Source organism: Mus musculus, chromosome 4 (genome assembly GCF_000001635.26).
Source record: "Mus musculus strain C57BL/6J chromosome 4, GRCm38.p6 C57BL/6J".
NCBI lineage: Eukaryota > Metazoa > Chordata > Mammalia > Rodentia > Muridae > Mus > Mus musculus.
In genome coordinates, this window is record NC_000070.6 from 27696065 (window position 1) to 27768153 (window position 72089).

General features: G+C 36.6%; 2 non-coding genes across 2 annotated transcripts; both read left to right on the forward strand.

Moving 5' to 3' along the window:
* The first annotated feature begins 4606 nt into the window (after positions 1–4606).
* On the forward strand, positions 4607–4713 carry Gm25173. Its single transcript, XR_003955554.1, has one exon. It is a non-coding gene; the product is annotated as a U6 spliceosomal RNA (small nuclear RNA).
* A 25227-nt stretch (positions 4714–29940) lies between these two features.
* On the forward strand, positions 29941–30001 carry LOC115490041. Its single transcript, XR_003955470.1, has one exon. It is a non-coding gene; the product is annotated as a U7 small nuclear RNA (small nuclear RNA).
* The last annotated feature ends 42088 nt before the right edge of the window (positions 30002–72089 follow it).

Here is a 72089-nt window from a genome sequence, read left to right on the forward strand (position 1 = left end):
CTATGCTGTGCTGGTGAGCACAGTTGTCCAGTTAAGCATGTCTCCATAGCCACTTCAATGAGTTCAGATGTGGTGAGTGGTTAAGTATGACTAGAAATGTAAGACTCTGATGAGCCTTAGCTATTGGGGACCCCACCCCCAACCCCCAGTGGACCATGTGGAGTAGGAGATTGATGCAAAAGCAAGAGGAGTTTATTGTTCTAGTGTGCTGCAGTTGTCCTGCACACAAAGGAGAGGCAATGACCCCGAACAGCCTGTTCAGTCAGTTTTTATACACTTTTCAGAGATAGACCAGAGCAGCAACCATGAGGCACAATATGATTGTTAGAATAGTGTGACTTTAAACCTGATTGGTTCTTATGGAATGAGGTAGCAAGGGCTACTCTTATCTTATCAACACTTGGTCTCCCCTGTGGTCTTCCTGAGGAATGTAATCAGTCTCTCACTTCTGGAGGAAAAGAGTACCTTCATGTTCTGGGACCTGGTGGAATTTTCCAAAGGCTCTGACCTAACCTCTTCAGAAACAACAACAACAACAATAACAACAACATCAACAAAAAACCAAGTATGAGTCAGCCCATTTCCAGGACCCCAAGTAGAGCTTAGGCTAATCAAGTAAACAACCTGAGGCTATTAAGATATTATTAGGTATTCTAATAATGTGAAGACCTAGAATCCAGAAAGTAACACCCCTGGAAGCAGAAAGAAAATCCTGGCTTTTGCTTTTAAAACTGGCCCTTCCATTTTAGGCGGAATTCAGTCCCAAATGCCTCCATGGAGAATGTGGTCAACTACTTCATTTTTTTAAAAATTAACAAAATACAACCCGTATTTAGACCAGTTGTCGTTTTCTGTTTTTCTCAAAATTTATAAGATTATCAAAAGAGAAGCTAATAACACAATCAAACTAAAACTCAAAATAATACTAGAAAATGGAACAAGTTGCAAAACATATTTGTAACTTTCTACATTTTTGACCTCTGTGTCAATATGTATACAAAATATGCATACTTATTGGGCTTATATCAATAGATGTGTATCTATGTGCTTGAATGTTTTAACATGTAGGAAACCACTTCTCCAAATTAATATAGAACTGGTCTTTTATTGAATAACCACATCTGTTTAAGTGAGTTCTTATTAGGTACAAAGATGTGAAATCATAATTTAGAGGAAATCTCAGTTCCAGCAAACACACAGACACACACACAATATGAAGTCCATTCTGAATTCAGAGAGGAAAGAAAGTAATAATTCTTTTTTCTACTTTTTTAATTGGAGAAGAATGTTTCGTATTTACAAAGAGGTTGCATCACCCCCTGCCCCTAACAGGGTTTGTAAGAGTGCCAGGAAAGGAGGTTTATTTAGAGCTTTTCTAACATAGTTGTTGGTCTTCTCTAACCCTCTGGTAGGAATGCTACCTCACAACCTCCCACTCTGAGCTAATTTACAGTTGGCACAAAGAAGATAACGGAAAACAAAACAAAACAAAAGAAAACAAAGAAAGACACAAATGGCAGGCATCTTCAGTTCTTGCTCCCCAGGTTCAGTGATGCAGTAGGACCTTGGCATAGCTGAAAGTTTTGTTGAGTAAGGAAGATGAAATGATTTGCATAAAAGTTTAACAAGGTGGAGGAGACATGTATGGGCATTACCTGTGAGTAATCATCTTTGATAGGAAACAAAACATGAAAAGGTGAAGAACCCTAAGATGAAACTAAGGTGAAAAGCTGTTTTAAAGAATTCGTATCATTCAAATTTAGGCCAAGACGAAACATCAACATACAGCCAGCTGTGACTACAGAGGAAGGCCAGAACATGCTTAGTGATTTTATAGGTGCATCTAGCAGCAGCCTGGCCCTACTCCTTTGCTACCTTCATGGTTTGTATTTGTAAGTATGCTTTCTCTATTCCCTTGGTATCTTTTACCTTTTTTTGAAACTAGGAAGAAGGAAGTCTAAGTAACTTAGAGCTTCTTTTGATGTTCCTAAGAAAATGATGAAACTCATCTCAGACTCCACTGGAAGATGAGCAAAGGCATCCACTTCAGGTCTGAGTCTAACTGGCTCCCATGTTTGTCTGTACTACTGAGCTCTGCACTCATATATTTGCCTTTTCTTGAAAGCAAAATTGAGCACAGAGCTCAGCCATTAAAACGCTAAGTCTCAAAAATAAAACAGCAATAATTCTTGGTAGGTTTGCTGAGGAAAATCCCACTGCATTTCTGACATCCTTCTAGTCAAAGATAACATTTTTAAAGGTTCAATTGGCCCCCTGTGTTTTCCTTAACTAGACACCTGAGAACAAAACACCAACTGCTAAGCCATTTCTTAGCCTGTGTACTAGAGACTTAATCCATTTACTCCCTGCCATGAGATTCTGCCAGCAGGAAGCCAGAACATATTAATTAAATGCTTCAATTCATTATTTAAATGCTCAGATTCCATTGCTTCCAAACAAAATGTCCAGTGCAAAATGTTTTAGGGTTTTGAAAAGTGAGAAAAGAAAACGATTTTCTTAGAGACCAAGTTAAAACATAATCCTCTAGGAGCTACATATGTGTGAATATTAGCAAAGCAATGCAAAATTGGAGCTAAAGCTATAATAAGCATATGGCCTTTAATATAAAATGTTTTGAGTAGATTTCTTGAAGCTCCACAATTTTTTTTTTTTTAGAATCTCATCAACAAACTAAACAACATCTCAAAGTTTAAAGTTGGAAGAGCTGACTTCAGAGTTTACTGAATAAACGTGTGCCACTTCTAGATCCCTGGGAGCCACACATTTGAGGAGAACTGACTTCTTTAGGTTGTCCTCTGACCTGTACATGTGTACCATAGTTCCTGCACATGTGCATGTGCTCCTGCTGTCACACACACACACACACACACACAAATAGATAAGTGAATAAAAAATTAAAATATAATAAATAAATCTCACTTTACAAGAAAGAAATACCACACATCACAGTCATGAAGCAATTTTTACTATAGGATATTCCTTCACTCTGAAGTATATCATTTACAATGAGAGTTGTTGTACATGATCATGTTCTTTTATATGGTACAGAATCAACTACTATATAGTGTGTGGCTCTAAAGTCTTTGCCAAACTTCCATGATAATATAGACTTTTGTTCATACCATCAAATATAGTATCAAAAATTTAGAAAATTTATTTTATATGTGTATATGTTTATACTTGTTTGAAAACATTTATTAAAGTGTTTTACATTGTGTGTGTATGTGTGTGAGTGTGTGTGTGTTTGAGTTCCTGTGTGTATGTAAAGCAACTTAGTCCTAGTCCTAACAATTAACTTAAAAGTAAAAGAGCTTTCTCAGGTAGAATTTTTAAAAATGTGTTTTTTCTGGTTTCTAAATGAGGGAAAAATCAATGAAGAAAATAAGAAATGTTTCTTAAAGAGGAAAGGGTGGCAGTCCAATGTTCTTTACTGGGCACTCCCTGACATATCTAGATAAAGAAGAGCAGGGAACTGATCTCGCACAAAGAGCTGTATCAACTGAAAAATATTTACTGTTCCTATTAAAAATGAATTAACCCAAACAGACAGCCTTTTAATTGAAATCTTTATCACATTACCTTCCTATTTAAATGCAAATGTAAAATCCTTTTTACAAACTAATAGAAATCAGAAAATGAAAGGTGAACTCCACTTACTAATGACTCTGTCACCCTAGGCAGCCCAGGTCTGATGTCATGTGAAATGCTCAGAGCCTTACAGAGTCTTTCTGAGGCTTCACCATATCTTACCACTTGCTTTAGGATTTCCTAGAATAAATGCTTATTACAAATATTTGATTTTATTTTTATGCTAATTGATATGTGAGATATTTTATTACCATATTAGAATAGAAAATAATTTGTCTCTCCAAGTTACTTTCTGCATCACCACAATTTACTATGTTTTAACATCTTTTTCTAACAAAGTATTAATCAGAATTTGCTACAAACATAGCTTTACTTGAAATTTGAGAGAACAATGCATTTCTTAGATACTAAGAACAGACATAGACTGAGAGAGGCAGATTGATGATGGACTTCATGGGTCTTTATATAAGGAATCCATGAAGGATTCTGTTGCATTGAATTCTTCAATTTGGCATTAAACCCTAAAGAAGGGCTGGCTCCTGCTTGTATAAAATCTCCCTCATATTCCTTTGAATTTTATAGCCATGAATTTCTTATTTAGTTGCTAAAACATTTTTTTTGAAAATTATTCTAAGAGTTATATGATCTGAAGCTTAAAAGTGCATGCTTTTCACATCAAGTATTGTCCAGAAAGCTGCAGGCTAAGGGCTAGGAGTTGCAGATTAGCTTGGGATTTGATACAATGTGCAGTGATCTGTCAATTTAATGTCTATTCATGGAAGTTTGCTGTACCATATACCACTTGTCCTTTCTTTTGCCACTTATCCTGAATGTTCAAGAGCACATTCTCTTAATAAGGAAGAGAGAGATTCACAATATGTATTCGCTAGAAAATGAAAATATTAGTCACAGGCACTGAATAGTCTTAATCTCTAGAAGATCCTCAGAATTCAGTCTATTCCATAGTTGCCTACCATTTATTAAGAAATTGTATGCTGTGCTCGCTTCGGCAGCACATATACTAAAATTGGAACGATACAGAGAAGATTAGCATGGCCCCTGCGCAAGGATGACACGCAAATTCGTGAAGCATTCCATATTTTTGGGAGACAGCACATACTAGCAGCTTGACAACACATCTAAAAGCCCTAGAAAAAAAGGAAGCAAATTCACCCAAGAGGAGTAGACGGCAGGAAATAATCAAACTCAGGGGTGAAATCAACCAAGTGGAAACAAGAAGAACTATTTAAAGAATTAACCAAACGAGGAGATGGTTCTTTGAGAAAATCAACAAGATAGATAAACCTTTAGCTAGACTCACTAAAGGGCACAGGGACAAAATCCTAATTAACAAAATCAGAAATAAAAAGGGAGACATAACAACAGATCCTGAAGAAATCCAAAACACCATCAGATCCTTCTACAAAAGGCTATACTCAACAAAACTAGAAAACCTGGACGAAATGGACAAATTTCTGGACAGATACCAGGTACCAAAGTTGAATCAGGATCAAGTTGATCATCTAAACAGTCCCATATCACCTAAAGAAATAGAAGCAGTTATTAATAGTCTCCCAACCAAAAAAAGCCCAGGACCAGATGGGTTTAGTGCAGAGTACTATCAGACCTTCAAAGAAGATCTAATTCCAGTTCTGCACAAACTATTTCACAAAATAGAAGTAGAAGGTACTCTACCCAACTCATTTTATGAAGCCACTATTACTCTGATACCTAAACCACAGAAAGACCCAACAAAGATAGAGAACTTCAGACCAATTTCTCTTATGAATATCGATGCAAAAATCCTCAATAAAATTCTCGCTAACCGAATCCAAGAACACATTAAAGCAATCATCCATCCTGACCAAGTAGGTTTTATTCCAGGGATGCAGGGATGGTTTAATATACGAAAATCCATCAATGTAATCCATTATATAAACAAACTCAAAGACAAAAACCACATGATCATCTCGTTAGATGCAGAAAAAGCATTTGACAAGATCCAACACCCATTCATGATAAAAGTGTTGGAAAGATCAGGAATTCAAGGCCCATACCTAAACATGATAAAAGCAATCTACAGCAAACCAGTAGCCAACATCAAAGTAAATGGAGAGAAGCTGGAAGCAATCCCACTAAAATCAGGGACTAGACAAGGCTGCCCACTTTCTCCCTACCTTTTCAACATAGTACTTGAAGTATTAGCCAGAGCAATTCGACAACAAAAGGAGATCAAGGGGATACAAATTGGAAAAGAGGAAGTCAAAATATCACTTTTTGCAGATGATATGATAGTATATATAAGTGACCCTAAAAATTCTACCAGAGAACTCCTAAACCTGATAAACAGCTTCGGTGAAGTAGCTGGATATAAAATAAACTCAAACAAGTCAATGGCCTTTCTCTATACAAAGAATAAACAGGCTGAGAAAGAAATTAGGGAAACAACACCCTTCTCAATAGTCACAAATAATATAAAATACCTTGGCGTGACTCTAACTAAGGAAGTGAAAGATCTGTATGATAAAAACTTCAAATCTCTGAAGAAAGAAATTAAGGAAGATCTCAGAAGATGGAAAGATCTCCCATGCTCATGGATTGGCAGGATCAACATTGTAAAAATGGCTATCTTGCCAAAAGCAATCTACAGATTCAATGCAATTCCCATCAAAATTCCAACTCAATTCTTCACCGAACTGGAAGGAGCAATTTGCAAATTTGTCTGGAATAACAAAAAACCTAGGATAGCAAAAAGTTTTCTCAAGGATAAAAGAACTTCTGGCGGAATCACCATGCCAGACCTAAAGCTTTACTACAGAGCAATTGTGATAAAAACTGCATGGTACTGGTATAGAGACAGACAAGTAGACCAATGGAATAGAATTGAAGACCCAGAAATGAACCCACACACCTATGGTCACTTGATCTTCGACAAGGGAGCTAAAACCATCCAGTGGAAGAAAGACAGCATTTTCAACAATTGGTGCTGGCACAACTGGTTGTTATCGTGTAGAAGAATGAGAATTGATCCATACTTATCTCCTTGTACTAAGGTCAAATCTAAGTGGATCAAGGAACTTCACATAAAACCAGAGACACTGAAACTTATAGAGGAGAAAGTGGGGAAAAGCCTTGAAGATATGGGCACAGGGGAAAAATTCCTGAACAGATCAGCAATGGCTTGTGCTGTAAGATCGAGAATTGACAAATGGGACCTAATGAAACTCCAAAGTTTCTGCAAGGCAAAAGACACCGTCAATAAGACAAAAAGACCACCAACAGATTGGGAAAGGATCTTTACCTATCCTAAATCAGATAGGGGACTAATATCCAACATATATAAAGAACTCAAGAAGGTGGACTTCAGAAAATCAAATAACCCCATTAAAAAATGGGGCTCAGAACTGAACAAAGAATTCTCACCTGAGGAATACCGAATGGCAGAGAAGCACCTGAAAAAATGTTCAACATCCTTAATCATCAGGGAAATGCAAATCAAAACAACCCTGAGATTCCACCTCACACCAGTCAGAATGGCTAAGATCAAAAATTCAGGTGACAGCAGATGCCAGCGTGGATGTGGAGAAAGAGGAACACTCCTCCATTGCTGGTGGGAGTGCAGGCTTGTACAACCACTCTGGAAATCAGTCTGGCGGTTCCTCAGAATATTGGACATAGTACTACCGGAGGATCCAGCAATACCTCTCCTGGGCATATATCCAGAAGATGCCCCAACTGGTAAGAAGGACACATGCTCCACTATGTTCATAGCAGCCTTATTTATAATAGCCAGAAGCTGGAAAGAACCCAGATGCCCCTCAACAGAGGAATGGATACAGAAAATGTGGTACATCTACACAATGGAGTACTACTCAGCTATTAAAAAGAATGAATTTATGAAATTCCTAGCCAAATGGATGGACCTGGAGGGCATCGTCCTGAGTGAGGTAATACATTCACAAAGAAACTCACACAATATGTACTCACTGATAAGTGGATATTAGCCCCAAACCTAGGATACCCAAGATATAAGATATAATTTGCTAAACACATGAAACTCAAGAAGAATGAAGACTGAAGTGTGGACACTATGCCCCTCCTTAGATTTGGGAACAAAACACCCATGGAAGGAGTTACAGAGACAAAGTTTGGAGCTGAGATGAAAGGATGGACCATGTAGAGACTGCCATATCCAGGGATCCACCCCATAATCAGCATCCAAACGCTGACACCATTGCATACACTAGCAAGATTTTATTGAAAGGACCCAGATGTAGCTGTCTCTTGTGAGACTATGCCGGGGCCTAGCAAACACAGAAGTGGATGCTCACAGTCAGCTAATGGATGGATCATAGGGCTCCCAATGGAGGAGCTAGAGAAAGTAGCCAAGGAGCTAAAGGGATCTGCAACCCTATAGGTGGAACAACATTATGAACTAACCAGTACCCCGGAGCTCTTGACTCTAGCTGCATATATATCAAAAGATGGCCTAGTCGGCCATCACTGGAAAGAGAGGCCCATTGGACTTGCAAACTTTATATGCCCCAGTACAGGGGAACACCAGGGCCAAAAAGGGGGAGTGGGTGGGCAGGGGAGTGGGGGTGGGTGGATATGGGGGACTTTTGGTATAGCATTGGAAATGTAAATGAGCTAAATACCTAATAAAAATGGAAAAAAAAGAAAAGAAAAAAAATAAACTATTCATATTATCTAAAAAAAAAAGAAATTGTATGCTGATAGTCTATTAGTAATTATTAACACAAAAATTGTTATGAGATATAGTTATGTATAATATTTAGAAAACAATAATAGTAGAAATCAATTTCAGGTTTGTTTGTGTTTTGTTTTGTTTTGTTTGGGAGTCCTCCTTGAATCCATGGCTTGATGCTGCTTTTACTCTTTGAAGAAGGAGCCCTAAAAATACTATGTAATAAGGGCTAGACAATGATCTGCTCCTGGACTTTAGAGGTAGCTCAGATACGGATATCACAGGATTATAGGTCTCTGCTTCCACTCAGAGCATCACTCAGAGTAGGCAGGAGATGGCTGAGCCCAGGACTTGGATTAAATAATTTTGATTCCAAGTGGGTGCCAGAGGCTGGGAGAGACAAAGCCTTCTCTGGGAGATTTATGCGATGCTAACTTGTATGAAGCCCCCCCCCCCCATTCTTACAGCAATCTTTGATGAAGTGACAGTCCTTGCTTGTCCAAATGCTTTAATTAAGGGCAAAGGTAAATGAATACACCTTACTCAGGATGAACCAGGGACTATACCTCTTTTGGAAAGGAATGCCCAGGAAGAGAAGCTCATTGGCTTTATACATGTGACCTATCTAGATACCTCATTAGCATGGAGAATTCTAGGGTTTTATGCTACATAACTGATTGTTGTGGTACTCTTAGTGGGGTGTCATGGTTATGTATTCTAGAGCAGGTCATTTATCAGGGAGCTATCCCCACACCTACAATGCTAATTCTGAGGCTCACAAAGTTTCGGGGGTTCAGGCTCACTCATCCTTACAAGTCCTTTTATCTGGTGACATGGTTCATTGGCCCACATGAAAGTATTTTAGTCTAGTAAAAATAGTAGAAAAGTAGTTACCACATGTAGATCTCTAAAAGTGTGTGTGTGTGTGTGTGTGTGTGTGTGTGTGTGTGTGTGTGTGTGTGTGTTCATTTTTTTCTGGGCTTGCTGCAAGTCTGTACAGAGCAACAGCATTTTCTCCTGTTGTATACATTGCATTCTATCCCTAGTCAACTCTACTCATTTCACACTGTCATCTAATGCAGTAACTCTCTCATATAGGAAATACAAGAGAATTTTTGAGCTATTGCTACAGTTTAGATATAGTTAAAGTGTGATTCCAAACAGCCCTGTGCTAGAAATGGTCTCTATGTGGCAGCTTCAATGTGATAGAGCATTTAAAGGCATATTTAAGTAGAAAGTTGGTATAGTATTGGATTTTGCACACTTTACAGGAATTAATATATTTTTCTTAAAGGATGGTAAGCTCCCATAAGAAAGGTTTGTGGTAAAAGCAAAATCTAGCCCCTATATGTTCCTTCATGTTATTTTCCTTCTGCCCAGATATGACACATACACAGTATTTCACCAGAATACAACTCGAATTTCAAAATATTGAGTTCTTAAAAGAAACTTATTTTAAAAAAAAATAAAAAACTTATTTTTAAAAAAAAATAAAAAAACTTATTTTTTTATAATTTTTAAAAACTTATTTTTTATTTTATTTATTTATATTTCAAATGTTATCTTCCTTCTTTGTTTCAACTCCAAAACCTCCTATCTTAATTCCCTCCCACCCTGCTTCTATGTGGATATTCCCTTAGCCACTCACCCACTCTTGCCTCACTGCCCTAGCATGCCCCTACACTGGGCATCAAGCTTTACAGGACCAAGAACCTCCCCTCACAATGATTCCAGATAAGGCCATCCTCTGCTACGTATAAAGCTGGAGCCATGGGTCCCTCCATGTGTATTCTTTGGTTGGTGGTTTAATCTCTGAGAGCTCTGGGGAAGGGGGGCTGGTTGGTTGATATTATTGTTCTGCCTATGGGCTTGCAAACCCATTCAGTTCCTTCATTTCTTCCCCTAAACCCCCCAATGTGGTCACCATGCTCAGTCCAGTGGTTGACTGCAAGCATCTACATCTCTATCTGTAAGGCTTTGGCAAGGCCTCTCAGGAGACATCTGTCATATGTATCAGGCACCTGTCACCAAGCACTTCTTTGCATCAGCAATAATGACTGGGTTTGGTGGTTGCAAATGGGATGGATCTCCAGGTAGTACAGTCTCTGTATGGTTTTTCCTTCAGTCTTTGCTCTACTCTTTGTTGCTGTATTTTCTTTAGACAGGAGCAATTCTGGATTAAAATTTTGAGATGGGTGGGTGGCCCCATCCCTCAACCGGGGCCTGTAACTTACCTCTGGATATGGTCTATAAAGGTTCTCTCTCCCCTTTCTTGGGTATATCTCTCTCCCCTTTGTTGGGTAATGACATCCCCTTTGGGTTCTGGGAGACTCTTGCTTTACTGACATCTGGAACTTTCTGGTGGCTAACCCCAGTTCCCCATGCCACATTGCTGCACACCTCTGTTCAATTTCCTGATCATCTATACATCTCCCTGTCTCCCACACCAGATCCTTTCTCCCTTTTTTTCTCCCACTCCTCTCTTCCTCTCAAGTCCCTTTCACCCTATTTCTCCCATAATTATTTTGTTCCCCCTTCTAAGTAGGATTGAAGCATCCACACTTTGGTCTTCCTTATTCTTTAGCTAGTCTCTAAGTTTTATCATAGGTATCTGTACTGACTAGTATTATGTCAACTTGACACAGTTGGAGTTATCACAGAGAAAGGAGCTTCAGTTGAGGAAATGCCTCCATGAGATCCAACTGTAAGGCATTTTCTCAATTAGTGATCAAGGGGGAAAGGCCCCTTGTGGGTGGGACCATCTCTTGGCTGGTAGTCTTGGTTCTATAAGAGAGCAGGCTGAGCAAGCCAGGGGAAGCAAGCCAGTAAAGAACATCCCTCCATGGCCTCTGCATCAGCTCCTGCTTTCTGACCTGCTTGAGTTCCAGTCCTGACTTCCTTGGTGATGAACAGCAGTTTGGACATATAAGCTGAATAAACCCTTTCCTCCCCAACTTGCTTTTTGGTCATGATTTTTGTGCAGGAATAGAAACCCTGACTAAGACAAATTGGTACCAGCAGCGTGGGGTATTCCTGTGACAACCTGACCATGTTTTGGGGAGGACTGTGGAAAGACTTTGGAACTTTGGACTAGAAGATCCATTCGGTGTTAAGAGCTCTGTCAGATGTTGTGTAGGTAATGTTGTGAACAGTGCAGAAGATGCAGGCCTGGCTTGTGAAATTTCAGAGGGAAAATTAAAGACTTTTCAGGGCCATTGGTATTTTGGAGTTTGATTATTCTGTGGTTCTGGTTAGGTGGGGCTGAAGAATGAGCTGTGATTAACAAGATACCAGAATTACTAAAGCAAAACCTTTGCATTACTGGGACTATTGATGCCGGTTATCTAGAGCTAAGAAATTAACGGTTATTAAGAGACCAGCATCATTGAGGTGACATCTTCTGGGAAGTTTTCTGAGAGCACAGAGGATGTGCTCCAGAGGTAGCCAAGGTTGTACCTTATGCTGTGGCTGGACTTAAGAGTTACCCATGTGGTACTGGTTTTGAAGGCATGAAGGGGTCATGCAGAGCAGCTGAGGCTCAGCACTGTGAGAGGCCATTGAAGGCCATTGGTGACCATGCAGCCTCAGTTGCAATTGATGCCCCAGGACTGAATGGGTCATGCAAAGGAGTTGGCACCACAAGAGAGCCTATGAGAGGCTATTGTTGAAGCCAAGTTACATTGGAAGACAGCAGTGTTTGGAGATGCTAGTACCATGAGATGACTACCAAGAACAGCAGCAGTAGTGGAGTATAGGTGGCTGGAGCCTAGAAGACAATGTGTATGCTACAAAGGGCATGGCTCAAGAAAGTGACCCAAGCCCTCGGAGGAGCTCAGAAGATCGTGAGTTGGATCCCAGACATTGGATAGTTGGAGATTGATTTTGCTTTTGATTGTGACTAGGCCGTGATATTTTTCCCTCTTGAAGAAAGTTTTTTTAGTGAAGCCCACAATTAAGAGACTTTGAATTTTAAAGTACTTTGAATTTTAAAAGATACTGGATATTTTTAAAGGATTGAACTTTAATATGTAAAGACTGTGAGACTTTTAAAGTTGTTTAGATCTTGGGGATGAATAAGAAACTAAGGGTTGAGGCTAAGAAACTAAGGGTTGAGGCTTACTAGTGATGCATTTGTGTGTCAAGTTGACAAGGGGTCAATTGTACTGGCTAGGTTTGTGTGTCAACTTGACACCGCTGGAGTTATCACAGAGAAAGGAGCTTCATTTGGGGAAATGCCTCCAAAGACTTCCCACTGAGCCCCAGGTGGGTATTCCTCTGACCTACTCTAGGGGGGTTGGCAAAGGGGCAGCCATACCTGGGGAGTCCTAAAGCCACCAGGGTTATAAGAGGGAGGGATGAGGGAAGAGAGGTTCCCAACAGCTGCAAGAGTGAGAGCAGTGGATCTTGATGAGCAGAAACTCTCTATGGTTTTAGAGCTTTATTATAGAAATGCAGGGGGAAAGAGAAGAGAAAGACACACAGAGAGAGAGAGAGAGAGAGAGAGAGAGAGAGAGAGAGAGAGAGAGAGAGAGAGAGAGAAGAGGAGAAAGGAGAGGAGAAGACAAAAACAGAGGAGAGAGGAGAGAAGACAAAAAGAGATTAATGAGGGTAAGAGTGAGGTGTAAGAAGTAAAAGAGACAAGTAAGAGAGTGAGAAGTGAGAGAGTAAGGTGGGGCTGAACAGCCTTTTTTATGGTCTTTCCTGTTGCTAGGTAACTGGGGAGGAGTTTAGCCTGAAGGTCAGAAGCTTGGGCCATTGCCTATGTGACTTCTAGCCATGTTTCTCTAATTGCTAGTGCTTCAAATACAGCTTCAGCAAGAGCTCCCTTGCTGCTTTGATTCTTTACCAGCAACTCTCTTCACAATTCATTGTAGAAGAGGAAGGAAAGGTTTTCAAATATAGTATTAACACAGAATTGAACAGGATGCTTCTATACCAAACATGCTGCTCTAAATATATACCATGCAACAAATTATCACCCCAGACATAAAGGGCTGATTCATAGCAAGACTTGCTATTGCACAACTCCCCACATCTCTCTCTCTTATTCCTTATTTCCCTCTGTTTCATTTTGTTGCTTGATATTAACCAAGATCCAAATACTCAAAGGGCTGTTCTCTGTTGTTATGCCCCACTAATGTATTTTATATTTTGTTTGCTCTGGACAGTCTTTCAGGTTTCAGCCCCCTACCACTGGATGGAGATTGCTCATTTACCTAGCAGATTTTTGTTAATAGTGTCTGACTTGAATGTTTTACAGCTCTATTGTTAGAGAGGTATAAGGATTCCTCTGAGAAGTTGAAGTATATTTTCTTTTAATCCCACCCACGAATATTACAATATCAAATATTTTTCATTGAAAAGGACATGTCTGAGTGGCCCATATTTCCACACAGCTTTTCCGTCACTCTGTATAAACCATCTATAAATTAGGGATTTTCTTGCATCTTATATTATTGATGATTTTCTCTTTTGTCTTTTAAGTAAAGTTAAAATAAACTTTGGTGCTGGAATTTCCAGAAAAATTTAATGTTAATTATCAAGTTGAATTTTGTTATAGTCTTTTTAAGCTTCTAAGACAACAACAAAATGTATTTCCAAGTCACTTTACTTATTGTAAACTTTATTCCCAGTTCTTTATTACCAGTTTGTTGTTTTTGTTTTTCGGTTTTTTCTTACTCATAAGTTTAAGGCATGTTTTTCAGATTTTTTTTTTTGTTTGTTCGTTTGTTTGTTTTTGCCATGTCCTTCTTGGTCTCTCAATAGAAATGCTTTCCATTTCTCTCCTGTTCTGTTCCTCCTGGATGTCTCCTGTTCTCTTGTTTAGTCGTGTCTTTCAGTTTAAGCACATTTTAGATGTGCTTAGTTTTTATCTTCCAAAGACTTGAAGAAGCTCAGAGGTACTTTTCTTGCTGCCCTCACCAGGAGGCAATCGAGGTGGCACGAGATTTATTATCTAATACCTAAGCCATCTGAGGTCTAAGATTGTTCAGAAATTTCAGAGAAAGCTTTTTCTGACCTGTTTGTAAATGATCTTTCAGGAATATTTATGTCTTTCTGTTGGTGGACAACAATTGTTTTACCCGATCTTGGTAACCCTTGTCATCCCTGCTGGATATTGTGCCTTGTGATCTTCTGCCCAGAGAAGGAGGCTCTGCTCTACAGACTATGAAGTCCAACTGTGATTAGGAATTACAGCACTAGGTCCCTAAAGAATCATCCATGGAAGGGCTACCGTGCAGTATGCTTATTTGGGTTTTTCATACGTAAATTTTCAATTTATTTTTGTACCTGATTTTAAGATGCATGTAAATTTACTGATTAATGTACAAATATTATGTGCCTGTGACAAGTCAATACATGCCCCATTCCTGTGTTTCCCATGAAACAGTTCTTCTTCTGATTCAGTTTTAAAGGAAAAATATACCTGTAAAATAAATGGAAACAGAGACCCTTATCATGGGTATAAAGCTGGCTCTGAGTTCTACAGGAGAGAACATTCATTATTTGCCACAAAATAACATTATCATGATTTCCCAGTAATCCATAGAAAGAGCCCATAGAGGGTCTGGGTTCTGGCGCTCAGGTCAGTCTTCTGGTTATATGACAGTTTTGCAAATGCCTGTGACAGGAGAGTGATCTGTCCACGTATGGGAAGGAGTCTGGATACTTATATTACAAAGCACTTGGAGTGGTGGAAAGTGGCACATGGAAGAATGTACTTACCCAGAAGTAAGCTTGAAGCTGATCTTTTTTTCCTTTCCAGGAAACCTGGTATATGCTGAATAAGCCTTTAATTTGATCTTCTTTTAATGCACGCCTCAGCTGTTCCATAGAGAGGGAGCTGACAAGGGGGAAACCCCATCTTCAACCCCCCCAGCACTTGTCTCTAAAAGGTTCCTTTCTAGTAAATGGCAGTCTATTAAGGTTCTTCCAAGACTTAATCAAAGCACTGTACAGAAATATCTGCCACCATGTGAACAGCTCTCTCTTCTCTCTGGGAGAGCCTATATCTCTAATTTTATAGCTCTTCTGGTCCTGTTAAGCTCTTACTTGGCCCAGTGTGAGGCGTCTCACTCCCTGTGGTTCTCAGTGGCAACAGAAAGTTGAGAGGGAGGCTGTGTGGTCAGGCAGCAGGCACCTATGCCATAAAGATTGCATTACTCTCTTGTCTGTAAAAGAGAACTAAATCTAATTGACACATGCCGAAGTAAACAGGCAGTGACATATTTGTAGACAAATTGTCATACTGTAGATCATCCATAAAACAAATGGTTTTTGATTTGCACTTGTGGATTTGGGGAAAAGTCTGCCAGTACTAACAGCTGCTCCACTTTCAAAGGAAACAAGCAGTTAATGAAAAAAAAAAATTTAAAAATAATGTTCGACTGCTGCAGAAATTCCTTAGGGGAAATATTTAACACTGCTCAAAACTAAAAGAAAATACACTTGTTTCAACTCCTTTAGACATTTTTCAGTTTCCCTAGGGGAAGAGTTAGATCTGTAGCTGAGTTCTTGAAATCATGAGAAAGTATTGGAGTGTTGATATAATATTTTTTAAAGTAATTATGAAATAATATAGTAGTATTTCTAAATATTTTTCTTATGTTTCTTTTCTCGTTTCTCAAAATTTCATAGTGTTCCTAAAATAATACTGAGTTTTATATTTTATGTTTTCTTGATGTCAAGTATACTTTGTTGCATCTCTGCCTCTCTTTTGACTTCATACAGTCATGTGGAAATTACTATGGAAACATCTTGCAGCCCAGCAACATCCTCAATATCCAGTTTCCCAAACAGTGACTAGTTGTACTTCATGCAGAGGCTATGTCATCATTTATGTCCCTGTTCTTTCTTAAACCAACTTCAACTATGTGATCAGGCTACTGTAGCAAAGCACCATATGTGTGACAGCTAAAGTAACAGATTTCAATTGTTCACCATTCTAGGACTGGTGAATCTGAGATCACAGAGACTTTGTGGACAGGCAGTAGCGAGAAACCATTACCTGAACAGTGCTTAATTGATCTTTTCTGTACCCTTATACAAGGAGAGGGAGAATAGGACAGAAGAATAGGAAAAAAGGACAAACCAAGAAAGTCTAAGCTCCCATGTGTTTTTCTTGTCTGCCTAGAAAACTAATATTACTGTGGAGTGCCTCTACTTTCAAGGTAATATTTAAAGGTCAGTGTTTAAACTGGAGTGAATTGTATGCGAATTTCTGATCCATGACTATATTGACATAAACAATCATCTACTGTTCACCACTGCCTAACTCCAGATTTAATTCTTCAAATATGTTTCTCAAAGTTTCAAGGGAACTCTGATTGCCTTTATTGCATTTTCATATCCTATTGAGTAGCTACTATAAATAATTTATTTAAACTTACTTTAGATACTTGAATCAGAATTTAAGGGTAACTACAAACAGTAAGTAATTAGGCTAACCATTTAACATGACAAAAGAAAGCTCCTGACAACCCCAGTAACACTTCAGACCCTAGGGAAATGGTTCTCACACTTTGGGTCACAAACCCTTTATGGGTCAAATGACCCTTTCACAGGGGCCACCTAAGACCATCAGAAAACACAAATATTGATTTTGGGATTCATAACAGTAACAAAATTTAAGTTATAACGTAGAAACAAAACAAATTTTATGTTTAATTCTATTATTACTGTTACTGAAACATGAACCATATTAAAGTGTTGCAGCATTATAAAGGTTGAGAACGACTATCCTAGGTGTTCTTACCCATCTATCCTCATCCACTGCCCTACAGAATGCATTCCATCTCAGGAGCCACTCACCTCTTGCTCCTTATTGTAGTAAGTTTTAAGTGTATTGGATTTTGAATATTCATACATCAGATTAAACAAATGTGCAAATAAATATTTTTGTAACTTGCCTCACATCATGTAATAGTGCTTTTTAAAAGCCATTTTTCTGAATATCTTTAATCTCATTTCTCTAATGAAATTATGACTGAATACTTCAATTTATCTGTAATCACTGTTTTCTATATTTTATAATGCATAGTATCTGTTGTTTTGAATTATTTAAAACATTAAGATATTGAGGGTATATATTTCAGTCATAGTTTCTTCCTACAGCAAGGAACTATGTAGTATGTAAGGACATTTCAAATATTACTTTTCTTTCAAATTTTTTATTATCCTGAATATTTTATTCCATATATAGTAGTATCTAATGTTTCATTCTCCAGAATTAGGAACGGAATGCTTGTTGAAATATGTCAACACCAGAGAGGGCCCTGAACTATTTGGAAGTTCTCATTTTGGAGAGTGATTACATTATTTTTCTTAAAACCAAACCAAGTCTTGCAGGTATTTCTGTGTCTCCTCCTTACACTTCCAAAGCAGTGACACTTCTCATTCAAGTATCCTGGCTTTCCTTTACTATCACATAATCCTCCTCGAAAACTTATCCAAATAAAAGAGCTAGACATAAATTCCTTAGAGTTTAAGATCTACACAAGTATTTAAGGTCTGATACAAGTAACTGAGAACTGAGATTTTGTTATCCAATAGGAGTCAAAGAGGGTTTGAAATGCTAGAATTCTCTAAAATGTCAGGCTCTCAGATAAGGCAGGGTGATTAAATAAGTTATTGTACATATTTAAAACACTCTCATGTGTTACTCATTGTCATTTCCTGTGCAAACATACTACAGATGTGATATAAAAATTCTTAAGGGAAGTAGATGTTATTAAAACCTTGGCTCAGGTGGCAAAAAAGCTACTGTCCATTCTTACAAGCCAATATCTAAGGTAGGTGTTGTGGGCAAACAGATATAAAAAAGGCCAGGCACTTCACGATGTCATAAATTAGAATATGGCAGCGGATATTTTAAATTGTGAAGGAAATAAAGAGGGGGGAAGAAGAGAAGGCAAGCCACTAGAATAATGTGGGAGATAACTTGATAGAACAGTTATCTTCCAAGTTAACCCAGTTATGAGACATACCAAATTTCTTTGTTTACACAAAAGATGGTGTTTTGAATTACAAAAAATTAATATTTAATGTGTATTTAGGAAAAGAAAACCTATCTTACAATTGTATATTTTTCCACTTAAATTATATGCCTTTTATTTTATAATTTAGATAAAAACAAGGTTCCTGAAGATGAGAAATATGTGTAGTCAGATGATAATTTAAATTGGTAAAGAGTGCTGAAAATGTAAATAATTCATTTGGAGTAGTCAGATTTCATACCACTCACAATATCTACATGAGGTCAAGCCAACCCCAGGAGCCTTGCATTTTCTAGCTCATTATGACACAACTTAGAACCAACTTTCCCCTTTTGCCTGCTCTCTCAGTTAGAAGCTATCATGCAATAAAACAGTATTTCACATTTTGCTCTAATTATGGCCATCAGTATAAAGTTTTATCATATAAAATTATATGCAAGAGCCTCCCGAGTGTTTACGCCATGCCTGCTTGCCCACATCCTTGTCACAGGGCTCTCAAAGAGAGGACGGCATCTTAACAAAGGGGAGGAAGGATGACAGGGGGATGTAATCATTTAGGCTGTGTGTTATGGCCATGCAACTTCAAGCAGAGCAGAATAAGCAGGACATCACCTGCCCCTAGTTTCTCAAAGCAACACAGAGATCCATGGATCTAAAAGAGAAAAGTTCTCCATTCTCTAAGTTAGCACTAAGAGTACAGACCCAGTCTAATGGACAAAGGAAGGAAAATGTTAGGATTCTTTGAATCCTTTACACTTGTCTCAGACCTTATTTACTGATTTTTTTTATTCAACCAAGTGTAGGCTACAAACGAACATAACCATTTTCTTCCTCTGACTCAGTGAATAAATTGGGAAATGCAAATGGCCTGGTTTTATTATTTTCCAAAACTAAAACTTACCCAAAATATGTCATAATGCTTTTTGTTTTGCTATAGCTCTGTGTAGAGTCTAAAATCAAAGAAACATTGCATCATGTATATTTGGAGCCAGCCAGCTTTGGTTGAATCTATCTGTCAGTAGCAGAGCCTACCCCTCAGAATTCATAATAGACAATAAACTATTTACTGGTTGACATATGCATAATTGTCTTAAGATAACCAATAAAGCAGGATCAGTGTCTGAAAATAACATAAGGAAACAAATCTAAATATTTTTAATATACACTTCTGGTTCCCCTCGACACTCTCTCATTTGAGTACTATTTCTATTACTGTTCCATCATTTTAGTTAGAATAAACATTTGTGACAATAATAATCAGGAATGTTGGAATTTAAATTCTAAATGTGTTACCTTAACACATTCATAAGACACTTTTAATGGAAGTCACATAAATTCTCTAAACTAATTAATGTATACCAATTTTTGACATTCTCTGCTTCCTAACTCATTTCCTTGGTGTCTGGTTATTGCACTGAAATGTTGATGCTTCTCTGTGGCTCATCTCCAAAGGAATGATGAACTGAATTTGCCTTTTGCATTCTCATTTTTAAGGATTTATGGTAGGATGTAGTGGTGACACATGGTGACTTACACCAGTCTGGAGCACCAGCTGGTGGTTCTTGGTTGTTAAATAGTCATCCAGATTTTTCTTTTGTCATTTGGAGAAAAGATGGATTAATAATACATTTTAAATTAGAATTAAAAAATAATAATGCCCCTGACAATACATACTATGGAGTGAAATTAATCATCATGGAAAATGTCTCATCTTTTGTAAAGATTGGTTAAACTGATTAACAACCAAGAGCTAATTTTCTCACACTTTAAGCAGGTATACAACAATAATAACAACAACAACAAAAGAAATAGGAGAAGATACAAGGAGATGAGGTCACTAGAAAATGTTAGGAGCAACTTTGGGCCAACCATTGAACACTTGCACTTCAATTGTCCACTGTGGTATTTTTTGTACTGCTGCTGCATTATTAACTAAGAGCTTAGAGGTGCATGCTTTCAAAATTGAGTATCAGTTTTATTGTTATGTCAACAATTTCCTAAAGGTTAAATAGACTCAAATAATAGTACTACAATTGTTTCAATAAAACTTTGCATAGCCCTTTCAAAATTACTCATCCAGACTTACAATAACATTATCATTAATATTCTATTTTAGAAATAAATTATCCAAAGCATTAAAAACACATTTCAGTCACAATTACAAAGTTAATGAAAGTCAGAATCTGGACTAAAATTCAGTCTCATGAGACACACTTGCTCTGTAGACATCAGCCTCAAGGCAAAGGAATTAACAAAATCACTCACCATGATGACAACTGAACTTGATTCATTTTTTTTAATGGTTTAATTTTCTTTTGAATCCTGCGTGTATGTGTGCATGGGTACATTGGTCTATTCACCACTTTATAAGCTTTCTGAATAGCGGAGCACAGCGTTTGTGTGTAGATATAACTTTAAATGTATGGAAGTCTTTTTTACCCCATGTAAGTTAAATGAAAATAAAGAAATAATCTGCCATTGGGGTCTATGATTTAACAGGGTTTAAAGTAACAGAAATGAATTTTGTTCATTATACTGAGTCTCACCTCTAGTCAAAGAGCCACTGGTTACCAACAACACTCTTTCCACAATTGATCAGATAGCAAAATATTGTCTCAGAGTTTGGTCTTCTGGTTCCTGCTGTTTGCAACTGGATGAGAAGAATATTATGTCCAGCTAGTCAAAATCAAGCTTAACTCTAGCTTCCTTTACTGATGATATTTTACAACTACTCTGTGTAGCATCTTCAACAATATGACCTTATTCTTTAGCTCTGTTGTGAAACTAAACAGACTGAGAAGGGCACACATATTGAGCAGAAGGGTGAGGGACATGGAATTTAGACTCTCCTTGATAAATCCTTGTGAAGGTATTTCACTAGTCACCAGGGACTGAGGACTATCTTCATTTGTAAAAGCATCTTCCACCATGAAGTAAACCCATTCATTCCTTCTTTTGTATTTTTATTTGGATTTCAAGATAGAAGTTTTCCATATGGAAGAAGTATATGTTTCTAGTAGTATCTGTTACAATATGTCAAGAAAGGAATAAAGAAAAATTATGTATAGGCTTTGGATTTAGTATGATCAAAGTATGGCTTTATATTTTAAGAAAAGATGAAATTTATTCTCTTTCAAATAGATTGAGGTTACAATAAGTTATATGAGTTATTTTTTCAAATACCAAATTAAAATTATAAATATAATTAAAATCTATGTTTAACATTTTTTTCAACTTTATACTTAGTAGGTTTCAAATGAAAAAATTATTTTACTAGATCACTTAAAATTACATCTAATATTCTGATCATATCTGCCTCTCTCACAACATTTTCTAGATCTACTGTCCCTCTCCAACCAACCCAACATTTTGTTCCCTTTTTTTCTTTTAAACCCTTAATTTCAATTTGTGTACCCATATATTTATGAATGTGCAACCTTTCAAAGGAGCACGGATAACCACCCTTAAAAACACTGACCTCCCTCATTTCCAGGGGCTATCAAACTCAATCATTTCCTTAGCTGTGGTAGGACATTGAGCCCACTTCCTGTCTCCATGCTGAGATTTTTATGTGCTTGACCTAGTGCAGGATTTGTGTATGCTGACAGTACCCCTGTGACTTTATATATGGCACCATTCTCACTTGTCTGGAAAATAGTTTCCTTGTAGTTGTGTACTGCTTTTACTTTTTACTCACTTTTCACTCTCCTTTTCAAAACTATTGCTGAGATTTTGGAGCAGAGGATGTTTTATGTAGGGCTGAGTTCTCTGCAATCTCTTATTCTTCACAATGTTGATCATTTGTGGGTTTCTGTGTGAACTGTGATCTACTATGTAAAAAGATTTCTCTGATAAAATTGAAAGACGCATTAATATGTGCATGTAGTGTTAAATCCTAGAAGTCAATTTAATACTATGTCATTTCAATAGAATTATACTAATGTGTTTTCTTATAGGGCCTATAATCTTGGCCCCAATGAAGGTGTCAGGTATGGGCTTCATTTTGTAGAGTGGGACATAAATAAAAGAAGATAGTGTCTGCCTACTCCCATCATGTTGGTGACATTATAATGCCAGTGGATATGTCTTGCTAGGGTACTCAGTGTGTCACTAATATCTAGGGCTGTCACTAGGTAATACTCATGAATCTTTTTTTCCTCTATGTCATATTGGTGAATCCTTTTCTTCTTAGCAAGCTTCCATGTCAATATCAACCTTATTTCTCCATGTTCTGTGATTCTACTCAATGGCATCTTTTTTTTTAATATTTTTTATTACATATTTTCCTCAATTAAATTTCCAATGCTATCCCAAAAGTCCCCCATACCCTCCCCCCCACTTCCCTACCCACCCACTCCCCCTTTTTGGCCCTGGCGTTCCCCTGTACTGGGGCATATACAGTTTGCGTGTCCAATGGGCCTCTCTTTCCAGTGATGGCCGACTAGGCCATCTTTTGATACATATGCAGCTAGAGTCAAGAGCTCCAGGGTACTGGTTAGTTCATAATGTTGTTCCACCTATAGGGTTGCAGATCCCTTTAGCTCCTTGGGTACATTCTCTAGCTCCTCCATTGGGAGCCCTGTGATCTATCCAATAGCTGACTGTGAGCATCCACTTCTGTGTTTGCTAGGCCCCGGCATAGTCTCACAAGAGACAGCTACATCTGCTCCTTTCGATAAAATCTTGCTAGTGTATTTTAGGAATAAGATCTTACTGTTAATTCTGGTATTGACGGAGACACAAAAACAACAGCAAAAGACAATAATGTTTGGAAAAGGATCTTTGGGACTTCAAAGGTCAACAACTGTATAAAATCTAACCTGTTCCTGGCACTGGACATTTTGGTAGATTTTTGTGTCTAACAAGAACATTTTTGGCCTAATATAGATGCTTTCTTTCAAGTACTTTACAAATATATATGTGTATATTTCAGGAAGCTTCTACATTAGTAGTGATATTTCCTCATGACATTTATTGAATCACCTTTAGTGTTGGTTATCTTCTTTCACACTCTTCCCACCATCTTACCCTCTCAGTATAAGATAATAGCGTCTTTAAATTATCTATTGCATGACATATACAAACAGTAGAATGTTTTCCTCCAAACAAAATATGAATCTCATATTTTCTACAATGTAGAGGAACCTTGAAAATATTCTGCTGAGTGAAATATATGGACTAATATTCTCTTTGCTTTAATTTACACAAGGTATATAAATAATTAAATTAAAAATAAAAGGGAAAATGTATTTATGATGGGACTGTGCTTGGAATGAGAAGCTATTTTCATTAGTAGTAGATTATTTTTTGAGCTAATGAATCACTCTAGGGGAGCATATGGTGATGGTTGCATAGCAATAGTTAGTGACATTAAATTGCATATAAAATGAAGTATAAATTATTATCTTGTTGCCCATATTTTACTGAGTTTATAAATACATACGATAGGTCTGCATATAATGGTGGTATTTGTATTAAAATGTTATATGCCAATAATCTCAAGTTCATGGCATAACCTCGAGTTAGAAATATGGGTACAGCAGGGCAAATAGCTATACATAAGGCATTGAAATATGATTAGCTAAAAAAGACCTAGAAATACAACAGAAATACGTTCATTAAATAAAAATCCCTCCTCATGTGAAATTTATCTTTGTGCAGATTTCACCTAATGCACTTCCTACTGTGCACAGATGATAGCATTAATTCAAGCAGAAAATAGGCATGTTGGCCTTAAAGAAGATTGAATCCACACCTGTAGAACTGGTTTGAAAATCAGAGGTAAAATATAAGAAAGGAAGAATCCACTGAAGCTTAGATAGAAATTTTGCAATAAACTCCCCCAAAACATTTCAAAACTCCCAAGTCAGACATACACTAGGGAAAATTCTAAACCCACAGAGCAAAGTAAGAGCTGCAAAGCTGAGAACTGAACAGTCGTGACATGCTCCTCACAAAACAGGGAACTTGAATTTGTCCCTAAAAATAGCTTCCTCCAGGCATAAAAATCGACAATAGTCAAAGGAAGAAAACCACAACTAGAATTGTTTTAATATCTTTCTACAGCACTCAGAAGAGCATCAAACATAGCTATTCACAGTGTGAGAAATTGGTAATATATGTTAAGATTATTAGGATATACTGATATCCTAATAATTTGTGCCTATTGGCAAAGGCCTCTGATCCTAATTATTTTAGAGGCCAAAAGGGGAGGATCGCAAATTCAAGGCTTGCTGTGCTAAAGGAGAAGTTGGCCAACCTGGATTAGTTATCAAGATTCTGCCTCAAAGTGGAAAACAGAAGCAGGAATGTTTGCTATGGTTTAGTGGTTCGATGTTGTCGAACATGCAATCTTGAGTTCACTCCTAAATACTGAAAATAAACAAATACATCCACATTGAAGAAACTAAAAATCTAATAGAAATAATAAAAGTGTGATTATGTCTTTATATAATTAATAACTTGATTTTACCTTTAAAGAGAATATTCCAATGGGAAAGAATCATGATGTTTATTGTGATTATTCATCAGGGCAATAACTAATTAAAGCACTATATATTGTCAATATATGCTTAGTTCCTAAGAGTGAAACTATGTACTCCTGGGAGCTAATAAGAAATAGTATAAGCAGAATTTTTACATTGTGCTACTGAAAGTATAAGTAAGTGAAATTCTGTATTTATATAGGAATGTTCTTGATGCTTTCTAAGTTGACTATGTGCAATTCCTGTAAAGTTATAATTTTCTCCTATATACAAACAAAATAAATATAGCAAATATATTTCCACAACAGACAGGTTTAAGTAGATTCATTGCTACTTTAGTAAAGAGTGACAAAAATATGTAAACAATCATAAATAGCGAGAAATTAGTGAAATGTATAATTATACTATAATCAGCTCCCAAAATAAAGAAGCCCGAACGCTAATGCATAGTGATAAAAATACATAAATGTCTGCTTCTGAGAATTTCATAGAAAATTTGTGCAACAAAGAAGAGAAAGACAAAACAATAAATTTTATAGATGAGTTAAGGGACATGTGGGTATGTGATAATCAGGTGGGAGGGGAAATAGTGTACAGGGAGAGAATTTGGGCAAGGATAGCTGGAATTTCAGGTCATGTGAGGAATGAAATGGGAACCTGTTTCAGTGGCAACTTCCCACAAAAATGAAGGTGACCCTATTAAGGTCTTTTAATAAGAGGGATATGTAGTCTCAACTTGGCCATATCTTATCACCAAATAAGACTTTCAGTAAGGGTCTGGGTGGCACCCAATTGAGTTGCTGGCCTAGGATATTTCATGGAAATCCCCAAATAACCAAGGCTGTTCCGCAGATAACGTGCTTCTCTGAAAACTAATAGCAGGGCCCCATTTCCAAGGACAATACCCACATAGCTCATTGAATGAATGTCAGGCAATGGTGTCAAAGATTCAACCAATGTATGATTGACTTAAGAATCACTGCACATGACAAAGTTCATACCTAATACTGCTTGAGTAACCAAGAACCAGACACTAAATAACCCAGAGACAGGATAAAACAAAAGACTACTGGTCTAAAACAATTAAATTATCAATAAAATGTCTGCAATAGATATCTTGTAATAGTCATCGGTTACTTAAATCATTATCAGAGAAATTTTCTCATGTAGCAGATAGAAACAGGTACAGCCTGACTTTATATGGAAAGTCTAAATGGGATGTTCTCATCAAATGTGTTCCCTCATCTCTCAGAGAACTCCATGAAGGAGAAGGCAGAAGCAGAGTAACAGCTAGAGGGAATAGAGGATACCAGGAGAGTATGTCTTACATTTTATATTGACATGTTTGGTTACTATCTCTTAGAAACCGGTTCTTTTATAATAAGGGGCAAAAGGGAGTAGATAAATCCAGAGGGGAAGGGAGAAAGGGAGGAAATTTGAAGAATAGGGAGAAGGGAAACTCTAATTATAATATATCATGTAAGAAAGAAATTTATTTTCAATAAAAGGGGGAAAAGGAAAAACAAAGCTACAAAATTAATTAGTATGTTCTGGCATTCAACTGGCTAATAGAGATGATAGTGAGCCCAACTTGTAGAATATACATTAATTTAGTGCTAAATATTTTAATTTCAATAATATGATTTTTTTAGAAAAACAACCAAGGAAAACTCTTAGTTTAGTTTTTATTCCAGCAAAAGTGAACACTGCTGTAGAAAAAAATAAATTTTTTTCTAAAATAAACAAATGGCTTTTTCAAGAAAAATAGAGTGCAGAAAAAATTCAAGAATATATATTGTTTCAAATGAAATGATAGACCAATGAAACTTATCATAGAATAAATGAAGATATATTTCTAATGGTCAATTTGCAACACAAACCAAAGAAAAACTTAAACACATTTTTGACATTATTATCTAACCTTATAATTTTATCAAAAATATATTTAAACAAATAAATAAGAGATGTAAGCATTAAAATTTTAATGCTAAACCAAAATAATATTTATGGTTTTATCATACACTGTTTTCTTCATATGTTAAAATAATTCATTTCATGAAAAAAGAACAGTTTAATTGATGTAGTTTATCATAGAACTCTTTCTGGGAAAATATATAACTATATATAGCAATTGGAAAAATGACATAACAAAATGGTAAATAAATGTGAGTTATTGCCATAGTACATACTGTTTGGCAGCATGTTAAACAGAAAAAAAAAAGTGCACTTTAACTAAAATAAAACTTACTGCATACATGTGCAGAAGCACACAATGTCTTGAAGTCTTACTGCCCTGTGACTTTGTCTATGGGGATGTAACAGAGATGTACAGCAAAAAAAAAAAAAAAAAAAAAAAAAAAAAACAGTTTTATAATTCATTGTTTGCATTGGGTCTTCTAAGTACACAACTGGAAGCCTTGGTGTGAGATATCTGGGCTATGTCCTGTACTGTACTTGAAACACACACTGGGTGCTCTATTGGGCAAAATTACACCAGTTTTAAGTAACCTGGATCTTGACACGTGTTCATTGAGTTCCACTGCGTGGTTTCCTATTTCAATTTATATTTCTGAAAAGCTACCTATGTCACTGCTCTAGGACTGCTCTCAATCATAATTTATCACAACCTTGAGATGAATTCCAAATATAGACTAAACATTTTTCATTTCTCTATGAGTGATAACTTAAAATAAAACCTGAGACAATCCCAGGTACATTTCCTTAGCTAGTGACAGGTTCTTACTCTCAATCAGAGTAACATTCAAATTATGTAGGAAGCCAGCTCTGTTTTAATGAGTGACATTTATTGACCACTCTATTCTTTAAAGTCACGTGGATGACTGCACTGCCCACTCTGACTTCTAAACACACTCCATAAAACATTAAAAAGAAGAGGATGGAAATTAACATTCATTAATCACCAGACTTCTGTCAAGTATAATACTGGACATTTCTCATTACTTAAACTATCTTATCCTCAGGACAAGTCTTGGGAGATTATAAAGACCACATCTTAATGAAGACAGAAAACTGTAGTACAGGAAAGTTAGAGAACTAGAAACTATAAAGAAGTAGTAAATGATAGAATTGATGTTTAAATTTTAGTACTTGCCATCTGGGATCCTGGTCTTCCACAGAGATATGCTGAATTTGCATGTGTATGGAATTACCTTGCATTGGGAGATAATGGGAGTCAATATGGAATTAAGACATTTCACAGAGTCTCAGTCCTCTACAGAGAATTATAGGTATCTAAGGAATACTCAGAGAGGTAGAAAATAATCCTCCCAAGGGACGGTGCCCCTGACTTGTTATTCAATTGTCAGTTGTCAGTCTTGAAATCACCCTCAAATAAAACTAGATTGTGCAGTTATGGTTACTATATATATATATATATATAGTAACAAGTTTGAAGGAGAATAAAGCAAGTATGGTGGGAATTGGAAGTAGGAATGAAAATGGTTTAATTGCAGTTTTTAATTAAAAAATTAAAAGGTTGACTAAATTTATTTCTTAAACATATGTTTTCTTTTTCCTTTTACTTTAGTAGTTAGTTGCATTTTCCCCTTCCTTAAGCAATTTTCAAGACTATCATAGAAATTTTCAATTTGCATGGATTCACTTGAGTAGAAAATATTCATAGAAAGTTATATGCAAAAATCATTATAAAAGTTTAATGAGAAAAATTTATAAAAATTAATTCAAGGTTTGGTCTTTGAATATGCCTCAAGTACTTAGTAAGCATCAGAGTGTGTGTGTATATATATATATATATATATATATATATATATATATATATATAAAATACTCCTTGGATAGAAAAATATTTTTTGCAATTATGGATGTGAAGAATTTGAGTGAGGTTTATGCCATCATGCTTACTAAATAGTTTGCTATTTGGAAAGATATGAAGTTATTATGAGTAGTAAGAGTTTTATGTATATTATTTATTCAGAACTTTTGAAATAAGAAACCATGTTCCCTTCACTTACACACATATTGAGCGGGTTGGTGGTGGATCACTCCTTAAATCTCAGCACTTGGGAGGCAGAGGCAGGGAGATTTCTGAGTTCAAGACCAGCCTGGTCTACAGAGTGAGTTCCAGGACAGCCAGGGCTACAGAGAGAAACCCTGTCTCAGAAAAACAAAACAAAAACCAAACCAAACCAAACCAAACCAAACCAAACCAAACCAAAACAAAACAAAGCATACATATTGAAATTGAGTTATATTGAATGTATAACTGCCAAATCCTGCCATACAGAAGGGACAGCTTGACAAAGTTATTGCCTCGGGAGCAAAGCTAATAAGGCATGGGCCTCCAGGAGTGTGGATGGCTGCTAGGCATAAGGCTTGTTTGGATAAAAATGTGCATATTTTCACGTTCCTTTTGGGAGGAGGCTTTTCTGTTAAGGTTAATGATTCTATGATACTTAGAAACAGCCCATGTTTCTTAGTAAAATGGTAAGTGCTGTGATCTCTAGGGCAGACCTTAAGGCTGTGGGAAAAAACTCTGAAAACATGAATTTAAGAATGTATAATTTCTCAACTATGCAATATGAACTATAGGAGGGGCTTCATGGACCCAAAAGAACAAAGACAGCTGCACTAATTAGTCAGTTTCGCAGGAAGATAACATGACAGGCAGATTTCTAACTTCAAGGTCAGCCTGGGAGAAAGCAAGTTTAGGTCCATACATGCTGGGAATGGTAATTTCAGTACTGGATCCCACCCAGCTAAATTTATGATAACAAAGGCAGGGAGACCTTTGAATATACTTGCTGAATAAAAAAGAAAGAAAGAAAGAAAGAAAGAAAGAAAGAAAGAAAGAAAGAAAGAAAGAAAGAAAGAAAGAAAGAAAGAGAAAAAGAAAACAACCCCAAGTCCTTATTGTCTCTTTCTAAAAATCAAGAGGCTAAGTTCATAAAATGCTGATTTATGGAATAATTAAAAGGAAACCTGTAGTAAATGTTTGAATTTGTAGTAAAATACTGATTTGTAAGTTGTAAATAAAAAAACTGAACCTTGGTCCACAAGAGAGTTCTACCAAAATACAGTTGTTTGTAGAGTGAACACACCTCTTTTAGGATTTCTTTAGCAGGATATCTGACTTTGATCAGAAAACACAAAAGGTATCATGGAGAGCTGTTACAGCTCTAGAATTTTTTTCTAACAAGTTTTCTGACTTTGGTTAGAAAACCCAAGAACTATCTCAAGCAGAGAGAGCTATCTCAAGCAGAGAAAACTTTCTCAAGCAGAGAACTGTCTGTAACAGAAAGCTATCTTGCGCAGATGACAGAGCCAGGAGCTAACTACAAAGCTGTCTGGAGAGCTATCTTGAACAGACAAAGAGATGTCAGCTAGTACCAAAGATTGATTTCAAGTAGTTGTTTTTTTTTTTTTTTTTTTTTTTTGACACTCCCAAACACCTCTTCCTGAGGAATCCCCTCTCCAAGCCAAGGCTGGTCCTTGACAAGTGAGTAACACAAAAAATTTAAATCATATTTTATATAATTGTTATATTTGGGAAATAAAAGCATGAAAGGGAAATACTTGACTGAGTTCTGAACTATGAGAAAAGAGAAGGACCTGATGATTAATGATCAGGATAATACAACTAAGACAAAAGTAAGAGCCTCTGAAATGGAAGAAGACACAAACCTAAGTTGCAGAATGAAACTTAGTTGGAAAAGGGCAACACTTGGACCAATCCCTGACCATCAGCCTTTGCATAAACCTGGAGATTCTACCCTGTTGGAGTTGTGCATTGCTACTAATCTTTGCAATTGGAACAATATCATTTTGAATCCTATTTTGATAATCGATTGTTTTGGAATATGATTTTATTCTGCTCTCTAGGTGAGTCACAGAGAATGTCATGCAGACAAGGGCAATTAGAGGATTGTGAGACCTAGTCCCAGACTGGACTGTTAACATTGGAGGCATGGAACAGAATCCAGTCAGTACCTCTTCTTCCTTGTACACCAGTGGATGCCACCGCTGGCTGCTGAAGCAGGAGGACTTTTGGGGGAGTAGTATTTTCTCTGAATAAACAGTGTTTCCTTCTCTTTTGTTTTGGGTCTTTCTGTTTGTTAAATTCCTTTTTCTCCTTGACAGAGATTTCTACAGTCCAGGTTGGCTTGCAATTCCTTATGCAGCCCAGGTTGACTTTGTTCTCCTGATTCTCTTATCTCTACCTGATTGCTGCAATATCAACCAACCAGATACCCCAGAGCTTCCAGGGGCTAAACTACCGTCCAAAGACCACACATCAAGGGACCCATGGCTCTAGTGGAATGTGTAGCAGAGGAGGTCATTGTCTGGTATTAATAGGAAGAGAAGTCCTTGGTACTGGGAAGGCGTGATTCCCCACTGTAGGGGAATAGCAGGCAGTGACATGGGAGTGGGTAGGTGGGAGGGGGAGTATCCTCAAAGAAGCAGGGGGAGGGGGCATGGGAGAAGGGGCTTCTGGAGGGCAAACTGGGGATGGAGATAACATTTGAAATGTAAATACATAGAATTTCCAATAAAAATAGTTTTAACATATAAAAATGTCTATATCACTGTTCCTGAGTATCACAATTCTCTTCATTGACAATAATAGCCCACAGAGAACACTGTTTTCATGAAATTAACTTATGTACCTCAGTTGCAAACATCAAGAGTTATTTATTATTTACATAAAAAATACTTTAGATGGAATCATACCAATGCCAAAAAAATTTTGATTAAAAACCCTTCAAGTTTTCTTAACAAAGCTATCTCTAGGTATTCTCTTGAGAAAATTTCATGTTCTCAAAAGAATTTTACATTTTTATTATAATTTCAAAATCTCCTTATATCTGTAAACTTTAATAGGTGAAAAACACTTGCATCACTAACTGAGCTTGAAAGAAAATGGAAATAAAACCACTTTCACTTAAGTGATAGAAAAGAAGAACTTCTCTTTGCCTTTGCATGGTTAAATTTACATGGTGGCTTTTCTTCTGAATACCATTGCTACCTCCTTCAAATATAACAGTATAAGCGGATGGAACTGAGGAGCTTCACTCATGACACAAAAAGCAGCAGGTTCTGGCACAAATACCTGTTCTCCACCTGACGCTAAAGAGATGGATAAGCGGCATGAACTGTAGGGCTTTGCCAAGATGCTTCACAACTATGGTGGAGGTTGGTGTTTGTCAGTCAAATCTTGGAGTCATGGAGAAACTGAGCCAAAGCAACTGGAGCTCCCTGTACCAACATTTGATGACAATGAGCAAATGTTCCAAAAGGCCTGAATGAAATCATGCATTCATTCATCCATTCATTCAACATGCACATAATATTCAATTCACTAGACAACTCACTGAATCCAGCCTGATTCAGCAGACAAAGGAATTAAAGTCTGACACTTTGTAGAAGGGGCAAATATTCTTTGTTAACCTTTAGTCTGTGGCAGCCAGTCAAAATATGTCAAGTATGTTTAATAAATACACACACACACATACATACATACATACATACATACATAGACACATCCTAATGTCTTCTGTTCGGCATTTCCTCTCTTCTTTTTATTAAATACCTCTAATAAAAAATCCCCAGTGAGATTTGCATGACTCCTAATGAGTATGGCTATCATTCAATTAGAGTTTAAATGGGAATCCATACATGGTGATAAACCATAAGTCAAATTGCCGGTGATTATGACAAACTAAAACTTTAAGTCAAATGTTCATTGCAGCAATCCAGGGCTGAACAGAGAATTAAATGCCAAATGATGTTCAGCTGAGCTGTGTCCTCAGATAACATTTTTCTAACTGTAATTCTTGCTTTAGAGAACAGCAATTAGAAAATTACATATGCCATGAAAGAAGCTGGAAGAGACTGGAGATTCTAGTTCACCATTGTTACTGAATTCATACACTCTGTCTTTACTGATTACCATTTTTAAGCTGAGGACAGCTGAAAAGTTTGGCCCATTCATATGAAATTACAAAAAGGCAAAAGAATTTTTGATACATGCATTTGATAAAGTAGTATTTTTTCACCTGTTCATGTGGTGAACATCTGTGGCTTTTTGGCAATTCATATTTCCACTCTAAAGGATCTCCTAGTTCAAAGACCCTTCCTCCTTCTATCTGTTTCTTTGAAGTGTTCCCTAGGATCTCTTCAAGTATGGGTAGCCAAATGATTTTGGCATATGGGGTATAGACTCATTACAAATTGAGTCTCTGTATTCAATATTTTATTTCCTGGTCTTTTACTCTCTGCTCATACTTGTTACCACATTGATTGTGAAGCCTGGCAGTTCAGCAGAAATGCCAACATCACAGAAAAATACAATTGTTAGTGTAACATGTGCATCTCTGTGCACAAATATTTCCATGAAAATAAATAAAGATGATGATTAACTGAGGGTAATTACACAATAGAAAATAGGAGAGGCATTCATGTTGAGGGAGAGGGGATTTTAGATATGCTTAATGAAAGCAATTATAACACCTCATTATGGAGAATGTCAGCAGTGAAATATCACTTGATCTTTAAAATCTGTTCATGAAAATGTGCTTAACATCCCTTAGATCAATTTACAACATAAAAACATTATAATGATCAATATCTACACACACAAGATGTATCATCTCTAAGGATTAGATGGGCAGAATCATTGTAAGAGCTTCACTCTTAACATGTGTTCAATGAAGCCAGCCATCACTGCTGACAGAAGCACTTAACATCTACTGCTACTAACTTTCACAGACCCTTATGATTATCACAATTCTCAAGACATTTGCTAATGATCATTTAGGAACAAGCATACATTTCCTATATCTCATATTAAATAAATATTAGCTCATGATGCAAATACTGATTTCATCCTGATTTTTTTTTATTGTATTGGGAGAGATTACATGGGGTTATAGTATGGTAATATGCATTTATTGAGTTCTTTGTTCCCACAAATTATTCCACAAAGAATCCTTTAAATTATTATTCATAATTTTTAGGATTAAAAGAAAAACCAGGAAGCATTGAGCCAAGTGGAGATTTAAAAAGACAAGGGTTTTTTAAACCCAAGAAACAGGGTGTCTTAGTCAGGGTTTCTATTCCTGCACAAACATCATGACCAAGAAGCAAGTTGGGGAGGAAAGGGTTTATTCGGCTTACACTTCCATGCTGCTGTTCATCACCAAATGAAGTCAGGACTGGAACTCAAGCAGGTCAGGGAGCAGGAGCTGATGCAGAGACCATGGAGGGATGTTCTTTACTGGCTTGCCTCACCTGGCTTGCTCAGCCTGCTTTCTTATAGAACCCAAACTACCAGCCCTGAGATGATCCCACCCACAAGGGGCCTTTCCCCCTTGATCACTAATTGAGAAAATGCCTTACAATTGCATCTCATGGAGGCATTTCCTCAACTGAAGCTCCTTTCTCTGTGATAACTCCAGCTGTGTCAAGTTGACACAACACTAGCCAGTACAATTGACCCCTTGTCAACTTGACACACAAAAACATCACTAGTAAGCCTCAACCCTTACAATCTTATTCATCCCCATTCTAAATAACTTTAAAAGTCCCACAGTCTTTACATATTCTTAAAATTTCAATCTCTTTAAAATATCCATTTCTTTTAAAATCCAAAGTCTTTTTACAATTAAAAGTCTCTCAACTGTGGGCTCCACTAAAACAGTTTCTTCCTTCAAGAGGGAAAATATCAGGGCACAGTCACAATCAAAAGCAAAAGTCAATCTCCAACTGTCCAATGTCTGGGATCCAACTCACGATCTTCTGGGCTCCTCCAAGGGCTTGGGTCACTTCTCCAGCCAGGCCCTTTGTAGCACACGCATCATCCTCTAGGTTCCAGATGCCTGTACTCCACTGCTGCTGCTGCTCTTGGTGGTCATCTCATGGTACTGGCATCTCCAAAACACTGCATGACCCCTTCAATCCTGGGCCATCAATTGCAACTGAGGCTGCACTTTCACCAATGGCCTTCCATGGCCTCTCACAGTGCCAAGCCTCAGCTTCTCTGCTCAACTCCTTCATGCCTTCAAAACCAGTACCACCTGGGTGACCCTTACACATTACCAAGTCCAGCCACAGCACAATGTACAACTTTGGCTATATCTGGAACACAGCCACTGTGCTCTCAGAAAACACTTCCCAGAAGATGTCACCTCAATGATGCTGGTCTCTTCTTAATCACCGCTAATTTCTTAGCTCCAGCTAACCAGCATCAATAGTCCCAGTAATGCAAAGTTTTTGCTTTAGTAGTTCTGGTATCTTGTTAATCACAGCTGATTCTTCAGCCCCAGCTAACCAGAACTACAGAATCTTCACAATCAAAACAGCAATGGCCCTGAAAAGAGTCTTTAATTTTCCCTCTGAAATTTCACAAACCAGACCTCCATCTTCTGCAGTGTTCTCAACGTTGTCTTCCAAGCTCCTACACAACATCCGACAGAGCTCTTAACAACGGATGGATCTTCAAGCCCAAAGTTCCAAAGTCCTTCCACAGTCCTCCCCAAAACATGGTCAGGTTGTCACAGGAATACCCCACTCTGCTGGTACCAATTTGTCTTAGTCAGGGTTTCTATTCCTGCACAAACATCATGACCAAGAAGCAAGTTGGGGAGGAAAGGGTTTATTCGGCTTACACTTCCATGCTGCTGTTCATCACCAAATGAAGTCAGGACTGGAACTCAAGCAGGTCAGGGAGCAGGAGCTGATGCAGAGACCATGGAGGGATGTTCTTTACTGGCTTGCCTCACCTGGCTTGCTCAGCCTGCTTTCTTATAGAACCCAAACTACCAGCCCTGAGATGATCCCACCCACAAGGGGCCTTTCCCCCTTGATCACTAATTGAGAAAATGCCTTACAATTGCATCTCATGGAGGCATTTCCTCAACTGAAGCTCCTTTCTCTGTGATAACTCCAGCTGTGTCAAGTTGACACAACACTAGCCAGTACACAGGGCAATTCTTGCTGAGGTACTGACAATGATTGAACTAATCTCTCCATTATGAATAAGTGATCTTAGTCATATCACTTCTTCTTTTAAGTTCAGGACATTTTAGCAAAGTTTGTGTGTTCAGGAAAGTTCATGAATGATTCTGGTATTAGTTTGTAGTTCAGAATTTATAATCTTATCCTATTTTTAAATGTTTGGTTGGGTTAAATATATTCACCATAGAAAAAATAATGTATACTGTCTTATAACCAAATTTCTATTCTCATTTTTTCTAATTTGCCTTCAAATCATACCTTTTATTCCAAGTTGAAACTATTAGATGATCGAAGAGATTTTACTATATTCTTGTTATAGGACACTTGTAATATCATAAAATTTATTATGAGCATAATAATGATTTGTAACAAATATCAGTGAATTAATATGTTCCAAAATTTTATTTGCATTACTTGTTTTTAAATGAATTAAGTAATTAGGTCTCACCACAAAACATTTGAAATTCACATCATTGTTTTAGATGGAGTATAAATATCCCACAGTGGACTTTACACAAAATCCTACTACTTTGTAAGTTCTAAAGCTTCAAGTGTGCACCACTACTTCTATACTTCCACTTCACTCATGAGAGGGAACATAGGCAGTGCCTGTCAGTAGCTAAAAGTCAGAACATCAAAATCCCCTGCCTCTTAAGTACATTTTTAACCAAGTTAATATCATAAATACAAAGTCTATATCTGATACCATGGATGCAGATATTTTTTTTCAGAACTCAGGGTAGAAAGACAGGTGTTAGAGACAACCTAGAAGATGATTTCCTCACCATAACCCCACACAGTACCTTTCTATTGATTCAGTCTTCCATCAATTCTTCTAATGGTTTCTACTCATAAGGTCTCCGAGTATATAAAACTGATCCAGCATTTAGCTAGGGTTCCACCAACAGTACAGTATCTCAACGCCTATGGCTATACTACAGCATAAAATGTTGGTATTTTCTGCAGCTTCAATCTAAGTTTATACCTTAGTGATATATGATTAAAATTCCTCATTTTCACTTTTGGATTGGCTCATGAGCTTCTCTGACATCTGACAACTCATGATTTCAACATGGCTCAGATATGTCCTGAGGCAAATTTTTCCACTTGAATTCTTGAACTAGAAAGAGAACCATGAAAAGGACTCACTGTAATAGCATGAGAGTAGTAGTCATCACCACAAATATCCACATGAAATTTATCATAGATTAGAATACTAGAGACTCATTTAATAGGTAATTTCATTTGTGTCTAGAGAAAGAAGGCAGAGAGGATAAGAAATAGACTTAAATACGTTATAGGATGAATTGTATTTCTCTACTGTCCATGTTTGTGGTTTCACTAGTATTGAAGAATATGATTATATTGCATATCATGAGTAAATTTCTAATTTGATATGACTGACACCCTTAAAAGAAAACAAACTTTTGACAAAGCAAGTTGCAGAGAGAAAACAAAGTGAAGAAAAGATGAGGGGAAAGAAAGATGCATAAAATAATGCTAATCTTACATCTTGATGTTGGATTTCTAGACTCTGGAACTGTAAGAAAACAAATTGTTGGTTAAACAACACAGTCCTTACTATGCCAATTATAACAGAGTAAAATCAGATAATTTCTCTCTTCCCTTCTCCATATTTTAAATTAAGAAATTTAAATTTACTCCTTTGATATGATGAAGATGAATGTTGGGAGTAAACGTGATATAAAGAACAGAAAACAAATGTTATGTTTGACTGATTATGAGATGTCTTTGTGCATTCAAATTGGAAAGTCATGCAGACAACCCAGCCCATTGACTTGATACTCAGAGAAGTCTATATCATGGACAGAAATCTAGTAGTTGTGAAGTAACCTGTAAATATCAAAATCTTCTTCAAGAATTGAAACCATTCACAACTGTCTAGTGAGCGTAAATGGCTAGACATGTCTTCCTGTCAAGTAGTAAATCTTCAAAAGCCATGTCATGAATGTATAAAACAGAGAAAGGGGAAACTGCTTAGTACAGAAGGAACGATTACAGGTAGGAGACAAGGGTTGTGGTGAATGAATAGTTATTTAACTAACGGCCTTCCTCCTGCCTCAGCCTATAGCATGTAGGGCAGATAAATGCCATTATACCCCGTTTATAGTTTCCTTTTATATGAAACGTCTATGATATCCACTGAAGGAGAACAGAAGATATTTAGATATATCATCTCAGTGGCAGCCTCAGGCACTGACAGACATTAGGCTGGATAGCATTTGCCATTATAGTTTATAGCCTGGGCAAAAAATTCTAAAGCTAGACAAAAGCATTCATTTGGGTATCAGAATATGTTTATTCAAGAGCACTTTGCCTCAGACTTCAAACTTCAACTTCAACTATTAAAACCAGGGGTGAGGAGCTTTGGAAATTACCTAGTAGACCACAGTATGGGGGGCTGGTGCAGATGTAGATTCTCAGGCCTCTCCTAAATATTCATGATTAGTTCCACCAAACCTTTGACAAAAAGGGAGGCTGGGATTAGAGGCCATTGGGAGTTTGCATGCTAGCTAGTCTGGGTTCTAACAAAAGACCTGTCCCAAACAAAGGCAGAAGATAAGTGCTGAGTCCAGAGGTTTCCTCTGACCTCCACACACTGACACTCACATAAAAATTCTACATCTACACAAATGTGTGTGTGTGCTCACCTGTGCTCACACACATGCACACGCACACACACACAGGCACACACACGCACACACACACACACACACTCACAAACACACAGACTCTTCATCATATACACATCTCATACACACATAAAAATAATTACAAAATAAAACTCATCAGCATTTTTCTAAACTTTCCCCTGAAGTCCCTGGAAGCCCTCATGTATTTCCACTTACTTTTTGTACATATAAAATAAGAGTATTATAGGCAGTGATGTGAAAAAACATGTTCAGCAATGGGAAGTCTTTTTAGAATTAGCCTTTCTACAAGTCGACAACTTCTCAAGTTTTTTGAGTGCTGCTTAAAAATATCAAACTGCAAAGATGCACTTCTAGAAATTATAAGTAATTTGTGCATCAAACAATATGTACAATAGTACTATACAGTAAATTAGACCAGCTGCCTATGCCTACCATTACAGCTGGTTGCAAAGTATATAATTTATATTTCCTGTAGTACAAAGTAAGTAGGATTTTTAAAACTATGTGCGTGCTTTTATAAAGTGCATTTTCCTGTTTTATTTTAATCACTGCAGCTCAAAAGAGAAGATATTTATCACCGGTTTTAATCTTAATCCATTCTTATTATAGTTGAAGGGTCTATGGCTATCATTTGAAGTGGACTAGATATTTGTGGTTGCTGGTGTACTTTTCTTAAAATATGAATTTATTTTTTATTATAAAAGGCACTGACAAGGAGTAATAAAAAGATATTAAGTAATAAAGAATTGGACTCTAAAATTCTGAAAATTATGTAAATTGCTCTATAAAACAATAGAAAATATTTTGCATTAATGGACCCTAAACAAGTATTAGCATGCTGCTGCTGTATTTTTCTTGCCATTTCCTAGAATGATGTGGGTTTAGTTGTACCAACCAATAAGAAGTATATTTGTATATTAGTTATTATTACTCAGTTTTGTATAACAAACTTGCTCAAAATCTAGGGCAAAACTCAATATAGAATAACTGTTTAGAAAAAAAAATCAAAGAAACCTGCTTTGTGATAAAAGATATTTGTGAATACATTCATGAGTTGAACATTGGACAGAGACACCAATGAGCCATGTCTTGCCTTAAATGACTATGCTCTCCTATATTTGCATACTGAAGTCTGATATTATTTGGCAGTACCTCTTCCTCATTTCATTTGTTGAAAATTAATGGCCCATGTGAAACTACTGATAGTACTATACTGTAGTATTATATATATTGTTTGATACACACATTACTCATTGGGTCATGTGGTCTGCAACCTCAAAAGCAAGTTAAAGGGCAACTGTCAGGGTTCTATTTTATTGCACTTTTAACATTAACCTTGTAAAGTCAGTGTTCCTCCCCTATCCATAATTTTTACCTTCGAAGCAGCCCCAGAAACAACTCTTAGTACCTTGGTTTTAGGTTTTCTGACTTCCTGAAAAGCGACAAAATACATTTCTGATCCTTAAGGGTCACTGAGTTCATAACCTGGTGTTACAACTCTGCACACAAGAACCAAGTGTGATCTTCAGTGTGAAAATGTTTAGGAAGTAGGAATGTTTGGGAGCCATGAAGGTAGATTTCTCAAATAGATGGACTCTCATTTATGTGGTCCATGAATGCTGATCTAGTTCTTCAATCTAGATCCTTTTTGGGAGAGAACACCACGTGTGAGATAGAAAAACTCTCATCAGACATATAACTTTTTTATCCTGGACAACTCAGACTGTAAAATGATGGAAAATACATTTCTAGTGTTTATACATTACTAAATAGAAGACATTTAAAAAATAGAATACCAAAGAACTAGGGTCAACATTCAAACCTCTATCAGAATGGTGACCTAAATCTGGAAACTGGATCATAGCACATTGCAAATCAACAAAAACACAATTTGAAGATAGAAAACAGAGAGAACCATACTGACATGAGAAGGCAGTTTTATATCTACATAAAAAACTAAACACACTCATCATAAATAGCATATATCATTAATATTTACCATATTTACTTGAATACCCTAAAACCTTTTAAACTAATGAAAACATGGACTTGGATGTTTATGCTAGTTTTATTTCCCAATTTTGAAGTACTGGAAATGCTCTTTGTTAAGTGCATTGATAGACAATAGCATATTAAGACAATGGAATATTATTCAGTATTAAAATTGAAAGCAGGAAGCATGACTGCTCATCAAGAAATAAAAGAAGATAGTCTGAAAATGTTATACATGGTATAATTCTAAAATATTATATTTTGAAGGGGTACAATTATGAAATAATTTTAAAAATCAGTGTTTGCTGAAGGGTCTGGAGTTAGGGTTACAGAGGCATAACATACCAGTTTTCAATAAATAAACGATATTATTATATTACAAAGATGGTATCACATCATCATAAATTTGCTCAAACCAATGATTATAAAATTCTACTGAAAATTTTAGCTTATGAATGGCAAATCAACATAATGAAGTTTTATTAAATTTTAAGTTTTGAAGTGTTATTATCCAACTGCATTCAAATAATTGTCATGCATTTGAAACATAGACAGATTAGTCTTCAATAAATTATATCACACAATTAATGAGTATGGAAATGATATGACATGATTTATTGTTTGATTTATGTAACAAAAATGATTAATTTTTGGGCTCTATCTGAATTTTCTATAATATTTTACTGTTAATACTAAACTGTTGAAATTAAGACACAAGTATGTTCAGTCATATACCTATATATGTAAATTTCACCTGTAAATGTAATGTAAAGTTCAGCAAATTACACACTAAATGTACCATTATACTCCCATAATATTATAATGAGCTAGAATATTTTACCTCCTACTGATCTCTTAGAGGTAATATACTTTGGCCATCAAATCATTGCAGCATCAGTACTAGTGATCTGCCAGTTATGTAAACCTATAGCATTGTACAAAATATGTAATACTTAATAATTATCTTTTATTTCTCTGGCTTTTCCATTTCTATTGTTATCTTATTAAATATTGTTACTACTTATAAAGAATATCTTTACCCCCTCCCAAATAATATTTTGTGTTCCACTATCAGAAACCTCATACTTTTAGCTAAATGGCAGGATGCTATGATTCATATTGTTAGGAATAATGATATGCTATATTATAGTGTTTTATTCCTATAGTATAATGTACTATACACTATACTATACAATATCATTTTTATTGTCAATTTAATTTATCCTTTCTTTGCTCATCTTGGTACCTAAACACATAGCTTTCAAAGGTTGTAGGTAAGAAACCACATTGCATAACTTATTTAAAATGAAAATTAAACAAAAAACAATTACTATAAAATAAATGGAAAATCACAATTACTATAAAGTAAATGGTGATCTTTCTTCACAACTGAAAAACAATAACAAAATTATGAAAACTGGTAAAATATTTACTTCATTGTAAGCTGGAAAGAACTCAGATATCCCTCAACAGAGGAATGGATGCAGAAAATGTGGTATATTTACAAAATGGAGTACAACACAGCTATTAAAAACAATAAATTTTTGAAATCCTTAGACAAATGGGTGGATCTGGAGGATATCATACTGAGTGATATAACCCAATCACAAAAGAACACACATGATATGCACTCATTGATAAGTGGATATTAGTCCAGAAGCTTGGAATATCAAAGTTACAATTCCCAAAACACATGAACCTCAAGAAGGAAGATCAAAGTGTAGATACTTCGATCCTTCTTAGAAGGGGGAACAAATTACCCATGGAAAGAGTTACAGCGACAAAGTATCTGTATTGTATATCCATCCCATATACAATCACCAAACCTAGACATGTTTGTAGACTCCAACAAGTGCTTACTGACAGAAGCCTATTATAACTGTCTCCAGAGAGGCTCCACCAGTGTCTGACAAATACAGAATTGGCTCTTTCCAGCCTACCACTCGACTAAGCACAGGGTCCCTAATGAAGGAGCTAGAGAAAGGACCCAAGGAGCTGAAGGGGTTTGTAGCCCCACAGGAGAAACAATAATATGAACTAACCAGTATCCCCAGAACTCCCAGGGATTACATCACCAACCAAAGAGTACACATGGTGGGACGCATGTCTCCAGCTGCCATAGGTAGCAGAGGATGGCCTAATTGATCATCAATAGGAGGAGAGGCCCTTGGTGCTGTGAAGGTTCTATGCCCCAGTATAGGGGAATACCAGGGCCAGGAAGCAGGTGTGTGTGTGTTGTTGAGCAGAGGGAGGCAGGAGGGAATAGGGGCTTTTCAGTGAGGAAACCAGGAAAGGGGATAACATTTGAAATGCAAATAAGGAAAATATCCAATTAAAAAAAAAACAAAACAATGAAAACTGAAAGCAACAAAAATGCCATTGCAACATGGGGAAGAAGGTAGGGTAAATGTTGACTGTTGCCTCTCCTTTTGTTCCTCCAAAATCCAATGCAGTCAGTTCTCAGCTGTGCAACAAAACACCTGCTGCAGCTTCTTTCCCTCTCTTTCCCCATCTCCAGTGGACCCCAGATTCTTCCCCTTCCTCTTTCTCCAACTGTCGCTCATTCCTCCCTGTACCTCCACCAGGGACTCCCTGGGAACCCACAAGTACTCCAGCCAGGGAAAGAGTTGTATAATTGGACATCTTCACCTCTCTTTCTGCTTCTCCAAGTCGAATCCCCTAGTTTAATTCTAGGCTTTGCAGCAGAACACCTGCATCTTATCTTCTCAGCCTGAACTCACCTCCTGAGGATCACACAGATCTTCCCTTAAAGATGTTCTTTTCCTCAACTCATTATTTTGTCCCAACCTCCAACCCCAGCATGCTGGTTGGAAGTTCACAAGCCCCTTTGCCCAGAGAAGCAAGGACAGCATCTACAAACCTCCAATTCTCCCTTCAGTCCTCCAAGGCCAGTACTCAGTCTCATCCTCAGGCCTGCAGTAAATGTTTTGCTCTGAATGGACTTACTCTTCATCTCCATTCCTAGGGGACTAAGCAAATCCTGATGTAACATTCTGGTTTCCTCCCTCTTGTGAAGCAACTCCATCATCAACATTTCATTGCCATGCTTAAGCTTCAAGTCTCACAGATGATGCATTCTCACAGATAGTATCTAGCTTGTAGAAGAAGCAGTTCAGGTTTGTGGACCTCGGAGAAATGATAGTCTCTCTTTAGACAATTCTACCTTCATAACCGAATCACTTTCCAACATTTCTACTTCCTAAATATTTACTAAGGATCACACTTGGTTCTTGTGTGCCTAGTTGTAACACCAGATTATAGATTCCTGAACTGATTCCCATTCACACCCAGCCATCTCCTGCCCCACTACCAAAACCTGATAAATCATAAAAGATGAAGGAAATAAGATTTTGAATGACAACCCCAAACTACCCAATATTTGTCTACAAATTTAACCCAATGGAAGACACTAAAAGGAACACTCAAAATGGAAGTTGTTAACTACACCCAAGAAAATATAAAGAATAATAACAGTCTAACATTCTAAAGTGGGAAATGCATGCTCTGTCTGTCCCTGTCTCTGTAACTGTTTCTCTTTCTCTGACTCTCTTTGTCTCTTTATCTGTCTCTGTCTATATCTTTTTTCTATCACACACAGACACACAAACACACAATACAAATACACTAACACAACAAAATAACAGTAATCAAAAAATACATCTCATTGATATAAAAGTGACAAATGTGAAAAAAGGTTTTGAGAAACAAAACCTTTCACAATAGTCTCAGATAATATAAAATATCTTGGAATACCTCTCGCCGATTAATAGAAAACCTTGCATGAGAAAGACCTCAAATCACTGAAGAAATAAATTGAAGAAGATATCAGAAAATCAAAGGACTGTGCTTGATTATGAATTTCTAGAATTAATATTGTAAAAATTGCCATTCTACCAAAACCAATCTACAGATTCCATACATTTCCCCTCAAAATTCCAACACATTTCTTCACAGATCTTAAAATGAGTTTTTACCTTCCTTTGAAAACACAGCCCCAATGGAGGAGCTAGAGAAATTACCCAAGGAGCTAAAGAGGTCTGCAACCCTTAGGTGGAACAACAATATGAACTAACCAGTACCCCGGAGCTCTTGACTCTAGCTGCATATGTATCAAAAGATGGCCTAGTCGGCCATCACTGCAAAGAGAGGCCCATTGGACTTGCAAACTTTATATGCCCCAGTACAGAGGAACACCAGGGCCAAAAAGGGGGAGTGGGTGGGTATGGGGGAACTTTGGGATAGCATTAAAAATGTAAACGAGGAAAATACCTAATTAAAAAAAATTAAAAAAAAAAAAGAAAACACAGGAAAGAAAGAAAGAAAGAGAGAGAGAGAGAGAGAGAGAGAGAGAGAGAGAGAGAGAGAGAAAGAAAAGAAAAACTAGAGGTTTGATCACTCCCATTTCTAGTTGTGCTATAAAATATAGAAATAAAATATATAATTTTCATAAACACAGACATGCTGATCAATGGACTTGAATGGAAGATGCAATCATAAGTCCACACACTTTTTTAAATAAAGAGTCAAGAAACAGACACTAAAAAAGGCAAATCTTTTCCTCCTCCCCTTCTTCCTCCTCCTCCTTTCATTAATTTAATCATTTTTACACTCTAGTCTTTATCCCCCTCCCGGTCCACCATGCAACAGTTTCTTATCCAATTCCTCCTCCCCATCTCCAAGAAGATGTTCCTGGTCCCCCACCCCCAGCCCTCCAGGACTTCCCACTCCTGGGGCCTCAAGTCTCTTGCATCTTCTTTAACTGAGGTCAAACCAGGCAGTCCTATACTGTATATGTGTTGCTGACCTCCTGTCAGCTAGTTTATGCTGCCTGGTTGGTAGCTCAGTGTCTGAGAGATCTAGGGGTCCAGGTTATTTGAAACTGCTGGTCTTCCTATAGGGTCACCCTTCTCAGCTTCTTCCAACATTTCCCTAATTCAACCACAGAGATCCCTAGCTTCTTTCTTTTGGGTGGGTGTAAGAATCTGCTTCTGACTTGCCTGTTGGGTCTCTCCCATGGCAGCCATGTTAGGCTCTTGTCTGTAAGCAAACCATAGAATCAGTAATAATGTCAGGCCTTGGAGCCTCTCCTTGAGATTGGTACCAATTTGGGCTGGTCACTGAAAATCCTTTCCCTCAGACTCTTCTCCATTTTTGGTCCATAGAGTTCTTTTAGATAGGAACAATTCTGGGTCAGAAATTTTTACTGAGAGATGGTGTACTGGATAGTTTTGTGTCAACTTGACACAGCTGGAGTTATCACAGAGAAAGGAGCTTCAGTAGAGGAAATGCCTCCATGAGATCCAACTGTAAGGCATTTTCTCAATTAGTGATCAAGGGGGAAAGGCCCCTTGTGGGTGAGACCATCTCTGGGCTGGTAGTCTTGGTTCTATAAGAGAGCAGGCTGAGCAAGCCAGGGGAAGCAAGCCAGTAAAGAACATCCCTCCATGGCTTCTGCATCAGCTCCTGTTTTCTGACCTGCTTGAGTTCCAGTCCTGACTTCCTTTGGTGATCAACAGCAGTATGGAAATGTAAGCCGAATAAACCCTTTCCTCCCCAACTTGCTTCTTGGTCATGATGTTTGTGCAGGAATAGAAACCCTGACTAAGACAGATGGCAACACCATCTCTTCTAGTTGATGCCCTGTCTTTCTACTAGAGGTGGACTGTACAAGTTTCCATTCCCCACTGTTGGGCATTTTATCTAAGGTCCCGAGATTCTCTTACGTCCTAGATCTCTGGTACATTTTAGAGGGTCCCTGCACCTCCTACCTCCCAAGGTTGCCTATTTCCATTCTTTCTGCTGGCCCTCAGGGCTTCACCCCTGTCTGTCTCCTGATACCTGAACACCTGATCATGAGACATTGTTTCCTCCCTGTACCATCTCCCACCCAGCTCCCTTCTTCTCTCTGCACTTCCCCTCATGATTGCTTTCTTTTTACTCCCAAGTGGGATTGAGGTATCCCCACTTATTAAACTTGTGTTCTTTGGATTGTAACCTAGGTATTATGTACTTTTGTTTTTTGGATAATATCTACATACTAGTGAGTACATACCATGCATGTCCTTTTGGGTCTGAGTTACCTCACTCAGGATAGTATTTTCTAGTTCCATCCATTTGCCTGCAAATTTCATGATGTCTTCATTCTTAATAACTGAATAGTATTCCATGGTATAAATGAACCACATTTTCTGTATCCATTCTCTGTGGTGGGGCATCTGGGTTTTTTTCTAGTTTCTGGCTATGACAAATAAGGCTGCTATGAACATAGTGGAACACGTACTCCTGTGGCATTATGGAGTGTATTTTGGGTATATTCCCAAGAGTGGTATAGCTGGGTCTTCAGGTAGATCTATTTTCAATTTTCTGAGGAATTTCCATATTGTTTTCCAGACAGATTGTTCTAGTTTGCAATCCCACCAGCAATGGAGGAGTATTCCTCTTTCTCCATATCCTAGCCAACTTGTGCTGTCACCTGAGGTTTTGATCTAAGCCATTCTGATTTGTGTAAGGTGAAATCTCAGGGTGATTTTGGTTTGCATTTTCCTGATGACTAAGGACTCTGAACATTTCTTTAAGTCCTGCTTGGTCATTTGATATTCCTCTGTTATGATTTCTCTTTTTAGTTTTACCTCCCATTTTTTGATTGGGTTGTTTGTTGTAATTTTTATTTTTGTTTTTTTGGGTTTTTTTTTGGTGTTTAGCTTATTGAATTCTTCTTATATTTTGGATATTAGCTGTCTATCAGATGTGGGGTTAGTACAGATATTTTCCCCAACGTGTAGGTTGCCTATCTGTCCAATTGACTATGTCCTTTGCCTTATAGAAGCTTTTCAGTTTCATTAGGTCTGAATTATTCATTCTTGATCTTAGATCCTGAGCCTTTAGAGTTCTGTTTAAGAAATTTCTCCCTGTGCCAATTAGTTCAAGGCTCTTTCCCACTTTCTCTTTTATCAGATTCAGTGTATCTTGTTTTATGCTGAGGTCCTTAATCCCCTTGGACTTGAACTGTTCAAGGTGACAAATATGGGTCTATTTTCATTTTTTTTACATACTGACTGCTAGTTAAACCAGCACCACTTATTGAAGATGCCTTCTTTTATCTATTGTATATTTTTTCACTTTGTTTTCAAAGTTCACGCATCTGTAAGTATGAGGTTTTATTTCTGGGTCTTCAATTCTATTCTATTGATCAACCTGAAAAGACAATGTCTTCAACAAATGGTGTTGGTCAACTTGGATGGCTGCATGTAGAAAAATCAAAGTGGATCTATATACATCACAATGCACATAAATTAACTCCAAATGGATCAAAGAGCTTAACATAAAACCAGAAACACTGAACCTGAAAAATGATAAATTGAGGGAATAGCTTTGAACTCATTGGCACAGGAAAAGCCTTTATTTTTTCTTTTATATTGGTTATTTTATTTATTTAGATTTCAAATGTTATCCCCCTTCCCAGTTTCTACTCCACAAGCCCTGTATTCCCACCTCCCTCCCCTGCCTCCTCATTCCTGTCTCAGTGGCCTAATGTTCTCCTATCTTGGGTCATCAACCCTCAACAAGACCAAGGGGCTTTCCTCCCAGTGATGCCAGATAAGGCAATCCTCAGCTACATATCCAGCTGAAGCCATGGATATACACTGTATACTCTTTGGTTGGTGGTTTAGCCCCTGAGAATTTTGGGGGATCTTGTTGGTTGATACTGTTGTCCTTCCTATAAGTTTGAAAACCCCTTCAACTCCTACATTCCTTGCCCTAACTTCCCTATTGGGATCCCCATGCTCAATCCAATGTTTGGCTATGTACATCCACATCTCTGTTGGTCCAGCTCTGACAAAGCCTCTAAGGGGACACCTATACCAGGCTCTTGTCAGTAAGCACTTCTTGGCATTAGCAATAGTGTCTAGGTTTGGTGTCAGCAGGTAGGATGGATTCGTAGGTAGGGAAGTCTCTGGATGGCATTTCCTTCAGTTACTACTCAACTCTTTGTCCCTGCATTTCCTTTGACAGGAGGAATTCTAGATTAATATTTTTGAGGTGAGTGGGTGGTACCATCCCTCAACTGGGATCTGTTTCTATCCACTGGATATGGTCTCTACAGGTTCTATATTTCCTTTGTTCGATATTTCAGCTAAAGTCCTCCAGGTTGGGTCCTCAGGACTTCTTAGGTCCTTGGTATCTGGGACTTTCAGCAGCTACCCACCATTCCCCCTCCCCCATTGCTACAGACCTACTTTCAAATTCTGGACCCTCTGTACTTCTCCCCTATAACCTCCCATATCTGAACTGGCCCCCCTTTTTCCCTGCCGCTCCTCTCTCTCTCTCTCTCTCTCTCTCTCTCTCTCTCTCTCTCTCTCTCTCTCTCTCTCCAATATCCTGCTTTTCTTAATAGAAGACTATTGGCAAAGTCACTAAGACCAACAATTAATAAATGACATCTCACAGACCTGACAAGCTTCTTCAAAGGAAATGACATGGTCTTAAAGACAAAGCAGCAGTTGAGAAATTGGGTAAATATTTTCCCCAACTTCAAATCTGATAGACAGCCAATATCCAAAATATATAAAGAACATAATTAATTAGATATGAAAAAATGCATAATACATTTTTATATGTTGCTCATAACTAAACAGAGAAATCTCAAAAAAGGAATTTAAAGTAATTACAAAGTACTTCATGAAATGTTCAGTGCCTTAAACCATCAGGTAAATATAAATCAAAACTTTTGGAGATTTCATCTTATACCTGCCAGAATGACTATGATCAACAAAACAAGTGCCAATCCATGCTGACAAAGATGTAGAGTAAGAGATCCCCTCCTCCACTGCTGGTGAGGATGCATGTATGCATCCCTCTATGGAAATCAGTGTTGAATTCCTCAAGAAGATTGGAATTATTCTACCTCAGGATACAACCATATCACTCCTAGACATACACAAAGAAAACTTCATCCTATTACAAAGACACTTTATCTTACATGTAATAGAAACCTTATTCACAATACACAGAAATTAGAAAAAAACTGAGATGTTCTTCAACAGAACAATGGGTTTCAAATATTTAGTATATTTACAAAAAGTAGTATTACTCTACTCAACAATAAAAAACGACAAATTTAATCTTGTATACAAGTGGTGAGAACAACAAAAAATCTTTCTGAGGTATCCTAGACTAGAAACCTGGAAATGATATGTATTCTCTTAGATATTGTGAGATGGTTTAAATAACAAATGGTGTGTGCAAGCTCATCTAGTAGAATGTTTAGTTGTCAAGGAGAAGCACAATTAGAAGCTGTGGCCTTGTTGGAAGAAGTTTTCTTGGGGTGGGCTTTGAGATTTCAAGTTCTCAGACCAGATCCAGTGTCACTCCCTTCCTGCTATTGGTTGATCCAGATGTAAACTCTTACTTTTTTTCTAGCACCATGTCCATCTGTTTGCTCTCATAGTTCCCATTATGTTGCTAATGGAGTAAACTTCTGAACCTTTAAGCAGGCTCCAGTTAAAAATTTCCTATTATAAAAGTCAATGTGGTCATTGGGTCCTTTTATACTAATAGAAATCCTAAATATGACAATTACCGAGATACTTTTATATACCTTCCCCCTTTATAACACATATTTCATTCTATTGGTTCTAATACACTAGTACAAAAATACAGATGATGGCATCAATCATAGTGCAAGAAAGCAGAGTTATAAAGATGAATGAGAGCATGATTTAGTAGGAATGCACATGTACAAAATTCTCAAACAATTAAAAAATAAATTGAAAGGGAAATAACATGATAAAAATTTTAAAAACTATGTTAAATAAATAAATAAATACAGTGCTATTTGTTTGATTAGTTGGAATATGGGTCAAAAGATGGTATATCATTAATGAGCTGAATATGTCTGATACCACTTGGGTTAATTTTGATGGAGATAACAAAAATCTCCAATAAATTGGAAAGCATTGCTGGATTTGTTATGTCCATCCTTCATGTAGAAGTACAAGGTCAAAATATATGCTCTTCAATTCACTAAAAAGGACAAATCTGTGATAGGACAACCAGGATCCAAAAAGATCTCACCATTTCTCTGCTCTGTATCCCTGAACTCACAGTAGGAAACACAGCTGCTCATTTGGATAACTTTAGTGCAGTTAATCTATCTGTGTTTCTGAGAAGGGTGGTAAAAGTGGTAGCAATAAATCTCCAAGGGCAAGGTTAGCATTGTCATAATAAACAGGTTAAGCATAAGCTTTGACACTGGGTAATCAATCAAGAAATTACCAGAATTGAAATAGATATAAACCTACCAAGTGCATGTTCAATTGGTATAAGCAGAAACATTAAGAAAATATGCTTTGAATTAAAAGCAGAGAGAATAATGGTCTGCTAGTCAAATTTCAGAAAAAATAAAGCCAATTTACCAACCCAGAGCCTCTGAAATAAATTTAATATATTTACTTAATAAATATATTAAATATTTTAATATATATAATATATATTAAAAATGCTATTATTCTTTCTCCCATCCATCTCTAAAGGGACCGTAGCCTTATCTAGAGAAAATAATAATCAAGTTTTGAAAGTTCTATTACAAATTAGCTTTGCATTTTCAGGAAAGTGGACATCTAGTGGAAGTAGCTGTTGAAGGTGGCCTAAAGATCAATGGATGTTTAGCAAGTTTGACTTATGGTAGTTCGAGGAAGTCTCTGCATTACTTATTTTGTGGCTATTTTCCCAGTGTCAGGATACATTTTGGGAATAGAAATACTTAGAAGTTGGAAAAACCATCCATATTAATTTCTTGAATTGTGTTTTCAGGATAATAACAGGGAAACATGGCCATCAGGAAGGAGATGGAGATTGGACGATGGAGAAAAATAAAACCACAGTTTATTTGAAAATGTTATGATGGTACTTAGTGCATTATATGTTGATTAAAAAACAACCAAATGAAAAGTTTCACATAGACTATTCTTGAACCCCAGTTCTTAGAAGGAATCAGAAGAAACCTTAGAGCTAACTGGCCAGAGAGCTTAGTTTAGGTTACTTGTCACATTTTAAGATTGTAAGCAAATATGAGACTGTGTTTCCAAAAAAAATCAAATAATGATAATAATAATAATAATAATAATAATAATGTAATCTATAATAAGGCAAATGGTGCATGAGGAACAAAATGTAAAGTTTTTTTTCCATATGTACTTACATACAAATGTATAATCATATAAACACATTATGAGCACACATACACAAAAGAAACATGTATATGTGCTCAACATCTCTTTCATCTGATTAATGGAGGATTATATTTATGAAAGTCATTATCTGCATCAAGATCTTTGAAGTTCAGACATGGAGTATAAGTACTCTGAGTGGGTAGACCCACAATACCAGCCATTAGTAAAAACAGACATATAGCCATTGGTAGATTTTAATGTAGGTTAGGTAAAATATATGTTCATATAAGCAAGAATGGTCACTTCTGAGTATACCTGCATTAAGTTGTATGAGAAATATGACTGCAATTGATTGTCATATAATGAACATGTACTTGTTGATAGGGAACACATCTTATAAGATGCACATTACACAATAGTTTTATTATTTAGAAATTTCTCCACTTGTTAGAACCCTATATGCTATTTAAAAAGCTATCATTTGATAAAACTTCTATGCCTACAAAGTGAATGTGAGTTTCCAAAACAAAAATGCATATGGAATTTCAACATGATCCAAACATCTAAAACAAACCTAGCAGAAAAACAGCAACAACAACAGAAATGCACTTTTGACAGAATTACAGAAATGAAGCCAGCATGTTACTTAAACAACAATTTGAAAATGAATGTGGCAGAATAAAGGACTTAGAAAAAAACCCACTTAATTTTAGTTAAATTGAAAAAAAAAAAAAAAACAACAACAACAACAAAAAAGAACTACATGGGAGAAAAGATAGTAGCCTTAACAAATAGTGCTGAAAAATCTGTAGTTTTATATAAAAGAATATTAGATCTATATATCTAACCATATATAAATGATAATAAAGCTGAATGAGAGACCTTAATTTAATAACAAAAATTTAAAGGCACTAGAAAAAACAGTTGGTAAAACACTTCAAGATATAGGCATAAACATAGATTGTTTTATTGAGCAAGAGTCTATAGTAGCACAGGTTATAATGTTAGTAAATTAAGTAATTACTGGAAAAATAGAAAAGACAAAGATGGAATTAAAAAGCTTCTGCACACAAAGGTAAAAACTGACTGAGGTTAAGGGAGAGCATACAGATTGAGGGTATAAAATAACAGGGTATAAAAATAAGATAGAGTTATCATTGAAATGTAAATGTAAATTGAATTGTGAGTCTATGTCATCTAGTCAGAAAAGCTCATTAGATGAGCTTAGTGGAGTCTCCTAAGAGTGAAGGAAACTGAGTTCCAGCATGATCATTTCTCTTCACCAAACAAGGCAGTAAAAAAGCCTAGGTAGCATTAAATAGTTGTTGGCCAAGGTTGTTTCCCCAAGAAATCCCCAAATATCACAGGGTATTGCTAAGACAATGAGTTGTTACCCAACAGCAGCACCCAATTTCTAAGGATTACATCACACAAATCATTGAACATGAAAAAGTCAAGCTGGTGTCTACCTGGAACCTTCAGTCCTACATTCTAGTGTCTTTGTTATGGAAAGGTACTCTACAGGCCACTAAAAGTGAAACATGGACACTAAACAGCCAAAACTCATATGACCTTCAATATATTTTCCTTGTAACATGCAAGGCATTGGAGGCACAACACTTGTCAGAGTGGCCAACCAATGCCTGATTTTACTTAAGGTCCACTTCACAAAAAGAAATCCATACATGACAATACTTGGATGATCAAGAGCCAGAGACTAAATAGTCCAGAAACTCAGAGTTAAATAACACACACACACACAAACAAACAAACAAACCAAACACTACTAATATACAAAGAAAAGTGTCAAAAAATGACTCCTAATGATATTTTGCTATACTTGTAGGTCAATACCTTATTTCATAATCATGGGAGAAACCACCAAACAGCAGCTGCTGGGAAAAGATTCAGAGACCCTCAGCTAGACATTATATAGAGAGACAGCTCTTGAAGCATACAAATTTAAAATTTAAATTTTAAAATAGATATTTTCATCAAATCCCTCCCTCCAGAACTCAGCGAATCCAGTGTAAGAGGAGGTTTAAAGAATGAGAATATCAGTTATCATAGTGAACACCAGAACAAGGCTGTATCAACTAAACACACCACAGGAACTCTTAGAAACTTCAGAAGCAAGCACAGGGCTTGCACATAGAGTATATCATTTGCGTATAGAGTATATCTCTCAGCTTAGTATATTTATGGAACTCCTTATCATGTGAATAAGTAGGCCTCTGATTGTTGTGCCTGCTCTTAGGGGCTCATTTACTTCTCTTGAGTTGCCTTGTCCAACTTTGGTGTAATCATTTTTACTTTATTAATTACATTGTATTTTCTCATGGTTTTCTATCTCTCAGAGATTTTTTATTACATATTTTCTATATTTATATTTTAAATGTTATTCCCTTTGCTAGTTTCTCCTCTGAAAATCCTCTATCCCCTTCCTCCTCCCTCTGCTCCCTTACCCAGCCACTCCCATTCCTGGCCCTGGCATTCCCCTATACTGGGTCATAGGAACTTCACAGGACCTAAGGCCTCTCCTCCCATTGATGACTGACTAGGCCATCATCTGCTACATATGCAGCTAGAGCAATAAGTCCCACCATGTGTTTTCTTTGATTGGTGATTTAGTCCCAAGGAGCTCAAGGGGTACTGGTTAGTTCATATTGATGTTCCTCCTATGAGGCTGCAAACACCTTCAAATCCTTGGATAATTTCTCTAGCTCCAGAGTTTCTCTGTGTAGCACTGGCTGACCTGGAACTCACTATGTAGATCAGGCTGGCCTCAAACTCAGAAATCCACCTACCTCTGACTCCCAAGAACTGGGATTAAAGATGTGTGCCACAACTGCCCAGCTCTGTTAAAGAACTTTTCTTTTGTAATGAGAGACATAAATGGATTAAATCCTGAGGAGAAGGATGGCAGAGAAGAGTAGAAGGACAGGAAACTAAAATCAGAGTATATGAGAATAAAATGATTTTCACTTGAAGGTAAAAATGGAGGAAGGAAGGAAAGGAGGAAGAAAGGATGCCAAAGGAGCCATGAGAGGCAAGGCAATAACAGCATTTGTAAATGGCCTCTTTATCCTGCCTCTAGCTTCCTGCAACTTGAGTTCTTGTCTGACTTTTTGATGATGAAGAGTGTGTGACATGGAAGTATAAGCCAATTAATTAATTTCCTCTTTAACTTCCTTTTCTATATGGTATTTCATCACAGCAACTAAGTTATGCTAACCTAACTAACATAATTTGGTACAAGCATAGTAGGATATTGCTGTGACAGACTTGACCATCTCTGTGGAAGGACTGTGAAATGATTTCGAAAAAGAAGAAATTCATACATGAAAAACAAATTTCACCCTTAAATATTGAAATATATTAACTTACTTAAATATATCTTTATTCCAGAAAACTAATATTGATATATACCTAAACAACATAAAACCTTAATATCTTTCCTGTTTTTACTTTTGAAATTTCTATTTTGCATTTGTTATTACTCACTTGTCTATATATCTTAGCATGTGTATTGCTTATTACCTCCATATAGTAATATTAATATTCACTCTCAGTCATGATTGATGGTCCTGGAGATGATATCTCTGATGTGTATAGCATACACCTGATTATTAAACTCTGCATGCTGCTCTTAAAATCTTCAGGTACTTATTCACAATCTGCTGCTCTCTGTAAGTACTTGACTTTTTAAAGAATCAAATAGAATATGATTTCTTTCATCTGAAATATGCAAGTAAAGAATGCTATTTGTTGCCAAGATGAGTGAGAATAAGTTGTATTTTGAAGCTATAGGATCATAAAATCAGAAGCTAAAAGATGTGTTTCAAGCTACAGATGTTGTTTAAGTTAGGAATGTTCTAGGCTTTAACATTTACTTAGCTCACTCATAGTCATGACACATAGAATGTTCTGAAAAATGGACATTAAGCCTCCTGTTTAGATGGCTTTGAGGATATCAAATACCACTTGGTACAAAAAAAAATCAGACCATATATTTTCATTGAGGAATCAGAAATTTTTATCCATTTCAGTAAGGAACAGTTTTCTCCTGATTGTCCTCCCTGAAGAAATGCTTTCTGCTCACTGCCATACTGGCTTCTATGAATCCTCTCTGATATTCAGGAGTTTATCACTTGCTTCATAGAATACCACCTGTTGCATTCCTACAAAATTCCCTAGAGAATCACACATATCTAACCCACCAAATTTCCTTCTATCATTTATTGCTTTATTTTAGCCCCAACTCCAGCAGGCCTTCAGGAACCCATAGACCATGTCAGGCAGGGAGAAAATAGGGGAACTGCAGATGTTCACCCCTACCTTCATTCCTTCAACTCTAAACCTCCACACTCAACAACAGCACTGTTAGAGATGAAGATTTTTTGCACTCTCTGCTACCATTGTCAAGGTAATAAAATGATCTTCATTGAACATTCTGCTTTCTTCAATGTGTTAGAGCCCCAGAGATGTACCATCCTAGTCCACACCCATTTCTAAGAGGGAATTCCCAGTACCCAGAAACACACTTTACCTCAAACCCTAATGAACACACCTACCAAAATCCTAGAAAAATTGCCTACAAGGAAATAGGTAGCCATCACACTTTCCTAAGAACAAACATGGACAACAGAAACAATGATCAAACTGACTATCCAGCAAAGTCAAGACCAGAACAACCTTTCTAAACCTACATGACTAGATTCCAGTGTAAACACACACACACACACACACACACACTAATAGTCAGTAAAATATATCTTTACCTGAACACAGCAACCCTATCACAGTGGTGCCTGAAAATGAAAGAACAGCTGGAGCACAAGATAAAGACCTCAATAGAGTTTTATGGACATGATAGAGTGATAGAGGTCTTTAAAGACAAAATTAATACCGGTTGGGAAATCTTCTGGATATATGCCCAGGAGAGGTATTGCGGGATCCTCCAGTAGTACTATATCCAGTTTTCTGAGGAATCACCAGACTGATTTCCAGACTGGTTGTACAAGCTTGCAATCCCACTAACAATGGAGGAGTGTTCCTCTTTCTCCACGTCCTTGCCAGCATCTGCTGTCACCTGAATTTTTGATCTTAGCCATTCTGACTGGTATGAGGTGGAATCTCAGGGTTGTTTTGATTTGCATTTCCCTGATGATTAAGGATGTTGAACATTTTTTCAGGTGCTTCTCAGCCATTCCGTATTCCTCAGGTGAGAATTCTTTGTTTAGCTCTGAGCCCCATTTTTTAATGGGGTTATTTGGTTTTCTGGAGTCCACCTTCTTGAGTCCTTTATATATATTGGATATTAGTCCCCTATCTGATTTAGGATAGGTAAAGATATTTCCCAATCTGTTGGTGGTCTTTTTGTCTTATTGACAGTGTCTTTTGCCTTGCAGAAGCTTTGCAATTTTATGAGGTTCCATTTGTTGATTCTTGATCTTACAGCACAAGCCATTGCTGTTCTATTCAGGAATTTTTCCCCGTACCCATATCTTCGAGGGTTTTCCCTACTTCCTCCTCTATAAATTTGAGTGTCTCTGGTTTTATGTGGAGTTCCTTAATCCACTTAGTTTTGACCTTAGTACAAGGAGATAGGAATGGATCAATTTGAATTCTTCTACATGATAACCACCCGTTGTGCCAGCACCATTTGTTGAAAATGCTGTCTTTTTTTCCACTGGATGGTTTTTATTCCCCTGTCAAAGATCAAGTGACCATAGGCGTGTGGGTTCATTTCTGGGTCTTCAATTCTATTCTGTTGGTCTACTTGTCTGTCACTATACCAGTACCAGGTAGTTTTTATCACAATTGCTCTGTAGTACAGCTTTAGGTCTGGTATGGTGATTCCACCAGAAGTTCTTTTATCATTGAGAAGAGGTTTTGCTATCCTAGGTTTTTTGTTATTCCAGATGAATTTGCAGATTGTCTTTTCTAATTCGTTGAAAAATTGAGTTGGAATTTTGATGGGGATTGCATTGAATCTGTAGATTGCTTTTGGTAAGATACCCTTTTTTTACTATATTTATCCTGCCAATCCATGAGCATGGGAGATCTTTCTATCTTCTGAGAGCTTCTTTAATTTCTTTCTTCAGAGACTTGAAGTTCTTATCATACAGATCTCTCACTTCCTTAGTTAGAGCCATGCCAAGTTATTTTATATTATTTGTGACTATTGAGAAGGGTGTTGTTTTCCTAATTTCTTTCTCAGCCTGTTTATCCTTTGTGTACAGAAAGGCCATTGACTTGTTTGAGTTAATTTTATATCCAGCTACTGCACTGAAACTGTTTATCAGGCTTAGGAGTTCTCTGGTGGAATTTTTAGGGTCACTTATATATACTATCATATCATCTGCAAAAAGTGATATTTGACCTCTTCCTTTCCAACTTGTATCCCCCTGATCTCCTTTTGTTGTCGAATTGCTCTGGCTAGAACTTCAAGTACGATGTTGAATAGGTAGGGAGAGAGTGGACAGCCCTGTCTATTCCCTGATTTTAGTGGGATTGCTTCCAGCTTCTCACCAATTACTTTGATGTTGACTACTGGTTTGCTGTAGATTGCTTTTATCATGGTTAGGTATGGGCCTTGAATTCCTGATCTTTCCAAGACTTTTATCATGAATGGGTGTTGGATTTTGTCAAATGCTTTCTCAGCATCTAACAAGATGATCATATGGTTTTTGTCTTTGAGTTTGTGGATTACATTGATGGATTTCCATATATTGAACCATCCCTGCATCCCTGGGATGAAACCTACTTGGTCACAATGGATGATTGCTTTGATGTGTTCTTGGATATGGTTTGTGGGAAGACACATATGCCATTACAGGATGGCACTGGCTACCACTGGCCAGGGTCCTTAAGTTCAGGTAAACAACCAATGTGTGCATGTGCATAAGGGTTTTTTTTTTTTTTTGCCAAGTCACAGCCTATCCCAGAGAACATAAATGAGGCACTGAAAGCACAACCAATCAGGTATAGACACGCCACTCCTAGGCACTGCCAGATTTGGGGCTTGGGGTCTTTTGCCTTTGCTATCAAGCTCTTCCAATAAACGTGTGCAGAAGAATCCTGTTGTGGAGTCTTCCTTGCTGGTGAGTCAGATGTCCACAAGGTTAGCAAGAACTTTATTGAGGATTTTTGCATTGATATTCATAAGGGAAATTGGTCAGAAGTTCTCTATCATTGTTGGGTCTTTTTGTGGCTTAGGTATCAGAGTAATTGTGGCTTCATAGAAGGACACATGTTCCACTCTGTTCATAGCAGCCTGATTTATAATAGCCAGAAGCTAGAAAGAACCTAGATGCCCCTCAACAGAGGAATTGATACAGAAAATGTGGTATACTTACACAATGGAGTACTACTCAGCTATTAAAAAGAATGAATTTATGAAATTCCTAGGCAAATGGATGGACCTGGAGGGCATCATCCTGAGTGAGGTAACCCAATCACAAAAGAACTCGCATAATATGTACTCACTGATAAGTGGATATTAGCCCAGAAATTTAGAATACCCAAGATATAAAATATAATTTGCTAAACGCATGAAACACAAGAAGAATGAAGACCATAGTGTGGACACTTTGCCCCTTCTTAGAACTGGGAACAAAACACCCATGGAAGGAGTTACAGAGACAAAGTTTGGAGCTGAGGATTGACCATCTAGAGACTGCCTTATCTGGGGATCCATCCCATAATCAGCTTCCAAACTCTGACACCATTGCATACACTAACAAGATTTTGCTGAAAGGACTCAGATATGGCTATCCATTCTTATCTCCTTGTACAAAGCTCAAGTCTAAGTGGATCAGAGACCTCCACATAAGACAAGAGACACTGAAATTAATAGAGGAGAAAGTAGGGGAAAGCCTCAAAGATATGGGCACAGGGGAAAAATTCCTAAACAGAACAGCAATGGCTTGTGCTGTAAGATCAAGAATTGACAAATGGGTGTTTTGTTCCCAATTCTAAGAAGGGGCAAAGTATTCACACTTTGGTCTTTGTTCTTCTTGAGTTTCGTGTGTTTTGCAAATTGTATCTTGTATCATGGGTATTCTAAGTTTCTGGGCTAATATCCACGTATCAGCGAGTACAGATCATGTGAGTTCTTTTGTGATTGGGTTCCCTCACTCAGGATGATGCCCTTCAGGTCCATCTATTTGCCTAGGAATTTCATAAATTCAATGTTTTTAATAGCTGAGTAGTACTCCATTGTTTAAATGTACCACATTTTCTGTATCTACTCCTCCATTGAGGGACATCTGAGTTCTTTCCAGCTTCTGGCTATTATAAATAAGGCTGCTATGAACAAAACACCTATGGAAGGATTTACAGAGACAAAGTTTGGAGCTGAGATGAAAGGATGGACCATCTAGAGACTGCCATACCCGGGGATCCATCCCAAAATCAGCCTCCAAATGCTGATACCATTGCAGACACCAGCAAGATTTTGCTGAAAGGACCCTGATATAGCTGTCTCTTGTGAGACTATGCCGGGGCCTGGCAAGCACAGAAGTGGATGCTCACAGTCTGCTATTGGATGGATCACAGGGCCCCCAATGGAGGAGCTAGAGAAAGTACCCAAGGAGCTGAAGGGATCTGCAATCCTATAGGTGGAACAGCAATATGAACTAACCAAATATCCCCCCTGAGCTCGTGTCTCTAGCTGCATATGAATCAGAAGATGGCCTTATTGGCCATCAGTGGAAAGAGAGGCCCATTGGTTGTGCAAACTTTATCTGCCTCAGTACAGGGGAACGCCAGAGCCAAGAAGTGGAAGTGGGTGGGTAGGGGAGTGGTTGGGGGAGTGTGTGGGAGACTATTGGGATAGCATTGGAAATGTAAATGAAATAAATACCAAATAAAAAATCCTTATAAAAAGTAAAAAAAGAGACAAAATTAATAAAATCTTAAAAAAAATAAACTAATGAAAGCACATCAGTTGTTTCAATCCTCTCATCAAAAGACACAGAGTGACAATATCAATGTGAGAACATTACACATCATTCTGCTGCATCCAAGAAATACTCATTAGCATCAAGAATAGAATGCCTTATAACCTAAGGTTAAAAAAAAGTCATGTTCCAAGTAAAGGGACCTAAGAAGCAAGCTGATGTATCCATTTTAATATCTGACGCATTAGACTTTAACCCAAAGCTAATCAGAAGAGATTAGGAAGGACACTAGATAATCAGCAGAGGAAAACCCTCCAAGAGGACACTGCAATTCTTACTATCTATGCTTCAAACACAGAGGGAGGACACAAACTTGGAAAAGTAACATTACTGCAGTTTAAATCACATACTAGCACGCACACTGATAGTGGTAGACTTTAATATCCTACTTCCACCAATATACAGGTCATTCAGACCAAAACTAAACAGAGAAATGCTGAAGCTGATGGACACTGAAAACCAATGGACCTAACACACATACAGAATATTTTACTCAAACATACATACACACACACACACACACAGCACACACATAAAAAAAAATGTACCTTCTTCTCCACGCCTCTCAAATTTTTCTCTAAAATTGGCCACATATTTTCATACAAGAAAGTCAAAACAACACCCTGCATTCTTTCAAACTACCAGGGATTAAAGCTGGATATCCGCAACAATAGAACAAAGAGAAATCTGAGAAACTCATGGAAATGAAACAACTCATTGCTGAGTGAAAAATAGGTCAAGAAAGAATTATACTTTTTAAAATTTAATAAAAATGAGTGTACAGCAAACCCAAACTTACAGGACATAATAGAGGCTGTTCTATGAGAAAAGTTCACAGAACTAAATGCCTACATTTATTTTCCTCTTTACATTTCCAATGCTATCCCAAAAGCCCTCCATACCCACCCCCACAATCCCCTACCCACCCACTCCCCTTTTTGGCGCTGGCGTTCCCCTGTACTGGGGCATATAAAGTTTGCAAGTCCCATGGGCCTCTCTTTGCAGTGATGGCCAACTAGGCCATCTTTTGATACAAATGCAGCTAGAGACAAGAGACCCGGGGTACTGGTTAGTTCATATTGTGGTTCCATCTATAGGGTTGCAGTTCCCTTTAGCTCTTTGTGTACTTTCTCTAGCTCCTCCATTGGGGACCATGTGGCCCATCCAATAGATGACTGTGATCATCCACTTCTGTGTTTGCTAGGCCCTAGCATAGTCTCACAAGAGACAGCTATATCTGGGTCCTTTCAGCAAAATCTTGCTAGTGTATGCAATGGTGTCAGCGTTTGGATGCTGATTATGGGATGGATCCCTGCATATGGCAATCACTAGATGGTCCATCATTTCGTCAAAGCTCCAAATTTTGTCTCTGTAACTCCTTCCATGGGTGTTTTGTTCCCATTTCTAAGAAGGGGCAAAGTGTCCACACTTTGGTCTTTGTTCTTCTTGAGTTTCATGCGTTTAGCAAATTGTATCTTATATCTTGGGTATCCTAAGTTTCTGGGCTAATATCCACTTATCAGTGAGTACATATTGTGTGAGTTCCTTTGTGATTGGGTTAACTCACTCAGGATGATGCCCTCCAGGTCCATCCATTTGCCTAGGAATTTCATAAATTCATTCTTTTTAATAGCTGAGTAGTACTCCATTGTGTAAATGTACCACATTTTCTGTATCCATTCCTCTGTTGAGGGACATTTGGGTTCTTTCCAGCTTCTGGCTATTATAAATCAGGCTGCTATGAACATAGTGGAGCATGTGTCCTTCTTACTGGTTGGGACATCTTCTGGATATATGCCCAGGAGAGGTATTGCTGGATCCTCCAGTAGTACTATGTCCAATTTTCTGAGGAACTGCCAGACTGATTTTCAGAGTGGTTGTACAAGCTTGCAATCCCACCAACAATGGAGGAGTGTTCCTCTTTCTCCACATCCTCGCCAGCATCTGCTGTCACCTGGATTTTTTATCTTAGCCATTCTGACTGGAGTGAAGTGGAATCTCAGGGTTGTTTTGATTTGCATTTCCCTGATGATTAAGGATGTTGAACATTTTTTCAGGTGCTTCTCTGCCATTCGGTATTCCTCAGGTGAGAATTCTTTGTTCAGCTCTGAGCCCCATTTTTCATGGGATTATTTGATTTTCTGGAGTCCACCTTCTTGACTTCTTTATATATGTTGGATTTTAGTCCCCTATCCGATTTGGGATAGGTAAAGATCCTTTCCCAATCTGTTGGTGGTCTTTTTGTCTTATTGACGGTGTCTTTTGCTTTGCAGAAGCTTTGCAATTTCATGAGGTCCCATTTATCAATTCTCGATCTTACAGCACAAGCCATTGCTGTTCTATTCAGGAATTTTCCCCCTGTACCCATATCTGCGAGGCTTTTCCCTACTTTCTCCTCTATAAGTTTCAGTGTCTCTGCTTTTATATGGAGTTCCTTAATCCACTTAGATTTGACCTTAGTACAAGGAGATAGAAATGGATCAATTCACATTCTTCTACATGATAACCGGCAGTTGTGCCAGCACCATTTGTTGAAAATGCTGTCTTTTTTCCACTGGATGGTTTTAGCTCCCTTGTCAAAGTTCAACTGACCATAGGTGTGTGGGTTCATCCCTGGGTCTTCAATTCTGTTCCATTGGTCTACTTGTCTGTCACTATACCAGTACCATGCAGTTTTTATCACAATTGCTCTGTAGTACAGTTTTAGGTCAGGCATGGTGATTCCACCAGAGGTTCTTTTATCCTTGAGAAGAGTTTTTGCTATCCTAGGTGTTTTGTTATTCCAGATGAATCTGCCGATTGCCCTTTCTAATTCATTGAAGAATTGAGTTGGAATTTTGATGAGGATTGCATTGAATCTGTAGTTTGCTTTTGGCAAGATAGCCATTTTTACTATATTGATCCTGCCAATCCATGAGCATGGGAGATCTTTCCATCTTCTGAAATCTTCTTTAATTTCTTTCTTCAGAGACTTGATAAGTTTCACAATGCCATGAGAATATCTGTGCTACTCTGTGGAGTCCCCTGAAGCCAGGTTGATGTCTATAAACCAGATTAATACCAGAGATTATAGTGGTGTCCATGGTCAATGACCTAAAGTCCATGATGATATCCATGGCCTGTGCTGTGGCAGAGGGCTATGTTCATGTCCATGATCAATTTTGCCTTTGGAGACCATACTGAGGTTTATGGCGCATGCTGCTACCAGGGTCCATGTGGATGTGTATGGTCCTTGCTGTTATTAAAAAATAAATAAATAAATAAATAAATAAATAAATACATGTGGAAGTATATGATCAGTGCTCTCGATGACTATAATGGGCAAGGAAGTTACTTTTACAGATATGTCATTGACTAAAGACTTACAGTTGAGAAAGAGAGTTATAGAAATCTCCTATGGCAACCCTCACCCCTAACCCCAGCAAGAAAATGAGGGACTACTCAGTGTCCCATCAATAAGAACTCTTAAGTGTGATAAGAAGCCAGGGGTGGTGGCACACGCCTTTAATCCCAGCACTCAGGAGGCAGAGGCAGGCAGATTTCTGAGTTCGAGGCCAGCCTGGTCTACAAAGTGAGTCCTAGGACAGCCAGGGCTACACAGAGAAACCCTGTCTCAAAAAACAAAAACAAAAACAAAACAAAACAAAACAAACAAACAAACAAAAACCCAAAAACAAACTGTGATAAGTATGTTATAGTATACCTCCACTTTTGATGCATTCTGATGGGGTTTGGTGTGAGTGGAGAATGACTCAATTTTCTTCAAGGGGCTCACCACTGTGAGTTTGACCATTCTTTTAAGTATATGGGCAACACAAATTGAACTTGTAGGTTTTTTCTTTTACTTTTCTTCTTGGGGGTGTCTTAAGGGTGGGGAGGCAGACCCTAGAGGACTGGGAAGTGAGTGTGATCAGGGTGCATTATGTGAAAATTCACAAATAATCAATATAAATATTAAGCCAGAAAAAAATGGTGGACCCTTAGTCAAATGAAAAAAAAAAAGGAGATAATCCAAATGAACAAACTTAAAAATGAAAAGGGTGTGCATATTTTAAAGGCCTATTATTTCCCAATTTCAAAATATAAAAGATAAAAATAAATATTTTGATACATACTACTTATCAACATTAAATTAAGATCAGCTAAGCAATTTAAATATATCTATAATTCCTAATGAAATAGAAACAGTCATTAAAAGTTGCCCAAACAAAAAAACTCAGGGTCTAAGTGTTTTAATGTAAAATTCTACAATATTTTCAAAGAAGCGTCTTTTCTATCCCTAATCTTTGTAGGATAGTTTTCATGAAGGGTATTGGATTTTGTCCAAGACATTTCTCCATCATGAGTGTTTTGACTTTTAGTTTGTTTATCTGGTGGATTACATTTATCAATTTATTTATGTTGAACTACCCCTGCATCTCTGGGATAAAGCCTATTGGTCATGAAAGATTTTTTTATGTGTTTTTGGATTTAGTTTGCATATATTATATTGAGAATTTTTACTCTTAGTCAACAGGGAACTTTTATATATAATTATTTTTCTTTGTTGGGTATTTATGTGGTTTAGATATCAGGGTAACTGGGGCCAAAGGGAGTTTTATGAATAATTTCCTTATTTGTTTGTGTGTGGCTTCTAAATATATACATACTAATTTTACTTTCTGTGCTGTATACCCTTCCCAGGTTTCTGGTGTCTCTTATTTACTCTTTTTACCAGTGTTTTATTGTAAAGAAAACATTTTTCTATTATAATTAACTACAGGAAATAATATAACATTAGCATTGCATGATTTTATCTCAGTAATACTTATAAAACTGCAATGTATTAGCTCACTTTGTATTCTCATATTTAAAATCTATACACTAAATGTTTCATCGAGAAAATATTTATGTTACTCTTTTGTTACTTAGATAAATTCACGTTTATAATGTGTTCTTATAAAACCTACCCTCTACTCCTGTCACTCCAATTACTTCCATATCTGTTTCACCATTTTTCCATGATATTTCATGTGCTCTGTATTTTTTTTTTTTTTGACTCACTGAGTTGACTTATTGTTGTCTGCGTGCACGGGCATACAACCATGTATTTTAGTGTGGAAATCTTCTGTTTTATAAAGTGAACTTCAAATCCAATAATAAAGGGTTTGATTACTCCCAAATATCCATGCCATGATTACTCCAGTGGTTATATTTTGCCACTCCAGACATAACTGTAGCTCACAGATTCAAAGATGAGTAAGACTGTTGAGTATTTTTCTTCAATGGTAGAATAAATAGAACTTCCATGTGCTACTAACGTTAATCAGTAGTGAAGAAAATTCTAGGTCAGTGTTAGATTAATTTTTCATGTCCCTGGTCTCAAGTATCATAAAGTAACCTTAGTTCCATTTCTGTAACCAATTCTCCTTAAATGGTAGGAATCATAGGAATTATTTATTTTTCTCATATATCTATAATTTTGTAATATTGCAATGTTTTAGACAAGGAATCACATAATGTTATCTCTTATATTCTGTTTTTCTTCCCATAGTGTAATTGCATAAAAACCAATCCAAATATATATATATATATATATATATATATATATATATATATATATATATATATACACAGACATATATATATGTACATATATATACATATATATGCATGTATATATATGTTTTGTTATATATACACATTGGAATGATAGATAATTATTATTATTAATTTATAATTTTGCACTCACATGGTCATTATTCATCACAATTTATATAGAGAATTAACTTTTCATGTTTAACAGAGGAATATTTCTCTTTCCTTTAAATACCCACAATTCTAATCTTGATTTATCTTCATACACTGATAGGAACATCAAGTACTATTTTAACAGATTCTTTAGGAATTTATAGTAGACAATTAGAAATTTAAGCACTGTTTTCTACTAAAGTGTTTATATAATAATGGTCATGTTAATGTTAGTAATTGCTTATTCATAGCTATTTTTTATTGTGTAGATACACAGGATTCATGGTTATACTTAACAAAAGGAAGAGGAAAAGTTTTATTTCCTTCATCACCATCAAAATGTAAAGGGTATCTACAAAGATTCTATTTTACCTACATGTGTTCAAAGTTTCTTGATATTAGTTTTTTTTTCATAAATTATCACTTGTTCTGTATTTCAGTTTTTCTCACTGTATCTTTCAGTCCAAACTATCTTCCTGTATATTCTACATAATACCAGATGCTGCTTGACTGATATTTCACTAAAGTAGTCCATTATTCGTGTCACTTCTGGAGTTAATCTTTGTAGAAATTAATCAAATAATAATTTCATTAGTATACTGATAAAACATAAGTGTTAATAAGATAAATACATGTTTGCTCTACCCCTACCACCAAGTGGCATCTCAAGAGTATCTATGAACAGTTCTCACAAAAATTATTTTATCTGTACTCTCTACAAAGTCAAGTGCTTTCTACATTTTTCAAGTATTCACTGGCATCTTTATTCAACTTCTTTCTTGATCTGTGTGTTTTAATTTATTGCAAAACTTTGAAGTGAAATTTGAAAATCATCTTAAAATCCAACCCAAATCTCATTGTTAGCTAAGCCTTAGGTAAATACTAATAATGGATAGTGTTTTTAAGAGGACATGTGTTTCCTTTCTTTTTATAATTTTAATGCACTTACATGTATGAAATCCTACAATGTCCATTCTTTATTTCTGGGCATATTATGCCATTTTGAATGGGAAAATAAGTGTGCAATAAAATTTTAATTTCCTATATTAAAACTTCATTAGTTTTAGTCAACTATATTTTATTCCTTTTACCGACTTTTAGATGTATTATTAATAGTTCAAAATGATGCTATCATTCTAACAGTTATTATGTACATTCTTTTTCCATAAGTATATACTTCTACATTATTACTGGAAATTGAAAATTGAGGTAAAAATAAATCAATAGTTGCTTTTATTCTCATAATTTGTAAACAGTGTTTGTTAGAAATTATGAATGACTATGACTGTGAATTTTAACTTTTGAACCTTTTTTTTAGCAATCTAACATTTATATGAAACAATTATGTAGCAAAGGCATTGCGTTTTGTTTCCATGCTTTAGATAATATCTTATTTGCTTTACTATTTGATACATAATTTGTTCTGTGATTTATGTTGACCATGCTACGACTGCCCTTTACCTATTACTTAAACATTAAATCATATTTTATAACTTGTTTTATTTTGTTTCTTCTTCATCCATGCTGTACACACTTAGAGATCTACGATATACAGCAAAGTATAAATATATGTTCCTGTAACAGCTTAAACAATTTGTGACCTGAGAGTAGCAAATAGTGACTAAGAGCACAGAATTCTATTTTAGAATCCATCAGCGTCAACATTTTATCTTTGCTATAGAATGTGGCAAACAACTCTTATGAGATTTCTAAAATGACCATTTATTTGCTCAGGTATTTTGATAGTTAATCTGTGAAGTCTCTGGTTTGATTCCATTCAAACCTTTGTTACGTGTCATTTTTATTGACATGGAACTGTGACTAGATTGTTTATGCTTTTGAAAATAAATATCCCTAACAAAACAGCAAATCATGTTGTGGGTTAAAAGGGCAGTCAAATTTCCCTGACTGTTATTTTTCAGTACATATATATGCTTTTGAGACACAGATATTCCCATGAAAATGATAAAGGCGGTGTGTGTTAGATAGTCGGTATATCCATATACCAGTATACAAATAAAATAACTGTTGTTACTTCTATAAATATTCTATATTTAAAGGTGTTTTTACCTTCTTTACAACATACTGTCTTTAAAGTGCTAAAATCATTGATTAAAAACATTACTTCATATATTATAACAACAGGCTCCTTTAAAGAAAGAGTTACAACACCTTATATTTGAAAATAGTTTTTGTTTTTTTCTCCTAAAATTACATATACTCTATTATTATGGGATATTTAATATATTTTCATTTTATAGTGGCATATAATATTTAAATAATGGAAATGGTTTAATCACATATTTTAACTGTTTAATATTTTTCATTTTATTTTATAGAATCTAGCTCATTTTTTCTGAAACTCATTTCCAAATCTGCCAAGCCATCAGACTATTGTAGATATTTAAAGTCATTATAACAACATTTTCCTAGACGAATTTGCATTTGTAATGCTGTTGCAATACTGTGTTTAAAAGGAGTCTCTTTGATCAAACTTCAGTAAACATTGTGAGCTTTGTGGAAAGCATCTTGCTGGCTTCATATGTCTCCTGGGCATGATTCAGTTAGAGGGCATGCCTTAGGGAGGAGGCTTTGAAAGAGACTTTAAAGAACAAATTGTCTTTGGGCTTTGGCATGATTTCACTTGTCTTTGGTCTAATCCTAAAGAAATTGATGCTCATATATTTCTAAAGATTTTGTGAGAATTTAGATCATTGTTGTTCCAGCTTAATCTTATTGTTTGTCATCCCCCTAGGTTAGTATTAGTCCCCAGAGAGTTCAGAAAATTGAAATAGTGAAATAATACCAATTGAGAAAATGATTGCTATTACAGAGTATTAATCTGTAGAGTTCAAACTCATTAATCAAGATCACCCTCCTCTGAGAGACCAGAAAACACAAAGGACAGTGGTACTGAGAAAAGGGTTAGATTCAACCAAAAAAAAAAAAGTGATATTAAAACCAAGTCCAAGGTTATATTATACTGCAAAATGAACTAGAGATTTTTCCTTCAGTGTTGACTTGCTTAGCACTGAGTAGTGGTCTTCCTAAAGACCAGATTCAATTTCTTTTGTTTAGGATGCCTGTTAACTTGATGATGAACATTGTTAAAATTAAACACTACAATACTCCTGAAGGAAAAGAAGTTTATGGAAAAAAAAATGTCTTGAATTTTTCTGTTCCATTACAAATTCTTCAACTCACTTCAATGCTATAAATTGTTTCCGTGTCATTTTATCTCTTGGACATTTGTTCAGATGTTACTCTTTGGAGATTTAGGAATTGGTATTAAGGATAGATGGCATTTATCACTATAACAGCTGTGACCATTTGGATGTCAAGAGAGACATTTTTCAAGCACAGGCAGCTCTAGTTTGGCAGAGGAGTCCTCAGCGGCTCTGTAGAACCATGCACCACACTGGCACAATTACAATAATATAATTGCCTATAATGTTTCATAGAAAATTTCCTAACACCAGAGAAGCAAATTCGTGGATATTTTGGTATTTTAAAAAAATATGTCTATTACCAAATTCCACAGCTACAATACTGAAAGTGTAAACTGAATGAGTTTTGGGAATAAAGTAATATGATTAGGCACATATAATTTTTTTTCAACATAGAGGGCATATTTGCTTAATGTCCAGTGCTAATTTTTTGTGGAAGACCAAATTGTTAGGAATGAAATAGAGTGAAGAATTATTGAGCAAAAATTAAAAGCACTTAATACAGAAAACTATTCTCTTACATTTTATCACCAGATTTGAAAACTAGTGTCTAATGAAGCATAATTTGTCATTTACTTTGTTATATATTTGACATGAAATTTCACCAAGATTCACAACTATTTTAAACTATATAATAACTTGTGTTTTCTTCAGAACTTAAAGAAAGCTCTGAATTTTCAGTCTAGAAGGATAAAATATAAGCCATTAAATATGGAGAAACAATATTACAAATGTACTGTTGTGTTAAGACTTTTGAAAAATAGGTCAATCTCATATAAATTTTATAGTATTTTAATATATATTTATGAATAGAATTTTCTCACTTAATTTCTAAACATAGAATTTAGTGGCTGAAAAATTACTTGTTTTGCTTTTAACAAATATAATTATTTTAACATTTATTAATATGCATGTGTGCATATATGTTGATGCCTATGGAAGTAAAGAGAAACTAGAAAATCCCTGAAACTAGAGTTAGGATTTTTTTTTTAAATCATAAATGTAGGTACTACTAACCAGACATGATCCTTTGAAGGAACATTAAGCAGTTTTAAGACATGAGACACATCTATAGCCAATCATTTTCACTCATTCCCATAATGAAAAATAAATATATATTAAAATTGTTTATAAGTTAATGCGTATAAAAGTAGAGCTGAAATTTTCTAAAATATTAAAATCATAATGTTTTAGCAGTATACTAACAATTAGGAAACATTAAGAAATTTTAAAAGGGAATTTTACATGCCAGACTGAAATGATTTAATATTTCAATAAATTTGTTCTAGCAAGGAAATAAGACATGAATGAATGGGTGATGGGTAACTTTAAAGGAGAAAGGAGGTTATTATAACTTTTTATACTGCATATGTTTGCATATTCATTTAAAATTTCTCTCACGCTTATGTTAGCTAATTTGAAGGTAAAATAGAATACTAGTTATCAAATTTATTGGTTACTTTAGACTAAATTATTTTAATGTGATTATTTTCCTGAAGCAATATTTATCTTTGACTATATAAGTTGACCATCTCAGCCTGAGGTGGGATAAATATTATATTGTATTTACATGATTTAATTTTTAATCTTTTAAAATATAGATATAATTAGATAATTTTCTCTTTTCCTTTACTTGCTCTATCAGCTTTAATACACACTTATTTCTCTCTCAGTGACTTTCTTTACTTTACATAATGTTAATTGTATGTATATTACCTCTGGGATGACTGCTTGTGATTGGGTAGCCAACTGGGGGCTCTTTCTTCTGGAATTTTATTTCTCCCACTATAGTTATTTCTTGGTTGCCTGTAATTCTTTTGTAGGGTACATGTCTCTGGAAATTGCCCTTTCAATGTTAGCATGTCTCTTGATGCCCTGCTTGTTCTGGTATTGTTTTGGTAGCTATCTTGTTGAGGTGTAATGGGTGTTGCTTCCCTGTAATTTCAAGGAGACAATCCTAGAGCAGACGTTTTATTCACCTGACTCAAAATCTTTCCTCTTCCTATTTGCAATGTTATCTGAGTCCTATGTGTAGAAATTGTGTTGCAGATGTATAAGGTAGGGATGAACACTATCCAGTCACCTGGTCCTTGACATTTCATCAGTTCTGATTTCTATAATAGTTTCTCTGTCTTTGCCAAAGGTATTTTTTAAATGAGAACAGAGAACTGCACTTATTTGTGAATATAATAAAAATGCCTTCTAAGAAATGGGAACAAAACACCCATGGAAGGAGTTACAGAGACAAAATTTGGAGCTGTGACGAAAGGATGGACTATCTAGTGATTGCCATATGCAGGGATCCATCCCATAATCAGCTTCCAAACGCTGACACCATTGCATACACTAGCAAGATTTTGCTGAAAGGACCCAGATGTAGCTGTCTCTTGTGAGACTATGCCGGGGCCTAGCAAACACAGAAGTAGATGATCACAGTCAGCTATTGGATGGGTCACACGGCCCCCAATGGAGGAGCTATAGAAATTACCCAAGGAGCTAAAGGGAACTGCAACCCTAT